The sequence below is a fragment of the Achroia grisella genome, unplaced genomic scaffold, assembly GCF_030625045.1.
Source record: "Achroia grisella isolate CSIRO2021 unplaced genomic scaffold, CSIRO_AGI_Agris_v1 utg768, whole genome shotgun sequence".
Taxonomy (NCBI): domain Eukaryota; kingdom Metazoa; phylum Arthropoda; class Insecta; order Lepidoptera; family Pyralidae; genus Achroia; species Achroia grisella.
Window position 1 is genome coordinate 284,649 of NW_026713015.1, and position 72,089 is coordinate 356,737.

General features: G+C 35.9%; 1 protein-coding gene across 1 annotated transcript; it reads right to left on the reverse strand.

Moving 5' to 3' along the window:
• Nucleotides 1-4,053: 4,053 nt before the first annotated feature.
• LOC131850412 (uncharacterized) lies at nt 4,054-41,993 on the reverse strand. Its single transcript, XM_059200624.1, has 28 exons — nt 41,960-41,993; nt 41,293-41,489; nt 40,624-40,713; nt 38,774-38,896; nt 37,195-37,341; nt 35,828-35,952; nt 34,751-34,907; nt 33,804-33,898; nt 31,696-31,864; nt 31,243-31,489; nt 28,646-28,815; nt 27,882-28,105; nt 27,017-27,209; nt 24,763-24,900; nt 24,224-24,317; nt 22,652-22,753; nt 20,821-20,923; nt 17,268-17,399; nt 16,454-16,571; nt 12,428-12,519; nt 11,778-11,990; nt 10,868-10,991; nt 9,238-9,456; nt 8,114-8,221; nt 6,829-6,955; nt 6,296-6,410; nt 4,986-5,117; nt 4,054-4,230 (listed from the first exon to the last, which is right to left on the reverse strand). Exons 1-28 carry the CDS (start codon nt 41,991-41,993, stop codon nt 4,068-4,070), a joined length of 3,951 nt encoding a protein of 1,316 aa, XP_059056607.1. The 3' UTR covers nt 4,054-4,067.
• Nucleotides 41,994-72,089: the final 30,096 nt, after the last annotated feature.

Here is a 72,089-nt window from a genome sequence, read left to right on the forward strand (position 1 = left end):
GAAAGATTGTTTTATTAAAATGTACATGTATATCTGACAAGAAAAGAGACATTAATAGGAGACAGCGATGCTGCAAAATCCGTTGCGTAGTTTTAAAGATTTAAGCATACATAGGGACGTAAAAACAGCGACTGTGTGTGTATACTATGAAATGCAATGTAATTTCAGGCAATCAGCTTGCTTTGTAAGATGTATATCGATGGTTGCTGGTTCGAATAAACAGTGAAATTACAGGATAAGACAAATAATCTGAGACTGTGGAATGATAACAGAGTCTAACGGTATCAATTTCTTCAGATGGTCGCGATGTTTGATTCCGTTCATGTACAATTATACGACAGTTACCACTTACCATCAGGTGGACCGTAGCTTGTTTGCTATTATAATAAAAAACTTGTAAAGAAGAAGAAACTACATTAAATTTCAGCCAGGAGCAACATGAATTTGTAGATGTTTGTAGTGAGAGATAGACAATGAAATTACAGGATAAGAGGCGTGACATCTTAGTACTCTGGAATGACAACGCAGCAGTGGTATCACGGTCGTCACATGATAACGTGATGTCCATGTGTAGTACTATTCATGTATATAGACGACGGTTACCACTTACCATCAGGTGGACAGTCAGCTTTTTTGGCAATACTATTAAATATCAAGGAACAGGACTTCTACCAAGTGATGCAACTTTACATTGAAGAATCATTTGGTTTTTTAATGCTCGCCATATACATTAAAATCCCTGTTAAATAATAGGGGTTGGATAAAGGGATGAAAATTTAGGGTTGTATATATTTTTTAATGCCACATTATAAGAACATAAACCTAAAAAAATTGTCGATAAACTAAAAAAATATTGGTGGTGAGCCATCCCTAACACTTAGGGGTATAAAAATTAGTTATAAACCTGTCTTCAGACCTACTGAATATACATATAAAAATTTCATCAAAATCGGTCAAGCCATTTCCGAAACAGCTTGACCGATTTTGATGAACGGCTTGACGAAATCTGTGACACGAGAATTTTGTATATATATATATATATATATGTATTATAAATAAATAAAGAATTCATACACACCTGTTCCACACGCGTACACTACAAGACAAAGCAACAGTAAATGGTACGCCATATCTCCTAAACAATATTAAAATAATATATTTTCGCTATATATAAGTTTAACGGCCCGCATTTAGTATTTCAAGTGCGGGCTAAATTATATACACTGGTTTGTTAGTTGTACTGATAAGGCATTTAATTTGACAGAACGGCGATGCCTAGTAGGTACGAATAATAATAATAATCTCAGGACAATTCACACAGCGCCATCTAGACCCAAGTCAAGCTAGCTAAAGCTTGTGTTATGGGTACTAGACAACTGATACATATACATAGATATTTTTTTGTAAATACATACATATTATACATAGAAAACACCCAGACCGATACAAATAATCATACTCATGAATACAAATGTTTGTGCTGTGCGAGGAATCGAACCAGTGACCATCGGTTGAACAGCGGTGTACTAGCCCGCTAGACCACCGAGGTCGTCAGGAATCAAAGGAATGAAGATCATATCTTAAGGAAGGTGTTACATATGAATGTGGATGGTTATAAGGGCAGAGGAAGACCGAAAAAGAGATGGATGGACTGTGTGAAAGATGATATGGTAAGAAAGGAAGTAAATAACGCGATGACTGCGAACAGAGATGAATGGAAGAGAAAAGTGTATTACGACGACCACAAATAAATGGGATAAGGAAGAAGAGATGATGTCGATGCCTAGTGTTTTACTAGCAGAGTTGCATGCCAAAGGTCGTCAGTTCGGATTATGACCATTGTTTGGGACTACTCTGCTACCAAAATGTTAGGGAAACGTCAGTCACGTACCTGTATGATTCTGCGGATTTCTTGGGCTTCAGGGTCTCGAAGATATCTTCGCTAGCTTTCCAGTTGCACAGTAGGTTTAACACAGTTCTAATTTATTTTAATTCACAACACAATGCGCGCGCGCGTCAAGGCCGCTGTACAGTCTGTTTGTTACTAGTTAGGGAGGGGAAGGGAACGCGCGGGAACACAAACTAACGGATTCTAATATAATAATCTGTGCTTACGATGATACCGGGTAGATTTTGAACAACCATCAAGGAATGGGGATTGTTAGTAATGTGGATTAATAACCCTAATGCTAGCAATGTACCATGCCAAGATTTTTCCCCCCGTCCTATTCAAACGGGATCCAAATTACGACGGCCTGAGTGGAAGTTCGAACACCTATTGGTGCCCTCAGACTAAAGTCGTATCCGTCAGGCAGGAGTTGGCCTTCAGCCGCTCCATAAGTCCTTCCTTTGGTTTGGAGTGCCATCTGCACTCGCCCCCTATCGTCCGGTGAAGCTGTAAAGGCCAGCTGCGGCCAACAGCATTAGAGTAGTCCGAAGATGTGTTAACTGACCTGACCTCATGCTCATCTTATCATCCTCCACTGGTGCCCCACTAGCGTAAACCGTTAGCGCAGGCGGATGTACCATTCCGTTATCATCTATAAGAAAAGATCTGACCGTCTGTGGCAAATACCAAGCGAAATGTGGACATGTCAAGTGTTACGTTCACAACATGGGCAGTTGACAATGACTCTGACTACCCCATCAAAGATAACAGTCGTGAAGTTATCTCACTATTACTGATACTACAGTGAAAGTACCAGGAGAACATGACTCGCAAAGAGGCTATAACTTACCACTATTGATTAAGAATTTATAGGTCACTAGCTGTCCCCGCGACTTCGTCCGCGTTGAATTTAACTTAATTTTTCTAAAATAATAGTAGCTTAAGTTACTCCTTATTACATCAGCTATCTGCCAAAAAAAGTCCCGTCAAAATCGGTCTAGCCATTTCAGAGATTATCCGGAACAAACAGACAGACAAAAATTGTAAAAAATGTTATTTTGGTGTATGTACCGTATTTATATTCATATGCATGTAGTTGTTTTAAGGTAGGTAGGTTATATCAATATTACAAACAGACATTCCAATTTTATTTATATGTATACATTTATGAAGAAATATGAATATATAAAAACATTATACATTTAATTAAAACAACGTATAAAAGAGTATATTTTATTTATTACACTTGTTATGACATTCTCATAGTAATATTTCATTGAAATAAATTAATCACAAATATTGTTTTAATAATACAAATTATTATTATAAACATACAATTATTATTTACTTATAATAAATTGGATATCACTATATTCTTTCTATTGGCAGACATATTCCTTCTGACGTTGGGACCAAGCTTGGCTTAATACTGTATTAAACATTGGACCAAACTTGAGACAGCCATTTGATCCAACTTAAACAAATATTCGTACAAACAATGGAACCAATATTTGTACCAATATTATCAAATGTTTGGTCAAATATTGTAGCCAACATTTTACCAAATATTGGACAAACTATGAGCCAATATTGGGCCAATAGATTTTAGGTCAAATAATGGACCAAATGTTGGTCAAGTATTTTACCAAAATTGAAATTCTTATTGATGATTGGAAGTAAAGAGGTGTAACATATGGCTTTACTTCCAATCAATCGTTTTAAAGTATTTTCTATATATATTGTGTATCTTATCAGTTCTCAGCTCGAAAGCACTCCGAACTGACGGTAGATTTGACATATAGCGCATACCCAGAAGATATCTATTCTTCTTTGACGGTCTCGGTGGTCTAGTGGTTTAGCACACCGTTTAACTTTCTATTGTCGCGGGTTCGATTCCTCGCAGTGTGCAAAAAATTTTATTCACGAGTATTTCTATGTATGTTATACATGTATTTACAAAAATTATATCAGTTGTCTAGTACTCATAACACAAGCTCTGCTTACCGTGGGACTTTTTGCCGCTGTATTAATTGTCCAGGGTTATTTATCATATTCATCATAGACTCTAAGAATTCAGGGTTGTATTCCTCCAGGAGCACGAACAGGAAAGCTGGAAGCGTGTTCCTTTGGCACTTCCAAACTGTATTAAAAACGACGACATCGAGTATTCGAAGGTTGACTAGCAGACTTTGGGTGGTTGCAGAAGATGTCCCGTGCACTCCCCGCAGACTGAGGACATGTACGCGCTGGGCAGCAGGATCACCGTCTCCCCGTACTTCACATATACCTCTATATCCGCGTCGATTGCAGTTATTTTGATCGTGTCTTCATTCTGCTGGATGCTGTGGAAAACAGTGGTCTTACAGACAAAAATTTTCTATTCTCCCAAATTTGAATTTAAAAATGAATCTGTATTATTAAGTAAACATGTACAACATTTATTTGAAAAGAATACGAGCTGAGTTTCTTGTCAGTTCTTCTCATCTTGAAATCATTCCGAACTGACGGTAGATTTGACACATCACAAGAGTCTGTAATAGACCTACATGAATTGCAACTTTGTCCGCGTGGAATTTAACTTTATTTTTTGAAAATAAAAGTACCCTAAGTTACTCCTTATTACATCAGCTAACTGCCAATAAAAGTCCCGTTAAAATCGGTCCAGCTATTTCAAAGATTAACCAGAACAAACAGACAGACAGACAGACAAAAATAAAGATATTAGAATAGAAAAAAATCTGCAGATTTTGCCTTAAGAAACGCCACTACACATCCTATGTAGTTGTAACCCACTCATGCATAAACAGAAAAATCTCCTATGAGAAGAACTGGCAAGAAGCTCAATTGATTTTTATTAAAGCCAGTTTATTTACAATACAATATATTGAATTATTATTATGAATATATATGTTCTTCTTGTGATGAGACAGCTTTCCGAACGAGTGGTAGATAAAAAACAAATTGTTATGACTATTCAAAAGTGCTTAAATTAAGTTTATTTGAATAAATGATTTTCTATTCTATTCTAAATCGTACATACAACAGTATGTAAGTTTACTATTACATCTTACAGGTATAGAACGTAATGTTCACTTACTGGAACTTATTGGCCCGGTGGTTATCGTAGACCGTGGCCGACTCGTACCAGGGTCCGTCCCGGCGGACCTCCACCGAGTGCCCCCCGGAGTACACCGCGAGGGAGCCGTGCGAGCGTCGTATCACCGCAAACCTGCAACAGAGCTTGTCAAAACCACAAGGTCCTAAGGGTACTATAAAACAAAATACTACACTCGTGTATATAAGGTTTATTGGTCGGTTTCAAATACAGGTACAGGTACAATTTTGTTTTTCGGACTACTCTAATGCTGTTGGCCGCAGCTGGCCTTTACAGCTTCACCGGACGATAGGGGGCGAGTGCAGATGAAATAGAAATAATCTTTATTCAAATAAACTCATTACAAGCACTTTTGAATAGTCATATTTTGATTCTACCATCTCAAATAATTCACTCAAGAAGAATGAGCAAGCACTTTTTTTGAATAGTAATATTTTGATTCTACCACTCTTATTAGTGTAATCAGATATTGTCATATGCAGATTCATTTTTCTATAAAAACATTATTATCGAAGAATGCAAAGGAACTGTTTTATTTGAATTTAAATCTTTTTTCTGTGTGTCTGGTATTTTGTTTTAATAGATGTTTTTTTTTATATAAATAATTACAGTGTAACCAAATTATGGAGAGGCATGTCTGACAAAAATATCAACATATGAGAAAAATCGAAACATTAGCGCGTTTCACTTTTATTAGTGTAATCTAGATGATTGTCATATTGTCATTGTATTGTTATATTATGTACCATATTGTCTCGATGGTGCAGATTCGAATGTACAATTATTTAAAATGATTTTCTATGAAAAAAAACATTATTTTTATCGTTAACGAATCCCCCCCCCCCCCCCCTCTTCAACGTTTTTTTATATTAAAACAAAGTCGCTGTTGCTGTCTGTTTTTTGCTTAAATCTTTAAAACTACGGAACTGTTTTATGATTGTTTACATTTAAATGTTGTCAAATAGCAAGTTAACATATAATTGTCAAATTACTATATTGCTATTAATCATTGTGGTTTTTTAACAGTTACATCTTCATTTACTCGACGTCCGTTTGATAGTGGTCAAGCTGTCAAAGATGCGTCAAAAATTTTGAGTTGTGTATTCATCTGCCAAGTTCGAATTTGCTGCACCTGAACTTGCCGTCCGGGGCACTTCCCGTGTTGCTCCCCCTCCCTAAGCTTTAGCCTACAAAGTCGCTTCCTTAATAGGATACCCGCAGAGTTGGGCCCCGCTGTAGAGTGACTGTTATTGATAAAGCGACTCCAGCATATGATATGGATATTTGCAGACCTGGGTTTTTTAGAACAATCCGCTAGAACCACGCTCCGTTCGCAGGTCATGGGGGGCAGCCGCATCACGGTGCCCTCCAACGTTGTAACGATAGACTCCTGAAGGCGACACTCCTCTGAAACAAAAGGATTTTTTTACTGAATTGCAATGGTAATATATCTGATGGCACCAGCAACCAACAAGAGATATTTACTATCGCACCGCTTGCTATCGATAGGGAATTCATCTCCATACGCTAGAACCTACGTGGTCTCGGACAGTGCAGTTTCAGAGGAGCTTCCTCCCGCGTACACTTACATTGTAGAATGAACTACCTGCCGAGGTTTTCTCGAGAGACTACAGCTTGGTGTTTTTCAAGAAGGGTATATTAAGGTTTCTTAAGGGTCGGCAACGCGCACGTGGCACCTCTGGTATTTCAGGCGTCCATAGGCTACGGTAATCGCTTACTATCAAATGAGCCATATAATTGTTTGCTACCACCGTAGTATAAAAAAAGAGTAGTAACCATTTAAAAATGACACTTATTAACTCACTATACAGTCCAAGTTTCTTAAACAGTTGCTTGTCGCTCCAACTGTCCAGGTACCAGCCCACGTCTGGAGACCTGAACTTCATCTCTGACGCGTTGTTCACTGTCAGCGTCACCAGGCCGTTGTTTTCCTGATGATGTACGAACCATTTTAATCTTAACTCTTTGAATTTTGGGACACACTATCGCTCTTCTGCGCGTGCGTCCCAATATTACCAGAAGCGTGATATTTTGGGACACACGCGCAGGAAGCACGATAGCTCTTCTAAGTGTTGTGTCCCAAAATTGGCAGGAGTGCGATAGCGCTCCCAAAATTAGTTGCCATCTCCTTCTCCTCTGCAGGGAAGACATGATTAGAATTGGACAATTTTTTGAAGAGATACCGATAGATACATATTTCAATACTAATATTATAAAAAAGTAAAGTTGATGTTGTAGGGTATCCTGGATCTATAGATCCGATTATGAAATTTCTTTTAGTGTTGAATAAACAATTTATCGACGAAGGATTTATAATATTCCGATACGACTAGTAGGAGATGAGGTTGGAGCAGTTTGTGACGCAGAGGAAGTTGCGTGGGGCAGCTAGTATGTAATACAATGGCAACAGTTGTTCCGTAATTTAGCATTCCATCATTATATGACACGAAAATTAACGAATTATCTTGGTATTTTTAGACATACATGCGTGTAAAATAAAAAAAATGTTATATATTTAAAAAAAAATGTTTATTTAAACATTCCTTGTCACGTTTGTCTGCGATGGTATCATAAACTACTTAACTATTGCCATTGTATTACATACTAGTTGACCCACGCAACTTCGTCTGCGTCCCAATCCGCTCTAAGCTCCGCTCCTATTAGTCGTAGCGGAATGTCACATAGCCTATGACTAGAGAAAAAAAAAAGAATTTCTAAATCAGTTTAATAGATCTAGACCTCCCTAAAACCTCAACAACTTTACTAATAACCCTGAACAATTAACACAGCGCCATCTAGTCCCACGGTAAGCAGAGCTTGTGTTATGAGTACTAGACAACTGATATAAAAATTTAGATTTTTTTGTAGATACATAAATAATATAGGTATATAGAATACACCCAGACCGATACAAACAATCATAGGCATGAATACAAATGTAGACCTTGCGAGGAATCGAATCCGCGACCATCAGGAGTAAAGCGCTAAGCGCGATGTGCTAGAGAACCGAGGCCGATTTTTTTATAACATTAGTATAGAAAAAGTATATATATATAGTAGTAATATAATAAAAGTGGTTATTATTTTACCTTCAGAACTCCAGAAAATTCTACATTGACATCTTTGGTAGGCTGCGAGGGTAGTAATGGAATTGCTTTCTCTAGATTTAGTGAATTCAACATTATACTGAGTGGTATCTGAAATTAACGGAAATTATTAACGCCATCTATATTGACATATAATATTAATTGTATGTATATTTTATTAAATTTTGTATTACTTTTTTTAATAACACAGGGGACAAATGAGCATATGGCTCACCTGATGGTAAGTGATTACCGCGGCCCATGAGCACCCGCAACACACCCACACATGGGATTTGCAAGTACGTTGTCGGCCTTTTAAAAAGGAATTTCTTTTCTTGAAGGTTTCAATATCGTATCGGTTCGGAAATACCATTGCTGGAAGGTGATTCCACAATGTGGTTGTCCGCGGCAAAAAGTTTCTAGAAAACCGCACACCGCATCCTTCTTCTCTTATCTTCCTTCTCTTACCCTCTTCCCCCTAAGTGCTTTCGAGTTTGATTTCATGGAGGTTTCATTCATTTATATGATCAGGATGGTATTTTAGTTACTTTATTACGTTACTACGTTATTATTATTATTACTTTGCGGTAGTCCATTTCATTACTTAATATATTTATATTATTTTGTTTAATTCCGCTACAATTATCATGTGTGAGACCATAAATATTCAGTGCGGAAACATGACCACCACTACCGGAAGCGTTACGACTTTCTTTATTTGTGATCGAATTGCAAACGTTACTGAGTCTATACGCATATGTTTAGACTCGGAACAAGGCATCATCAGGCAGTGATGATTACTCTAATCAATCCCTTATTCTATTCAAATGGAACTCGGAATTACGACGACCTGAGTCTACGTTCGAATTCCTAGCGGTACCCTCAGACTAAAGTCGTATCCGTCAAGCAGGAGTTGGCCTTCAGTCGTTCCATACGTTCCACGGATTTACCGGCTGAACGTGTCCCCATTTTCATCAGGGAAAAATGTACAGAATAGCTGCGGCCAACAGGATTAGAATAGTTTAAATCTTTCCATCAGGTGAATCGCCAGTTTGTTTACCAAAAACATTGGAAATTATACTAAATCAACCGCTAGCTAGACCTAGATTTATATTAAGTGTACTTACATTTTTAGTAACACCTTCAAATGCCAAATATCTCTCGTTAGACTCAGGTTCATGTCTGGGTCTTCCATTGTACGCGATTTTCAACATTTGCTCGGGATTTGCTGAACACGCCGATTTGTTATCTAACTTCAACGTCATATAACCTTCGTATTGGAGCGGAGCTGTTGTTATATCGTGATCTAGACTTTTGAACGTATGATACTTCTGCTCGTAGCATATCTGGAATAGTAAATAATAATAATAATAATCCTGGAAAGCCACCAGAAGATGGATGGACTAAGTGACAAGAAAGGGAGAACAACGAGATGACTGCCAACAGGGATGAATGAAAGTAAAAAGGGACTGAAAACATATTATGCCGACCCCAGAAATGGGATAAGCAAATGATGATTAATAATCATCGACGGCTTCGGAAGTCTAGCGGTTTAGCACACCGTTTTACTTGCGATGGACGTGGGTTCGATTCCTCGCACGGTGAAAACATTTGTATTCATGAATGTGATTGTTTATATCGATCTGGGTTTTTCTATATATTACATTAAATATATATATATTTATATATATATATATATATATATATATATATATATATATATATATATATATATATATTTATATCAGTTGTCTAGTACACATAACACAAGCTCTGCTTACCGTGGGACTAGTGGCGCTAAGTTAATTGCCCAGGAAAAAAATAACTCTGGACACACAGTCCCAAGTTAAGCTTAAGTTGTGGATACTAGACAAGTGATATAAATAAGATAATTATTTGTTCAAAGTGTACATAGAAAATTCCCAGACCAATATGTGCAGTATGTGTTTCTGTTTAAAGGTGGCGATTAGGCAGTGACATTGCATCATTTAGAGGTATAACATTTTAGCCCTCCGAAATAGCAACGCATGTGTATCAGATGACATCATGAGTATTGCTATATGGTAGTAGTTCCTACGATTGTTTGCCATTTCTATTATGTACATTACAAAATGCAAGGAGATTCAGTAGCGATGAAGGTGAGTGTTAATGTGTACGTCAGCAAGGGGATTGTCAAACCTACACCCGGGTCACAAGTCCCGGGAATTGTTCAGAATTTCTCTGCCATACGATGGACCCGGCACCCGCACCGTGAATCCACGGAATGCTGAGAAGTTCGGTGAAGGTGAGTGTTGACGTGCATCGGCAAGGGGAACTAAATCTACACCCGGGTCACGAGTCCCCGGAACTGCTCAGAGGTTCCTTTTCTGCCAAACGTTGGACCCGGCACCCGCACCGTGAATCTACGGAATGCTGAGAAGTTCGGTGAAGGTGAGTGTTGACGTGCATCGGCAAGGGGAACTAAACCTACACCCGGGTCACAAGTTCCCGGAACTGCTCAGAGGTTCCCTTTCTGCCAAACGTTGGATCCGGCACCCGCACCGTGAATCCACGGAATGCTGAGAAGTTCGGTGAAGGTGAGTGTTGACGTGCATCGGCAAGGGGAACTAAACCTACACCCGGGTCACAAGTCCCGGGAACTGGAAGGAGTTTCCCTCTCTCAAACCTTGGACCCGGCACCCACACCGTCAATCCACGGAATGCTGAGAAGTTCGTCTTTTAAATTATTTAGAAAACAATTAATCAAATAATGCTTACTGCAAAATCTGAAATTTCTGGCTGATGGCCCTTGACTGTGTACAAAATAGTTTTGTTCTCGTCTTCGGTGCGTATTTTGAGGTCAGCTTTCACATCAAACAATACTACTTCGGGGTTCTCGTTGCTGAAATAAAGTAATACATAATTCACACATTGCCTATTATTATTATATTTTGATTTATTTGTTATATTAGATACTAGTTCATCTATGCTACATTATTTAGCCATGCTAGCAATGTCAGGTTGACCTTTACGCGTTTCTTCCCTGGAAACTCGTTAATTCGCTATGATGTTCTCCCTAGAAACCTCTCTCTTTCTGTCCAACCCATACTCCCAATTTATCTGGGGTCGGGTCTCCTTGTACATCTGCGCCAGAGAACTCTGTTCTGAGTTGTTGTATCATTATGATGTTAAATTCATGGTGAATTTGTCATGATGGGCTAATTGACCTTACCATATCATCCTCCATTGGTGCGCCGCCAGCGTATACTGTTAGCGTAGATACGGTTCTGTTTCATGTTTGGACATTCTTAAGACAAGGCTCTGGTCTTAATCCTAAGGTAATTATCACACACTTAAATGTTTATAACAGCGTTACGACTGTTATCTTTGATGGGGTAGTCAGAGTTATTATGAACTGTCCATGTTGTGAACGCAACACTGGACATGTCCACTTTTCGCTCGGTATATTTGAATAAAGAAAACACATTATTGCAATAGTCGGCGGTAGGCTGTAGCCTACTTGCGAGTCATGTTCTCCTGGTACTTTCACTGTAGTATCGGTAATAGTAAGATAACTTCACGACTGTTATCTTTGATGGAGTAGTCAGAGTCATTGTCAACTGTCGATGTTGTGAACGCAATACTTGACATATCCACATGTCTCTCGGTATATGTATTACTTAATTACCTGAAATATTTGAACTGTGATGACAGATCTATCAACATCCCATCATCCCAAAAGTCCGTGGTATTTAGGATTTTCACTGTTATATCTAAAACTTTGTCATCCGTTGCTATACGCTGTGGCGGGAGAAGGACCCCGCAGGAGGACGGAGCTGGGGCTGAACTCTGCACCATACCTTTCAGGAACAAGACCGACTGCTTTATGGAGGTCAAAATCCTGAGAATTATAAACACATGGTCAGATGGGGTAGTCGATGTTAAACGTTTTACAAAACTAGCTGTACACGCGACTTCGTCCGCGTGGAATTTCAAAAAAGTTAGAGAATTTTTCTAAAGGCCGGGAAAATTCCATCTTCTCCCGATGGTGATTTATATGGCTTGAAAGATTTTATAGCCCATAAAAGTAGCCTAAGTTACTCCTTATTACACCACCTATCTGCCAATAAAAGTCTCGTCAAAATCGGTCCAGCCATTTCAGAGATTAGCCGGAACAAACAGACAGTCAGACAGACGAAATTTGTAAAAAATGTTTTTGGTGTATGTACCGTATTTATATTCATATGGATGTAGTTAAAAAACGGTTACTTCAATATTACAAACCGACACTCCAATTTTATTTATATGTATAGATGTATAAATGTATAGATAACTCACCCGAATTTATCGCTATTAAGTACCAACATATTATCCAATACTTCATATCCCGTCGCGTCGTGGCTACAGTCTGCGAATGCATCCGTTTCAACCTGGAAATTATTTATAAACCATATAATAATAATAATGTCGTAGTTTGGAAAGATTTTCATAACTAAATGGTTAGCATTTAGTTATGAAAATCTTACCAAACTGGCGGAATGATAGAATAGAATAGAATAGTGCGCTGTGTTGCGGGTGAGTGATCAAGACGATGTATATTACAGATGATAATAAACTGACAATATGTACATAGAAATAATGATCTTATATACTAAATAACAATAGGAAAATGTAAGGTGGGGTGACACAGTTTAGACACGGCAGTGCTTAGTACACAATATTGAATTTGTCTTACTAGACATTATTAAATGCAATTATTATTTTGATGTATCTAGGTGACTGTGTCCCATACGCCGCTTACTAACTTCTCAGTGACTGGTAGAGAACGCCCTTAGGTGTTAAGTTCGACATATGTACATTTATATATTGTATTTGGGCATTAAAGTTTAAATAAATAAATAAAATAATTTATTCAAATAAACTTAATTTAAGCACTTCTGAACAGTCATAGATATTATTCTTTCAATCTACCGCTCATTCGGAAAGCTGTCTCATCACAAGAAGAACGAGCAAGAAACTTGCGTATTGCTCTTTTGAATAATTGTTGTAACTTTACATTTCCAATTCGAAATGTATCTGGGGTCGGGTTGAATACAAACCACCAACTAGCACTAATTTATTAGTGTCAGATATTACTAATATTATAAACACGAAAGTTTGTGAGTATGGATGGATGTTTGTTACTCTTTCACGCAAAAACTACTGAACGGATTTTGATGAAACTTTACAGTAATATAGCTTATACATCTGAATAACACATAGGATATAATTTAAAAAGATATTATGTAAATAGGGTGTGTAAGTGTGATGCAGGCGAAGTTAAGCGGGTCAACTAGTATTGGATACAGCTACTAAAAATTACCATATGGTAGTTATAGTTACACTTTACATAAGAATGCTTGTGTGTGGGTTCAGTATAGATCGCCGCATATCAATACAAACCGGTTAATTCATCAGTGGTTGAGATCCGACCATAAATAATTTGACATTCAGTAAGACTATAGACAAATTATATTAAAGTTAAACAATATTAATATATTCTAAATTTGACCGCAGAATTTAACAATAAACAAATATATATACGTGTATTTGTCACATACATAAATATTATTCTTCGGCTTAAAGAGTACGATGGAAGATCGTAGAAAGTGTAAAGAGCTCTACCGACAAGGGCGTTGCTCTTAAGTTTATGAATTAATGATTTATTATTCTGCACTTATATACTTACTTATAATATAAATGTGAAAGTAGGAATGTCTGCTACGCTTTTAAAAACTACTGAACCGATCATTACGAAATTCTGTACACATGTTTTTGGAGTTATTACAATGAATATAGGATACGTTCTTTCTTTTTTTAAAAAAAAAAAACAAATATTTTTATAAACCGTTAGAGCAGGCAGGTGGACCATTCTATTATCATCCATAAAAAAATCTATATACTCCCTGACTGCGCGGCAACAAATACCCATAAAAAACGGTACCCACCTGAAATCTAATTCAGAGCACTGTTAAAGAACAAGAAGTATACTGTATCCAGGGAGACGACTTCCGGATGTCAGGGAAATGGGGACAGCCTCGTGCGGAATATAACGAAAACCACTCGCGAAATTGTATTAATAATAAACACAGATGGTCTATCCGTCTAGGAATCATTTTCCAGAACCGTTCTGTGACTCGTGTAGATATAAAATAATTATTTAATGCAGAAAAAGCGCAGCATATTGCCTAGTTCTTATGACATTTTTATAAACTAAATACAAAAGATGGCGGACGTTCATTCTTTTTTCTTTTTTTATTTAAAGATTCGCTTTATTATTGGCCAGTTACATATTTTAGAACTGTAGTGCGTATCTCTACTAGAATATTGAGGCAATAGGTAGCCAGGCCATAGATTATAGATATCTGAAGTCTATCATTCAAGTAAACTATAAATATGTGGAAGATAAATTAACAAGAATATTATACCTAGAACTTATAGCATTAAGTCCGCCTTTTGTACTATAATTTATTGGACAATTATTTTTTTTAAATTGAATTAAATTAACAAACGGTCGTATTCTTTTGTTTTAATCAAAACAATTCATTAGATTCACTTAACCGTTTCCAAATTTAAATTTTCCCGCCAACCGGTGTCAGTTATATGAACGTATGATCTGTGGGCTAATTATCTAATTTCGATCGCAGCGATTTTCGTATGTAACGTAGGGAAAATGACGTCATCTGTCAATAATGCGATTATATTGACGCCATTTGACGCTGTGAACTAGCATTGCAACGTAAACGCAACTTTATATATCGATAAAAAATAGTTGATAGATAGATAAAGTCTTCAAAGTTCTTTATTCAACAATTACAGACACATAATATACATGAGATACAGAAAAAAAATATTTGTATCGAAAAAAAAGTTACAAATAAAAAGTTCCCAAGTATGGCACTATGTTTATTAAGCTAATTTAAGTAGTTTTTTTATGTATACTTGCCCCAGGGGCTTTGAACTAGCCACCCGGAGGTTGTTGCCCCCAGAGTAGATGCCGGGGCAAAGGGGTTCGCCCCGAGGCCCCAACTTTCACCTCCCTAGGGGAGTGCGGTTGACCAGACAGTCAATCTATCGTATGTCGATTCAGTAACCTCGTTGCAATGTCACAGAATCGCTATTTTGCCGAAATGACAGTATGAAACTATTAAAGAAAAAATGTGGTTACTATGACAACCGTTAGCATTTGAGTGATATTTGTGCAGTGAAATTATCATATAATTTAGGGACAGATTAAAAATAAAATAGTGGCTATATGTCCAAAAATTTAAAAAATTGTGTCATCTATTTATTAAACAGGTAGTGGATCAAGCTCTGATATCCCATTTACTGATTAATTGAAATTGATAAATTGAATTATTGATTGAAAGGATTTTAATATTTGTCTCTGTTATTGTATTTTAAAATGTCTTATAACCATTTAGAAACGGCGTAGCACTGTTACCTATCATTAATTACGACGAAAACGTAATTAAACAATTAATAGATTGCTTGGTATTAATCAAATCAAATCAAATCAAAATATCTTTATTCATGTAGGTCTATTACAGACTCTTATGATATATCAAATCTACCGTCAGTTCGGAGTGCATTGAGCTAAGAATTGACGAGAAACTCAGCTCTTATTCTTTTCAAATGAACTTGTACATGATTTCAAAAACACAGATTCATTATTAAATTCAAATTTGGTAGAATAGAGTGACCACCAGCATATGCTATTGCAATTTTGTCAATAGGAAATAGCTAATCTGTGGCTGTAACCAGAACAGATTTCCCACAAGCAGCAGTTGACGAGTATAGAACGGGTGCTGCTTGTAGAGACTGGTCCCACAATGAATATCCCTCAACAATAGACATTGCTGACATTCTAAGTGAAAAACTAGAAAATCAGTGTAAATTTACTTGTTCAGTGCCTTCTAATTGTGAAACAAATTGCTGGTAGTGTGTGGAATTGGAGTCAAGAACGAAGAGTGCACCCAAGACCTTCAAGTTACCATCAAGTCAGCCCGGTCGGTGAGTCCTACTTTCTTCTTTCTATCTAGATAAATCTCTATGGATAATACTGTGGAACCCTACTTTCTTCTTCCTATCTCTGTCCACATGCTGGTGATGAGTGGAATCAGAGTCAAGAACAAAGAGTGCACCCAAAACATTCAAGTTGTCATCAAGTCGACCTTGTCGGTGAGTCCCACTTTCTTCTTCTTATCTGTGTCCACATGCTGGTGAAGTGTGGAATCAGAGCCAAGATCGAAAGGTGCATCCAAGACCTTAAAGTTATCATCAAGTTGACCCTGAAGGTATATAAAAAAAAATTGCAATATTTACCTCTTCGTCATTGTCGATGGTGTACACGTTGAATTGTTTGTCTGTCTGTTTAGATATCTGCGTTCTTGTGTGCATGGCTATACCTCCTTTTTGGCCGACCACGTTGGACCATGTGATTCTGAAGAAGTTAGAAATAGTTATCTTACTTTAACTGACACTCCTGGTGTTTAGGCGTCTATAGGCTACAGTCACATTTACCATCAGATGGGCCGTATGCCTGTTTGCAACCATCGTAGATAAAAAACCGTGCGTCATAAAAATAGTAATTCACACGACACCATCCAGTCCTAAGATAAGCCGAGCTTGTGTTATGAGTACTAGACAACAGATATAAATACTTAGATATTTTTTCTAAATACATACATAATATACATGGAAAGGGGGAATGGGATGGGACTAAGAACCCCATGACTAGCAATGTACCATGTCAGGTTGAGCTCCTCGCGATCCACCCTGGACACTATCGTGATAAATTCATGTAGAATTTATCATGATGTTTTAACTGACCTGCTGATCTGACCTGATCATCCTGCACTTCTCTCTTACCAGTGTAAACCGTTAGCGCAGGTGACAATTATATTATTTAATTTTTTTATGGCAAATGAAGGTATTTACCTATCTCGACGTTTAAGACCCGGTTAATAATTTAAACAGGGTGACATTATCATCATGAGAAAAAAAAATACAAACACAAATGTTTGAGAACGTGTGAGGAATCAAACCCGCTCCCATTGGTAGTGATAATAATGGGAACTAAAGACCCTATTAATAGCAAGGTACTAAATTTAGTTTTGTTACAAGACACAATACTCACCCTTCCTTTGAAGTAGTCATATTGAAATTCATGGGCAAATATGCAACCACCGAACTCTGAACTCGAACCGTATGTTCAGACTGCAGCAGCAACCCATCAGTGGAGAGCGAAGTCATCGTAGTACCTTGATATCTGTTGATTTGATTAGATTTGTTTTATTTTGTTGACTCATTCGCTGCCTACTGTATTTTTGCAAATTCTCTCTTATGTCTTGTAGAATTAGGTGTTATTTCGCGGAAGTTCATTTCATTACTTAATTATATTATTTTGTTTAATTCCGCTATCATTAGCGACTACAAATATTCAGCACCTGATATCTGTTGATTTGATTAGATTTGTTTTATTTATTTATATATATATATAACTCAAAGGTGACTGACATAGTGATCTATCAACACACAGCCTAACTGTACGGATCGGGCTGAAATTTGGCATGCAGGTAGATGTTATGACGTAGGCATCCGCTAAGAAAGGATTTTGATTAATTCTACCCCCAAGGGCATAAAATAGGGGATGAAAGTTTGTATGAAACTTTGTCAATTTTAAACCGATCGGGCTGAGACTTTGTATGCATAAAGCACTACTATGACGTAGGCATCCTTTAAGAAAGGATTTTGATAAATTCCACCCCTAAGGGGATAAATTAACGCGAGCGAAGCCGCGGGCAAAAGCTAGTTTATTTATATATATTAACATTTACACTTATATATCGATTTACATAGACATATTTAATACAATACAATTCTTTATTTCTATTATGTGTAGTCTCCAAACTAGGTCAGTCCTGTATCTTGGGGGCTAGAGCGCAGATACCAAAAATATGTGTACACTACAGTTAACTATTTTACAATTGGATTAATTATTTATTGTAAACTTAGAAATTATTTGTTGGCTTATTTCCACTCAATTTATTTATTGTAAGACTCTCATATATTTTTTAGAATTAGGTGTTACTTTGCGGAAGTCCATTTCATTACTTAATGTATTTATATTATTTTGTTTAATTCCGCTGCCATTATCATGTGTGAGACCACAAATATTCAGTGCGGAAACTTGACTACCGTTACGACGATTACGTATGACTGTTCGGCGACCAAACCACGACTCCGAAGAGTCAACACTAGTCTTCCAAGCTATATCCGAACTTTAATCAATGCCTGATGATGTTTCAAAGGCGAAACACATGTCGCAATACGGGTGTAGACTGAATAAAGGTCGGAATTTGATCAGCAATAGAGAAGATCGTAACGGTAGTCAAGTTCAAAGTAATTCAATTGAGTTTCTTGCCAGTTCTTCTCAATTGGATCTATATACCGAACTGGACGGTAGGGAAAAAAAATCATTTATTCATGTAGGACATTTTAGCCGCTTATGAACGTCAAGTTTTACATTATAATTTTTGCATTATAATTTACAATTGATCCTTTATACTGAACTGGATGGTAGGGCAAAATGTAATATAAAAAGTTTGACGTTCATAAGCGGCTAAAATGTCCTACATGAATAAATGATTTTTGAATTTGAATTTGAATCATACTGAATTTGTGGTCTCACACATGCTGATAGTAGCGAAATTAAACAAAATAATATTTGCTGCTATCGGAAGCCTTAACAGGTTACGGTACTTCCTGCCAGTTGACACCAAGACTGCGCTTGCACATACCCTATTACTTCTAATCCTAGATTATGCGGATTCCTGCTATGTAAATCTCACTGAAGAACAATTAAATAAACTTGAGCGACTCCAAAATATATCCATACGATTCATTTCTGGTCTCCGTAAGTATGACCACATTTCCAATTTTCGCAGTCAACTCAAGTGGCTTCCCATTCGTCTTCGCAGGAATTTTCATATATTATCCCTCCCTTACTCTATTGTTTTCCACCCCTCCACCCCTGAATATCTAAAAACCAAGTTCCAATTTCATACTAAATCCCCCGGTTCTGCTTTGCGTAGTACCAGAAGCCTATGTTTGACGATCCCTGCTCACTCCTCCACATATTATTCCAACTCCTTCACTGTCCAAGCCATTCGCCTCTGGAACTCTCTACCACTCTCCATTCGATCAGCTCAAACACATGCATCATTTAAATGTAGACTAAGATCTCATTATCTCTCTTCATAGTACATGTTTTTATTTTATTTATTTTTTTCTCATTTCTTCCAATATGTAGTATATATGTAGGTTTATATATTTATCCCTAATGTATATCTAGTAGTATAATAAATAGTGTCTTATGTGTGCCACCTACCCTATTCTATGTACATAAGTTCTCTCTTCTAGGTTGTCAGTAAGAGATTGCATTTAGCGATAAGATCGCCTTTTATTATTATTTTACTATTTACTGTATTGTCTTATTATTTTATGTGTACACAATAAAGAGTTTTATTTTTTATTTTATTTTTTATATTATTTTTTCTCGACTTCCGCCGGTAATCTTGGTATGTACGGGCCTAAGCCAAGTACATAACAATGTTCTATTTCAGGTGGATATACCATAATACAAATGTAGACCTAATCTGTCTGTAGAAACTTTCTAACAATGCGGCATGTGTTTAGAACTACAGCCTTCCGTAGTTGGCAGTATATATTAGGGGGCAAGTTCAGGGTATTTAGTGACTGATGCATGTGTTTCGGTATGACACCTGTAGTTGAGAGGACGATTGGGACTATTGTTACTTTTTGTAAGTGCCAGAGTCGGGTTATTTCTGTTTGTAATTCTTTATATTTTGTTATTTTTTCGGCTATCGTATTTTGCAGGTTGTGTGTATTGGGGACAGCGATATCAATCAGGTATCCTGTTTTGTTGGTTTTGCTTATTAGTGTAATGTCTGGCCTATTGTAATGTGTGGCTCGATCTGTGAGAATAGCATGATCAAAGTAGAGTTTAGCTGTAGAGTTCTCTAATACGCTTTCAGGATTGTATTTATAGTATGGTTGTAGGGAAGTAATAAAGTTGTTCTGTTCGGCAAGTTTTTGATGTATGATGTTTGCTACTTGATCATGTCTGTGTTTGTAGTCAGTTTGAACTATTGTTATTATTTTTTTTTTCCCAAAAATTCTCATCTCCCCTCTTAAGGAGAGGAGATGGCAACATACCCCCGGCAGAAGCACAGTCGGCCGGGGTTCAGGGCCCCAGGGAGAGAAACCGGCGTACAATGCGGGCAGAATCTAACAGCACCACTTTCTGCATCTTTCCCGGGAGTGAGCCGCCTCGGAATCCCAACCGTCTGAGATGTTGCTCCAGACTGGTTGGGATAAGACCGTTCACCGATATAACGATTGGAATGATTTCGGTGGACATCACCCCCCACATTTCGGTCACCTCGTGAGCCAGATCGAGATACTTTCTCTTTTTCTCAGTTTTGGCTTTCACGAGGTTCTCGTTATGCGGTATGGTGATGTCCACCAAAAACACCCTCGAAAGTGCCCGATCCATCACCACGATATCGAACTATTATTATTATTATTATAATATAAATCTATTAAGTAATGAAATAGACTTCCGCAAAATAACACCAAATTTAATTAAATGTATTTAACGATGTTACCTCAAATGTAAATCATTGTTGATGATTATGTCTCCTGTAGCTGTTAGGTTGCCGCGGATTGAAGTGAATGATGTACTCGAGGATTTAAGTCTGATAGGTATACCTGCGAGAAGGATGGTTGGCGTTTAGTAAGAAAGAAAGAAGTATGTAAAAAATAATAATCACTCTAGAACATTACCACAGCGCCAACCAAAGTAGAGCTTGTGTTATGGGTATTAGACGACTGATAGAAATGGTAAGAAACATTTTTTTTTCTACATAGATAAATAGTAAATATGTAGACTAATACAAATAATTATATTCATAAATATAAATGACGACCTCGGTGGTCTAGCGGTCTAGCACACTGCTTTACGTCGGTCGCGGGTTCGATTCCTCGCACGGCACAAACATTCATGAGTATGATTCTTTGTATAGGTCTGGGTATTTTCTATGTATAATATGTATGTATTTACAAAAAAAAATATCTATGTATTTGTATCAGTTATCTAGTACCCATAACACAAGCTTTAGCTAGCTTAACTTGGGTCTAGATGGCGCTGTGTGAATTGTCCTGAGATTATTATTATTATATTATTAAATAAGTACTGTGCGAGGAATCGAACCCGCGACCATTGGAAGTAAGATGGTGAACTGCTAGACCACCGAGGGCGTATAGTAATGACTCTATCAAATAGTATATATTATTACCATAGTTTTTTTATATAGGCACAGTAGTCTCTATTACTTCTGGAGGATTATTAATCTATACATATAAATAAAATTGGAGTGTCTGTTTGTAATATTGAAACAACCGTTTTTTACAACATGCATATGAATATAAATACGGTACACACACCAAAAAACCACTTTTAGATTTTTTTGCCTGTCTGTCTGACTGTCTGATTATTCCGGCTAATCTCTGAAACGGCTGGACCAATTTTGACGGGACTTTTATTGGCAGGTAGCTGCTGTAATAAGGAGTAACTTAGGCTACTTTTCTTTTAGAGAAATAAAGTTAAAATCCACGCGGACGAAGGCGCGCGTGCAGGTAGTTAATAATAATAATAAATCGAAACCATCGTGATACATTTTTTATGAGTTTGTCATAATGTGGTAACTGCACTGACTTCGTACTCATTTTATCATCCTCCACTGGTGCCCCACCCGAATAAACCGTTAGCGCAGGCGGGTGTACCATTCCATTCACAAAAAATAATAAAAAAAATAGTACCCTTATACGCAGACATACAGACGCAGATGTACAGTCTACCTCTCAAGTTTTGAAAAAAATTGTACCCTTATACGCAGACATACAGACGCAGATGTACAGTCTACCTCTCAAGTTTTGAAAAAAATTGTACCCTTATTTTCCACGCAGACATACAGACACAGATGTACAGTCTACCTCTCAAGTTTTGAAAAAAATTGTACCCTTATTTTCCACGCAGACATACAGACACAGATGTACAGTCTACCTCTCAAGTTTTGAAAAAAATTATACCCTTATTTTCCAAGCAGACATACAGACGCAGCTGTACAGTCTACCTCTCAAGTTTTGAAAAAAATTGTACCCTTATTTTCCACGCAGACATACAGACACAGATGTACAGTCTACCTCTCAAGTTTTGAAAAAAATTGTACCCTTATTTTCCACGCAGACATACAGACGCAGCTGTACAGTCTACCTCTCAAGTTTTGAAAAAAATTGTACCCTTATTTTCCACGCAGACATACAGACACAGATGTACAGTCTACCTCTCAAGTTTTGAAAAAAAATGTACCCTTATTTTCCACGTAAATGACTATATACAGTCTACCTCTCAAGTTTTAACAGTACAAATATACTTACCTAATACACTGGGCAGGTGAACTTCCATCTGTGCAGGTAAATATATTATCTGTTGGTTGATATGACTGCCCAGTCGGAGGAATTCGATCGCTGAAATTATTACTGAAAAACGAACAGAAAACATGTAAATACGTATGAATTGATAGGGAATTCATCCATACACGCTGGAGCCCACTCATGCATAAACGAAATATCTCCTTTAGAAAGTTTACACTCTTTCCCGAGGAGATAAAAACGATCGCTCCTAAGAATATCCCTCAATTCTTGTCCCTGACGGGTCTAGGTAGGGAACTCTGAAAAGGGCGAGCACAATAGATCTATGTAGGTCGCAGTGCTACAGGTGCTACACATCTGACAATAGCCCAAACAATGCAATAAATATAAAAAAAAAAAATACACGCTGGAAACTAAGTTTTCTCGGACTGAGCTTCCTCCCGAGTACACTTACATTATGCAATGAACTTCCTGCGGAGGTTTTCTCACGAGACTACAGCATGGGGTTTTTCAGGAACTCTTAAGAACTCTTAAGAAACCTTTATACCTTATAAAGGAAACCTTTATAAGGTATAAAGGTTTCTTAAGAGTTGGCAATGCGCACGTGATACCCCTGGTGTCTCAAGCGTCTATAGGCTACGGTAACCGTTTACCATCACATGGGCCGTATGCTTGCTTGCCACCATCGTAGAACATATAAAAAAAAATGTATTTTTTTCTATTATATCTATTTATTATATTTTAATATTGGTGTAATACAGCATTATCATTTATATAAAATTCTCGTGTCACAGTGTTAGTTACCATACTCCTCCGAAACGGCTAGACTGATTTTTATTAAATTTTATATGCATATTCAGTAGGTCTGAGAACCGACTACTATCTATTTTTCATACTCCTAAGTGATAGGGTTGTCTACCCCCAATATTTATTTTTTATTTTTTGGACAAAATAACCGGCTACTATCTATTTTCCATACTCCTAAGTGATAAGGGTTGTTCACCCCTAATATTTATTTTTAGAACAATTTTTTTTTCTTATTTCTTTATAATGTGCCATAAAAATACATACAATCCTGAATGTTCACCCTTATATCACCAACCCCCATTTTTTAATAACGATATAATTTTTTTTTATAATAATAATAATAATAAGTGCCCTAAAGTCCAACCATACGTCCAAATCGAAGATCTGATTCACGAGGGGGAGGGACACGTGATATAATCAATTTACTGGCACGGTCATCTAGACCCAAGTAAGCTAGCTAAAGCTTGTGTTATAGGTACTAGATAACTGATACTTATACATAGATTTTTTTTTAATCCATACATATTATACATAGAAAACACCCAGACCGATACAAACAATCATACTCATGAATACAATTGTTTGTGCCGTGCGAGGAATCGAACCCGCGACCATCGGTCGTAAAGCGGTGTAGTCGACAGCTAGATCAGCAAGGTCGTCGAAGTTATATGGCAAAACAACATTTTCGGGGTCAGCTAGTAAGAAAATAATATTTCCCTCAGTCAATATTCTCTGTCCACACCGCAAATAGTGAGTCGTGAAGTTACTCACTGTCAAGGCCGCTCCAGGCATCGAACTGCGTAGAGTTTATATGCGCCGCGTAAACCGTCATATCTTGAATTTTAACCACTACATCAATGTGAACCTGAAAATTATTTATAATTATTGGTAGTCATATTTTTCTTTGAGAGCAACACACAAGTTTCTTCCTTATTCTTCTTGTGATGAATCTGCATTCCGAATAAGTGGTAGAATAAAAAAACTTGACTATTCAAAAGAGCTTATATTAAGTTTGTTTGGATAAAGATTATTTCTATTTCTATTTAATAGATAGATTGATTCAAGAGGAAGGTTTATTGCAACACACAAGTTTCTTCCTTATTCTTCTTGTGATGAATCTGCATTCCAAATAAGCGGTAGCATAAAAAAACTTGACTATTCAAAAGTGCTTATATTAAGTTTGTTTGAATAAAGATTATTTCTATTTCTATTTAATAGATAGAGTGATTCAAGAGGAAGGTTTATATATATAATACATGTACACCCGTGCAAAGCGTGGTGAGTAGCGAGTTTAAAAAAAAATCACTCACATCTTCAGGTAGTTTTTGCACCCACGCGTTCAGGTCCTGAAGCTTCAGTTTGAGGAGTTCCATCATCATGTTCTCAACGTTAAAGTACTTGAATCTCTTATATATATTTGTTGATACACCCTGAGCTATTGCGTATATCTAGAAATATTATTGTAAAGTCAACACTAGATTTTATATTACCAAAATACATAAAAGAACAAATAATATATAGTCGGTTAAATAGAAAAATGGCTGTGTTCAAAATGTTTGTTTGTTTGTAATACTTTATTGTACAATAATATCTGTACATATAAATAAAATTGGAGTGTCTGTTTGTAATATTGAAATAACCGTTTTTTACTACATGCATATGAATATAGATACGGTACATATACTAAAATAACATTTTTTATAATTTTTGTCTGTCTGTCTGTCGGTCTGTTTATTCCGGCTAATCTCTAAAACGGCTGGACCTATTTTGACGGGACATTTTTGTCAGGTAGCTGATATAATGAGTAACTTAGGCTACTTTTACTTTAGAAAAATAAAGTTAAATTCCACGCGGACTATAAACAAAAGTTCACAATTGACTTAAAAAAAAATGAGTACAATGGCGGACTTATCCCAAAAAAAAACCTTTGAGTTACTGAGAGGAACTGTGGAGTGTTTTTTTTTTTATTGATTGGCATATTTTTTTTTAACTCTTAGCTTCTGCGTTTCGGGTACGCTCGCATTAGCGGAGAATGTGAAGTGTTTCATTTTAAGACGAGTGATTGGATTTGCGATGTTTTTTATTTTTTAGATGATTATATATTAGGAGATGGATTATTTACACTGATGAAATTAGCAATTTTTTTTAAATTTTTTTTATATATATATATATATATATATTTGTTTTTTTTTGTTTTCTTTTTTTTTATTTTCTTTTGTTTTTGTGTGATTATGAATTAATACATTTTTCGTGATTGCCGGTATGTATCCTTTTTTTTTTTTTTATTGTTATATACAGTTTTAATTTAGTTTTTTTTTTGTGGAGTGGTTGAAATAGGTACAATAAGTAATACGCGTCACAATTAAATATATAGATCCACAAAAATAAGCAAACATATATAAATTAATGTAGTAGTAATACTAAGAATATAACTACTTACGGATTTAATAAAATTATAAATAAAATAAAATAAAACACATACATACATATACACAAACCAGAAAGGAAGAAATGTAATAGATTAAGACAAATAGTAGTTTCTTTTTTAATTTATTTAAATTATTTCTCCTTTAACGTTTTAAATTTAAACCGAAGTATTATATATAATTTTAAAAGTTATAGTTTAAAAGTTTAGATAATGATTAAGACGGCGTGGTTAATTTAATTGACTTATATAAAAGGAGACAATTCTAGTTTCTAATTTTGAAAAACGTCATTTTTCTATTTAGTCGACGCTATTTTTCCACACACTTCTTGTAAAGTGTTGATGTAATTTCACCGGTTTTCGATATTAATAATAATAATCTCAGGACAATTCACACAGCGCCATCTAGACTCAAGTTAAGCTAGCTAAAGCTTGTGTTATGGGTACTCGAGCCTGCGGCTCACCTGATGGTAAGTGATTACCGCCGCCCATGAGCACCCGCAACACCAGGTGAATTGCAAGTACGTTGTCGGCCTTTTAAAAAGGAATAAGCTCTTTTCTTGAAGGTCTCAATATCGTATAATAATAATAATAATCTCAGGACAATTCACACAGCGCAATCTAGACCCAAGTTAAGCTAAAGCTTATGTTATGGGTACTAATAACTGATACAAATACATAGATAAAAGTACATACATATTACACATAGAAAACATAAGATACAAACAATCATCTCATGAATATATATATATATATACACAGCGCCATCTATTTCTAGAGCTAAGCACAGCTTATGTTTGGGAACTAGACAACTGATACAAATACATAGATTTTTTTGTAAATACGTACATATTGTAAATAGAAAACAACCAGACCGATACTCATGTCATACTTATGAATACAAGTGCTTGTTGCGAGAATCGAACCCGCGATCATCTAAACCGCTACAATAAGACTACTCATGAATATAAACAGCTTGGACGTCCGTTTCAGTGTTTCTTTGAATTGTTTAGTATTCAACACAAGACTGCCTGATGGATGAATGTGAATTGACTGATTGATGGATGTGAATTGACTGATTGATGGATGTGAATTGCTCAGAATTATTATTATTATTCATCTATCTATACAATACTTACAGCAGCCTGATACGACCTGACACCACCAGTGGAGACCTTCGCACCAACAAACCCTGGCACCATGGTGTCGTCTCCGATCGAGAGGAACTGCAGGGCTGCACCACTCTCATCGCTCAGAATCATGTTCTGTGTCGCCCAGTAGACGGAGTCGGGCTCTGGCACTTGTTTTATGACGTACGGCACGTAGTACGAACTGTATTAAATATCAGTATATATAAATGATATAACAAAAAATATGTTAACAACGTTAAAAACGTTTTACGAAAAAAAATTATATAATAAAAAATTATATTATAAATTATTTTAAAAAAATAAATAAATAAGAGATTTTTTTTTTCTTTTTAATTTTAGGGACTTTTGTACCATCTAAGTACATGCCAGTCCCATTGTACCCTAAAACTAATCACTCCATTACCTAGTGAACAAATTGCCTTAGCCGCAAAGCCTAAATATAAGATAAAAAAAAATAAGTTGGGTAACATTTTTTTATAATATGTATTTAATTATTATAATTATTTATTTTGTATTACTACACAAAAAACATTAAAAACTACATACCTAAAGTAGGAAATATATAATAATAATCTCAGGATAATTCACACAGCGCCATCTTGACACAAGTTAAGCTAGCTAAAGATTGTGTTATGGGTACTAGATGCATAGATATTTATTTTTTGTAAATACATGCATTAATAACACCCAGACCGATACAAACAATCATAATCATGTATACAAATGTTTGTGGCATGTAAGGAATCGAACCCGCGACCATCGGAAGTAACCGCTAGACCATCGAGGCATACAATCAATTCAAAGATCGTCAGCTTCTTAGTCATGGCAATTACATAAAAAAATCGTCACTCACGCGACTCTGTAGCCTCCGAAGGACTTATTTTTGTTCATATTTATCACGCTCGAATACCAGAAACTCTTCAATCTGTTATCAGTTGAATTCTTTATATAGTTATGTAGGAATAAGAAGTCACTCTCTCTTATTGTTGTAGAGCTCAGCAACAAATGGAGTGCAACTATCCTGAGCTGTACGGGCTCTGTATCGTTCGTTATTATCGGTAACGCTGTTTTTAGAATCTGAAAATAGAAGAATAACATAGAATGAAATTGAACTTCAGTTTGTTATAAACAGTGGAGTGAGGAGCATGGGAAAATTATATGCGTTACAGTATATTATGTATTAACTTTTGCAAAGGCCGCCATCCTCTCTCTCCACTATTTCTCTCTTATAGTTGTAGAGCTCAATAACAAATGAAGTGCAAGAACTCTAAGCTGCAAATTCATATCGGTGTTGGTATTGATTTAAAAAAATTAGTAACACTGTTTTTAGAGTCTGCAGTTTGTAGAATAGCAATAATCTTTATTCACGACATTGGTAGTCTACCTGTTTATCACACTGCCTTAATTCCATGCAGACCATCCAGATAAAAATAATCTTACTTATGAATACAGATTGTACCTCGCGAGGAATCGAACTCGCGATGAAGTAAGACGGCGTGCTAAATCGCTAGACCACTGAGCCGTTTATGATCGTAAAAAAGCTTTTCAAATATCCACTTTATTCTCAGTAACTTTTCTTACTTAAGTCTCAACCCCTGTAGATCCCAACATCCTTACCTCATATGGTTCTTCTGGTATGGAATTGCTGCTCCCAAACGCTGCCCACAGCCTCTCATACTTATGTTTTGTTGTGTCACCGAATATTACATTTGTGTATTCCAAAGCAGAGAATCCAATGTTGCATAAACCCTGGAGCCAGATCAGTCTGTCAAAGTACTGAGGACAATCTGAGGAAGGTAAATAAAATTTAACGGAGACTGTTCTGAGTTTTTCGGATTAATACTAATTGCTGAATTTCACCAACACACTACCCGTCATAAACTAAAATACCATCCTGATCATCTGGATGAAGGACGATCCTCCTGGAACCTGGCGTTTTTCCCGAAACTTTTTGCTACGCACAACCACATTATAGAATCGCCTTCTTGCAATGGTATTTCCGAACCGATAACCTTTAAGAAAAGAGCTTATTCTTTCTTAAAACTGGCAATGTACTTGCAATTCACCTGGTGTGGCGGTTGCTCATTTGCGGCGGTAATCACTTACCATCAGGTGAGCCGTAGGCTCGTTTGTCCCTATGCCATAAGAAAATAACTCTTATGTTCATTTTGTACTAAATTTTTATAAGTACATAAATATTAGGGAATGTAATGACTTCATTACTTTTGGAATTATTTTGATTAATTCAGTTGACTATTCAGCGACCAGACTATATTGCCGAACACTCAACACTAAAGAACTACAGTTCCAAGCTATATCTGAACTCTATTCACTACCTGATAATGCCCTGTTCAGAGGCGAAACACGTGTCGCAAAACCGGTGTAGATCCAATAACGGTTGAAATTTGATCACTTAAAGAGAAGGTTATAATGCTTCCAGGAACGGTAGTCAAGTTTTCCCACATATAATAATATGGTCTCTCACATGCAAATAATAACAGCAATCCATTACTAATGAAATGAACAGCAAAATAACACAATTAATAATACTACTTCATCCGGAAGTATTCTTAATATTTATCGTCTTGGAATAAAACTTGGAATAAAACTAAATAATACAATTCCATTCAGCAATTAAATGAACTTCCGCAAAATAATACTTGATCGATAAAATAATAATATGTTTCTACCTCATCCGGAAGTATCCCTAATATTTATGATCTCGGACATGCAAATACTAGTAACAGAATAAACCAAACTAATCTAATTCCATTAAGTAATGAAATGAACTTCCGCAAAGTAACGCTTAGTTGGAAAAAATGTTTCTACTTCATCCGGAAGTATTCTTAATATTTGTGATCTTAATTTTTTATAGTGTTGTTTGGGCTATTGTCAGATGTTTGTAGCACCTGTAGCACTGCGACCTACATAGATCTATTGTGCTTGCCCTTTTCAAAGTCCGCTACCTAGACCCGTCAGGGACAAGAATTGAAGGATATTCTTAGGAGCGATGGTTTTTATCTCCTCGGGAAAGAGTGTAAACTTTCCAAAGGAGATATTTCGTTTAAGCATAAGTGGGTTACAACCACATAGGATGTGTAGTGGCGTTTCCTCTTCCGTTTGGCAGAATCTGCAGATTCTTGTCGTGCATAGGCCTAGTTTAGCCATATGCTTGTTTAATTTGCTGTGTCCTGTGAGGGCCCTGGTTTGTGGTCTTGGACATGCAAATACTAGTAGTGGAATAAAACGAAATAATATAATTCCATTTAGCAATGAAATGGACTTCCGCAAAATAATAATAATCTCAGTCCAATTTACACAGCGCCATCTAGACCCAAGTTAAGCTAGCTAAAGCTATTTTTTTTTCGTAAATATATACTTATTATACCTACATAGAAAACACGCAGACAGATACAAACAATCATACTCATGAATACAAATATTTGTGTCGTGCGAGGAATCGAACCCATGACCATCAGATAGTAAAGCGGTGTGCTAACCACTATACCACCGAGATCGTCAAGAAAATAACACTTAGTTTGATTAAATAAGTTTCTACTTCACCCGAATATATTCTACGGTGAGTGCAGCGTGTCAGGTTGCAGGGTCTCATCTTGTATCAAGTTCCGAATGCGAAACAATTAACTCGAAAGAAATCATAGGTGCATTAAATTTACGTTCACAGTTAATTGATATTAAAGAATTTTGTTCTTTTTTTAGGTAACAACCTACCGGCCAACATGATGGTAAGTGGTAATCATTACTTAATTCAGTGAAGAGCAGTTTACTTTGTAAGCTATTTAGATTTATAAGGCACATTCAAAATTGAAATTCAAATTCAAAATATCTGTATAGATTATCTATCTGTCTATCGGCGCTGTGTAAATTGTTATATTATATTAATTATTATTATTATAAATAAACGATGGGCCATCAGTTTTCTTACAAGTCCAGTTATTCATTCATTTATAATTTAATAGCCACGCTCTCATCAGTGAAGTTCTTACCACTTTCCACGATCTTCCATCATCCTCTTTAAATGTTGACGTAGCTGTGTCTTGGTATTCTCCTCCCCCTCTTTGCTTCTATATTACCATCAATATATTTTATAAATTCACAGCATCGTATCAAGTGTTCTAACATTTTCTTCGTCTATTTCCTTCAGTATTCAATTTGCCTTTTTACCAGTCAAGTTATTATAGAAAGAAACTTACCACTGTACATCCTGAAATATTTGACCACGATGTAATCCATGTAATCCTGGGTGACACTCCAGGCCGCTCTGGTTTTGTGTACCAGAATACCGAAGCTTAGGATCCCCGCTCTCCGGATCTCGACGCTAAAGTCCAGCCCCAACTTGGTGAACACCTCCAACTCTTCGAGCAGCGCTTGGTTGTAAATTGCCACATTGAATGGCAGTTTCCTTATAAGTGATAATATTGCTGTATCTTCTATTTTCTCCTGTCGAAATAAATAATTTATTTATTTTATCTTTTGCACTTTTTTTGGTGGCAATGGTGGTTTTTGATGGTGGGTGGTTACCGTAGTCTATGAAAATCAGGTGCGCGTTGCTCATCCTAAAGAAATCTTAATATACCCTTCTTGAAAAATACCATACTGTAGTCTCCTGAGGAAACATCGGAAACTAGTTTCTTTGTTATGCTTACCTTCATCTCCGTGACCAGATATTTGATGAATCTCGCACAATCATTAGATTTGGCGTGGGGTAGCATCTCCAGAAAGATATTCCTGGCCGTCTCTAGCTCATAACTGGTGCCTAGTATCAGATCATCGAACAGAAGTACTAAATGCTCGTAATCCAATTGGGCTATAGTGCTGAAATTGAGAATAGTGAGAAAAAAATTATAATTTACAGTAATACTGGACATATGACGACCTCGGTGGTCTAGCGGTCTAGCACACCGCTTTACGTCGCGGGTTCGATTCCTCGCACGGCACATACTTTTGTATTCATGAGTATGATTGTTTGTATCGGTCTGGGTATATTCTATGTATAATATGTATTTACAAAAAAAAAACTATGTATATGTATGTTTGTTATCTAGTAACCATAACACAAGCTTTAGCTAGCTTAACTTGGGTCTAGATGGCGCTGTGTGAATTGTCCTGAGATTATTATTATTATTATGTCTTGTAATTATTTATTTATTTTTAAGGATTACCAACATGAGATACAGCAATCAAAATCTGTCGTGATTCTGTACAATTCTAATGGTCTTACACTAACTGTTCTCATACTTATAGTTAACCATAGCATAGAGATGTGCTAACTCGTAATAAACATGACTCGAGTTAACTCGAGTTGACTCGAGTTACTTGGAATATTTTTTTTTTAATTTTTCGAACAATACTAATGTTTTAGGGCCCATCTAGCCTTAAAAGCTTCATCGAACTATAGGTGGCGAGTAGAAATGGCACTTTATAGCCGCGGAAGAACTCAAGGAACTCATAATCATTTTAATGATAACATGATCGGGAGAATATGCGACAAAAAATAATAACGACCTCAAATCAATATTGAAATATTTGTGACTAGTGAAAATTGTATGATATGAAATGATCGAAAAATTTCATGTCATTGTCGGTTCGATGATAGAATGATGCTCTCGCTCTTTCACTTGATTCATTCATTTACCAGTTGAATTCTTCAAACTCGATTTGGCAGAATTCAACTCGAGTTAACTCGAGTTGATACATCTCTACCACAGCATGCTTTGAGTTACAAGACTATATCGCTACTATTACTACTATTACATATGTCCAGGGGCGGACCGTGAATTTGTGGGGCCCTGGGCTAAATCTACTTAGGAACCTACCTAATTATATTACTCAACTAAATAAATATATCGACCAAAAACAAGCGACCAGAAATTTCTCGTCCCTTTCGATAGACGCACACTTGTACGGGTTGATTGATCTCAGGGTTATTGATCTCAGGGTTGCCAACCTTATGATAGGTTTTTAACATTCTAGATATTTTTTTTATATTCTAAATATCGTTTCAATGGGGATTGGGGACCTTTGCATCCTCCGGGCCCTGGGCTGCAGCCCAAAAAGCCCTTAGGTAGGTCCCTGTATATGTCAATAATATTAATTAAAATTGAAAGTTACTTTTTTTTATTTATTTATATACTAACTAGCTTTTGCTCGTGGCTTCGCTCGCGTAATAGTAAGTATTATTATTAATTAGGTGTAGTTTTTGGAGCTTTACTTTTGTTTAGCGTGTATAAAAAATTAGGGCCTACAAAATCTAAGAAGATTTATACAAATTCATTATCATTCATCGCCTATTTTATCCCCAAAGGGGTGGAATTTATCAAAATCCTTTCTTAGGGGATGCCTACATCATAGTAGCTTTATGCATGCAAAGTCTCAGCCCGATCGGTTTAAAATTGACAAAGTTCCAACCAAGTTTCATCCCCTATTTTATCCCCTTGAGGGGAAAATAGAAGGAAAGAGGGGGAGGGAGAATTAATCAAACAAATGAGGACCGTGTTATCAAGAATTAAAGAGCATGATGGAAGTGGATGCCTCCACCGACAAGACGTCAGTTAATCAAAATTCTTTCTTAGCGGATGCCTACGTCATAACATCTACCTGCATGACAAATTTCAGCCCGATCCATCCAGTGGTTTGGGCTGTGCGTTGATCACTATGTCAGTCACCTTTGAGTTATATATATTTAGATAAGTAATGACTATTCAAAAATGCTTAAATGTAAGTTTATATGAATGAAGAATTCTCTTATACATACTTTAAAAGATTGTATAGATCCAAATTATGTATGAGAGACGCATTCCTGACCACATTGTCCGTATCTATACCTTTTGTTGCAATTTTGAGTAGAATCTGAAAAATGTAGAGTATTCATATTATTCATATTATATATATATATATATATATATAATCAGTGTTCGTAATATAGACTGAGATTTTTTGTTTCTTGCAATAGCATATGCTGGTGGTCACTCTATTCTCCCAAATTGGAATTTAAATGAATCTGTATTATTGTAAACATGTACGATATTATTTAAAAAGAATACGAGCTGAGTTTCTTGTCAGTTCTTCTCATCTCGAAATAATTCCGAACTGACAGTAGATTTGACATATCATTTTGTAATTGTAGCACTGTTTGTTATTCTTTTTTTTGTTTGCTTAATGTGTGTTTTAGTTTTTTCTTCTACTGAATAAATATCATTTCGTTTCATCATAAGAGTCTGTAATAGACCTACACGAATAAAGATATTTTGAATTTGAAAACCTTCCTCTTGAATCACTCTATTATTAAAAAAACCGCATCAAAATCCGTTGCGTAGTTTTAAAGATTTAAGCATAAATAGAGACAGACAGCGACAGCGACTTTGTTTTATACTATGTAATGATATATTATTCTTTTACCAGAGGTAAAGTGTACAAACACGTCCGCGTGTGCACCTCAGTCTCACCTATTTCAGCCGAGCAGCTTGCTTTGTAAGATGTTTCGGTTGTAGGGTGCAGATTAGACAGTGAAATTACAGGATAAGAGGCGTGACATGTTAGTACTCTGGAATGACAACGCAGGAGTGGTATCACGGTCGTCACATGATAACGTGATGTCTGTAGTGCTGTTCAAGGGGACGATTACCATTAACTCATGATATCTTTACCTTTTATATACCTTTGAAGAAAAAATGAAGGATGAAAGGAAAGTAAAACTATTACCTCTAAAGTTTCATTCTTCAATTGACTTTTTTTTACATCCCTAATTCCGTTGGACGGGTGGCTAAAATCGCTTTTTTCATATATTATTGATGTTTTGTTTAATGATAACTCTTTCGTATCCTGTATTGGTCTGTATGTTTCATAGTACAGTGAAAGTCTGAAAAGATATTTATTTTATTTATATACTAGCTGTACATGCGACTTCGTCCGCGTGGAATTTATCTCATTTTTCTAAAATAAAAGTAGTCTAAGTTACTTCTATTACATCTGCTACCTGTCAAAAAAATCCTGTCGGTCCCGCCATTTCAGAGATTAGTCGAAACAAACAGACAGACAGACAGAAATTTTAAAAAGGTGCATGATTACTACATGCATATGAATAAAAATACGGTTATTTCAATATTACAAACAGGTAGCTAATGTAATAAGGAGTAACTTAGATTTCTTTTATTTTAGAAAAATAAAGTTAAATTCCACGCGGACGAAGTCGCGGGTACAGCTAGTCTAATAATATTATTCTTTATTGTGATAAAAGAAATCTTTACATAAATGTGCTAAACTAAAGGCGGCCATTTCGCTTAAAGCCATCTTACAGTCAACCTGGATAGTCAGTAATCTTGGTAATTTAGAAATTTCTAAAATACTAACTTTTATAATTGAGCAAGAATGCAAAGTTGTAAAATTCAAACTACGATGGTGGCAACAAGCATACGGCCCACCTGGTGGTAAATGGTTACCTTAGCCTATGGACGCCTGAAACACCAGGGGTGTCACGTGCACGTTACCAACCCATAAAATACCCTTCTTGAAAAACCCCACACTGTAGTTTCTCGAGAGGGGGGAAAGGGGATTGTTAGTAATGTGGATTGATGATCTTATTGCTAGCAGTGTACCATGTCAGTTCATTCTATCGTGATAAATCTTGGTGAATTTGTAAGCCTACGTAAACCGTTAGCGTAGGGAGGATTCCATTGTCATCCATAAAAAAAAAGTCTCTCTGAAACTGCACTGTCCAAGACCGGGAAAACTGCACTGTCCGAGACCACTTAGGTTCCCTCGTGTGGGGTTTATACTTACTCAGAAATAACATTTAGGATGTGGTTGTTCAGCTTGTACTGCAGACTCCCCTTCAAGTCCAAACTGATGAGTCCTCTAGTATCATCCACTTCATAGACCCTCTCTGCTGATGACATTGACTCTGGCTGTGATAATGATGCAAAAATACATACATCATTACTCCATCTTCGTAATTTTGCCGACCGTGGAGGTTCTCAATATTAAATCTCAGTATTATTAAAATTATATCATTTACTGTGCATCCGCCTTTTTATTAACCTTAACCATTTACCAACCCAGTTGTGGTATCAAAAATATCTTTTTTTACACTATGATGTGCAAAAAAGCATACGGCCCATCTGAAGGTTACCGGCGTCTCAGGCGTCCATAGACTACGGTTACCAAAGGGTTACCGTAGTAGCCTGAGGCACCAGAGGTGTCACGTGCGCGTTGCCAACCCTTAAGAAACCTTAATATACCCATCTTGAAAAACCTGCTGTAGTCTCGAGAGAAACCTCGGCGGTAGTTCATTCCACAATCTAAGTGTATGCGGGAGGAAGCTCCTCTGAAATCACACTGTCCGAGAGCACTTAGGTGGTGGGCGAGTGGATAGGATTTCCCTATCGATGGCTGTACGATCTGAGATTAACGCAACGGTTGACTGGTTTCAAGAAGAGTTTCTTAAAAAACCCCAATCTCGTGATAAAACCTTGGCAGGTAGTTATAAACCCACATATTTTTCTTTAATGAGTAACGAGTGTTCAGAAAAATAAACCCTTGAACACAAAAGAAGTTTCATTTTGACGACCTTTCAACTTTAACAAGACTATGATATACGAGATGACTGCGAATAGAGATGAATCGAAGAGAAAAATATATTATCACGACCACAAATAAATGGGATAAGGAAGAAGCAGTTGATGATGATGATGAATACTTTGATAAAAGTCTGGAAATTTAGAAGCCAAATAAACGTCCAAGACGACAAAATTTCCAGACTTTCCTCAGAGATTTTCCCCAAATTTCCCAATATACGGTGCGTCACCGTCAGCCGTCAGCATTTTACACCGCTCCACGTCTATATAACGCCCACACATACCATTTCCCCTTCAGTACACCAAATACTCACAAGCAAGCATCAGTCCACACTCAATCATCGTGTACTCAATATATCAAGTTGGAAAGCAGCCCGGACTTATCATTTACACATCATAGCATCTAGATTGGGGGTCACAGCAGATTTGGGGATTTAGGCATCATAAGTGTACGCGGGAGGATCCTCATTTGGGTCACACAGGCAGACTCACAAATACACCCAAATTTGGGAATTTAGGCATCATAAGTGAACGCGGGAGATAGCTCCTCTTTTAGCTAATTTCAGTACTTACATAATTTCTTCCTGCGAATTGAGTGATAGTTGGTACAGAGCTCCATAAGAATTCAGTTTCAGAAGACGTAATCTTCTGATTCGTGTATTTCTTCACTATGTTCCCGCTGACTGTGTAGATGGTAGTGCAGCTGTGATGGAGACAGGGCTGGGAATACATTTAATAACTACACTACAGTTATTGATTTTATTGTGGTTGTAGTTCACTCATGGATAAACGAAATATCTCCTTTGGAAAGTATATACTCTATCTTGAGGAGATAAAAGCCATCGCTCCTAAGTCTTGACCCTCATGAGTCTAAAAAATATTTAAATGTTTCTATCAATTGTCTAGTACCCATAACACAAAATGCTTAGCTTGGGACTAGAAAGCTCTATGTGAGTTTTCCTGAGTTACATTTACGATCGTATAGAAAAAAAAGGGTTCCATAAAGTCTATTACAAAAGTCTTAAATCATCATCATTAAAGTAAGCTGAGCGATAAGACCTCATTCTGTTTTAATTATTTTCTACATTTGGTACAAGATTGTACCAAATACTTACTAATATTATAACAAATATATATATAATATTATAAGAAAGTTTGTGAGTATGTATGGATGTTTGTTACACTTTCACGCAAAACTTACTGAACGGATTTTGATGATACTTTACAGTAATATAACTTATACATCAGAATAACATATAGACGATAATTTTAAAAGATATTATGTAAATTCGGCGATATATAATTATATATGTCAAGTAAGACCAGACGTAGTAATTGTATATCGATGCATATAAATAAAATTGGAGTGTCTATTTGTAATATTGAAATAACCGTTTTTTACTACACGCATATGAATATAAATACGGTACATACACCAAAATAACATTTTTTACAATTTTTGTCTGTCTGTCTGTCTGTTTGTTCTAGCTAATCTCTGAAATAGCTGGACAGATTTTGACGGGACATTTTTTGGCAGGTAGCTAATATAATAAGTAGTAACTTAGAATACATTTATATCAGAAAAATCAAGTTAAATTCCACGCGGACGAAGTCGCAGGTACAGCTAGTTATTAATAAAACTTTACATCTTTATTATTGAATCTTTCCGTTTTTATCACATTCCCAACTTTATAAATAAAAGCGTGTTATATTTTGATGGTATAATTAAGAATATTTAGCACCTTTTTCCTCTTGCTATCTCGGATTGAAGTGGATCAAATTTAACTTGCAAGATTTGATTACAGACCGACAGACAGACAACGGGACGGGCTGGGTTGCACAGCTTAGCAAGTCTATACATATAAATTCAATTGGAGTGTCTGTTTGTAATATTGAAACAACCGTTTTTTACTACATGCATATGAATATAAATACGGTACATACACGAAAATAACATATTTTTACAATTTTCGTCTGTCTGTTTGTTCCGGCTAATCTCTGTAATGGCTGGACGGATTTTGACGGGACTTTTTTTGGCAGGTAGCCGATGTAATAAGGAGTAATTTAGGCTACTTTTATTTTAGAAAATAAAATGCCACTCGGACAAAGAGAGTACAGTTAGTAAAGATTATAAATAAGAATAAATATTTACCTCATCAACCACATAGGTTCCAGATTTCTTGCTCAACTGGAAATTCAATGATAGTGCCCTCTTGACGTTTGTGGTCCAAACTGGTTCTGACCCCACGTAAAGTGATTCCACTAAATCGTTATCCTGGAACACGTAGAGTATACTCGTGAACGAGCTGCTTGTAGGAACTGGTCTGCTCTAATCACTACGACTGATTTTATTTATTTATTTATTCATTTATTTCAGGCAACTAGGCCCATATTATAAATACCTTATAGACTAACATACATATAATATAATATTTAAAAACCAATACAACTATATTGTCTGTGTGATCACGGCACTGAAGACGGCAATCTGCCACGGTAGCGCCGATACACCACACCTTTCGGCCAGTAGTCCTCTTTCATGAAGGTGGGCAGTAAGTCAGTGGGGACCAGGGCCACAAACGCTTTGAAAATCTTTAATCCTATTGTGTACTTAATATCTAACATTAATAAATTAGTGCTAGTTGGTAGTTTGTATTCACACGTTTCGAATCGGAAATGTAAAGTTACAATGATTATTTAATAGAGCAACACACAAGTTTCTTGCTCGTTCTTCTTGTGATGAGACAGCTTTCCGAATGAGCGGTAGATTGAAAGAATGATAACTATGACTATTCAAAAGTGCTTAAGTTAAGTTTATTTGAATAAAGGATTTTCTATTTTCTTAACCGGATCTTAACATGAATTATTTTATGGCAAATGAAGGTATCAATTGCCATACAATTATTCGTCTTACGACCCAGTTATTAATATAATTTTTTGTTATTTTATTTATTTATTTTATTTTTCTCTCGTTTCTCTTTACCTTATATTTATCTTTTTATTCTCTGTGGTGTAACTGTCAGATTGTTTGGTATGTATTCATATAATTGTGTATGTATTGTGTATGAGTATGTATTTGTATATCATATTATATATTCCTTCTTTGTTTATATATTTTTATATTTATGTATTATTGTAAATGTAATAGTATAAATATTATTATATCATTTTTTATGCCTTGTTTTTTTTTTTGTTATGATTATTTTTGCACCGCCAACAATTTTTCTCTGTACTGCCTATGGTTGACTGGTAGAAAATACCGCATGGTGTTAAGTCCGCCAAATGTACTGTTACTTTTGTACTGTGTGCATTAAAGTTATATAAATAAATAAATAACACGAAAGAAAAATATAACTAAAGGATTTTCTATTCTATTCTATTAAACTCGACTCGACTTATTTAGTGCTGTACTAATGACCTGAACTGTACTAGATCTTAGACCCTATTAGTAAATGAAACCCAAGGATAGTACCGGAACTGTGTATATTCAGTAGTAAGAATATTCTCCTCTCTCTTTCTCTCTTATTACATTGTTTTTCGGACTACTCTAATGCTGTTGGCCGCAGCTGGCCTTTACAGCTTCACCGGACGTTAGGGGGCGAGTGCAGATGGCACTCCAAACCCGCGGAAGGACTTATGGAGCGGCTGAAGGCCAACTCCTGCCCGACGGATACGACTTTAGTCTGAGGGCACCACTAGGGGTTCGAACCTCGGCTCAGGCCATCGTAATTTCGATCCCCGTTTGAATTGGACGGGGGATCGATCAGAGGAGGCTCACATTATGAAACGTGCTATAACTTAAGACATAATGCAAAAATATCTTGCCACCGCGATGTAGAAATTATACATAATTGAGACAGCGACATCTAGTTCACTTTTCGGAACTATTATGTACTACAACTAAAAATTAGATTAAACTCTACTCTACTCTACTCTACTCTACTCTACTCTATTCTATTCTATTCTATTCTATTCTATTCTATTCTATTCTATTATACTCACATTATAGTCAATTTCCCACGGTTCAGTCAAATATTTTTCCGCTTCTTTTGACTGTCCGGGTGTATGCTCATTCTTGCTGAACGCCGAAGCCTGGTAACATTAAAAAATCTTGAAATATATATATAAAGCTGTGCCCGCGACTTCGTGCGCATGGAATAGTGACCTAGATCAAATAAAGATAAAATATTTAATAATCTTACCCAAAAAGACTAAAGAAAAAGATTCATCATTCTTGGTTCAAAATTGACGATATTAAAAAAAAACTTTCATCCCCTATATTATGATACGCCCTTAACAGTATCATTTTTGCATATCCTTTCTCAGGGTCTAGGCTATCTGTGTACTGAATTTCATTTAAATCGGTTGAGTATTTTTGAGGTTAAAGCGCGACAGACAGACAGACAGAATTACAATCGTATTTATAATACTAGCTGTACCCGCGACTTCGTCCGCGTGGAATTTAACTTTATTTTTCTAAAATAGAAGTAGCCTAAGTTACTCCTTATTACATCAGCTACCTGCCAAATAAAGTCCCGTCAAAATCGGTCCAGCCATTTCAGAGATTAGCCGGAACAAACAGACATTCATATACATGTAGTAAAAAACGGTTATTTCAATATTACAAACAGACACTCCAATTTTATTTATATGTATAGATGTACAATATACCTTCAAGTTCTCCAACTGAAGTCTAGCTCTGGTAAAGTTATTTGCGACGGCGACGGTAAGCCTACCATCCAGCGTCCAGTAGGTGGCACGCTCAGCCACGCCAGTGGAGACTGTGGTCTTCACCACATAGATGTACTCCTTATGCTCAGGGAACAGCAACTGAAGACCTGCAGAACTGGCTTTGATGGAGACGGCTCCTGAAGTGAAGCAAAGCCTATTACTCACTGAACGATTACTTGAATGACGAGCGTGCATGGCAATAGTTGTTCATGCACGGGATTTTCATTTAATGTTAGACATAGACACCTATATAAATATACATTGTAAATAAATTGGCTTTAAAAAAAAGTAATTCAATTGAGTTTCTTGCCAGTTCTTCTCTATTGGATCTATATACTGAACTGGACGGTAGGGCAAAATTATAAAAATTTGACGTTCATAAGCGGCTAAACTGTCCTACATCATTTTTGAATTTGAATTTGATTTTGAAATAGGATTTATCGGTTAAGTGTAAATGACGATTGTGGGGAATGGTTAAAAGCTATCACGTGATAACGTGATACAGCTTATTCGGAAGCACTAAGATGTCATGTTTTTTATCCTGTAATTTTCATATCAAATCAAATCAAAATATCTTTATTCATGGAGGTCTATTACACAGTCTTACGATATGTCAAATCTACCGTTAGTTCAAAGTGCATCGAGCTGAGAACTGACAAGAAACTCAGCTCGTATTTTTTTCAAATCAACCTGTTTAGAGATAGTACAAATACACAGATTAATTAAAATATTTTTTTTTATGTCTCTAAAATAATCATCATTACATACTATAAAACAAAGACGCTGTCGCTGTCTGTCCCTATGTATGCTTAAATCTTTAAAACTACGCAACGGATTTTAAAGTGTTTTTTTTTAATAGATAGAGTGATTCTAAAGGAAGGTTTTTATATATAATACATGTACGCCCGTGCGAAGCCGGGCGAGTAGCTAGTTAAATAATAAAAATATTCATTAAATATTTCACTACATTTGATATATCATAAGAGTCTATATTAGATCTACACGAAATAAGATTTTGATTTGATTTGATTGGGTTATATAGATATGATAATCACCGATTAACAATAGCAGGCACTTCAATAACATATTGTGAGGTGATCTGAAACAAACAAAATATAAATAAAATTATTTACCATAATATATCTCGGAGCTAGGTGGAGCGACGATATATGTAGGGTCGCGGGTAGCAATTGGAAGAGAAGGGCTGAAGATCGTGCCCAGTGGACTGAAGCGGATTGATGTGGACCGATGATGATGATGATGATGACCATAATATAACCACAGATAACATATTATTACGCACAGATACCCCATCCCACAGAACAATGGTGCCTTCCTAACTCGGGCTATTTTATTTCGCCGACGTAGGCGCTAGATGTCGCTATATCTAAAACAGTTTGGATTACTAGTGGGTGATTAGATGGCAGGAAATTCGGTCTACATGACAGCTGTTTTGCAAAGCTACGTAAATAATAAATATATATATATGTATCATAATGTATTATTTATTGTTATATATTATATATTATTATCATAACGTCGTTCGGTGTATGTATAACGTTCTTGTAGAAGAAATTTAAAACTCACTGATAGTAGGACAGAATATTTTCTTTGTAAGTAGTTAGCTGTTTCCGCGACTTCGTCCGCGTGGAATTTAACTTTATATTTCTAAAATAAAAGCAGCCTAAGTTACTCCTTATTACATCAGCTACTTGCCAAAAAAAGTCCCGTCAAAATCGGTCCAGCCATATCAGAGATTAGCCGGAACAAACAGACAGACAGACAAATATTGTAAAAAATGTTATTTTGGTGTATGTACCGTATTTATATTCATATGCATGTAGTAAAACGGTTATTTCAATATTACAAACAGGCACTCCAATTTTATTTATATGTATAGATGATTATTTATCTTAAGCACTGTAATGTGTTTTGACTATTATATATCTTAAAATGATAGGAGTAATAATGCTGTTTGTTTATCATCCAGTCTCGTACCGAGGGCATTAACTATATAAACATAAATACAGATTCAATGTGTATATAGTGAATAGATATTCTATGTTGTTGGAAATTTTGACAATAATAATGTTCCAGGATAATTCACACAGCGCCATCTAGTGCCAAGATAAGCAGAGCTTGGTTATGGGTACTAGTTGTAGTAGTTTATGGTCTGGTTGTTACTACTCCGTTATAGATAGTACATTATTTGTAAATTTAACATTTACATCTGTCATTTTAATCTCAATGTATCTAAATATATATAACTCAAAGGTGACTGACTGACTGGCATAGTGATCTATCAACGCACAGCCCAAACCACTGGACGGATCGCCCTGAATTTTGGCATGCAGGTAGATGTTATGACGTAGGCATCCGCTAAGAAAGGATTTTGATTAATTCTACCCCCAAGGGAATAAAATGGGGGATGAAAGTTTGTATGAAACGTTTGTAAAATGTTTGTAAGAGAAGCCGCGGGCAAAAGCTAGTAACATATATAACACATATATTATGTTATATATAAAATTATCGTGTCACAATGTTAGTTACCATACTCCTCCGAAACGACTTGACCGATTTTATGAAATTTTATATGCATATTCAGTAGGTCTGAGACTCGGCTACTATCTATTTTTCATACCCCTACGTGATAAGGGTTGTCCACCTCACGCATTTTTTATATAATTTGGTAATTTTTATTTTTATATTATTATATGATTTTGCATTGAAAAAGACATACAACCCTAAATTTTCAGTCTTCTACCAATAACCCCTATTTTTAATAGCGATTTTAATTTATATGGCAAAACAACGTTTGCGGAGTCAGCTGGTATAGGTATATAGAGATAGCGAATTTTGAAAAATGGCGAGTACAATGAATCTATGAAGGTCGCAGTACTAAAAATCTTGACACCTGACAAAAGCCCAAAACCCACAATAAAAAAAATAGTGTGAGTATAGAAATATCTTTTATTTTATTCTTTTTTTTAATCTTTCTTTTTTTTTATATTACCACTTATTTGGAAAACCTATTCAATTAATAAGAATGTGCTAAAAATTGCTTGTTCCTTTTTTTAAGATATGTTGCACATTTTTATATTTTTAATTTTTTTTTCTTTGTCTGATTCCGACAAATTTAATATTTTGTTAAGTTAATACGAACTGCGATATAACACATTTTTTTTCGGACTACTCTAATGCTCTTGACGGCAGCTGGCCTTCACAGCTTCACCGGACCATAGGGCGCGAGTGCAGATGGCACTCCAAACCAAAGGAAGGACTTATGGAGCGGCTGAGGGCTAAGTTATATATTGAAAACAGCTGGCCTTTACAGCATCACTGGATAATAGGGGGCGAGTGCAGATGGCACTCCAAAACCAAAGGAAGGACTTATGGAGCGGCTAAGGGCTAAGTTAAAGCTTGATTGAAAACAGCTGGCCTTTACAGCTTCACTGGATGATAGGGGGCGAGTGCAGATGGCACTCCAAACCAAAGGAAGTACTTATGGAGCGGCTGAAGGCTAAGTTAAAGCTTGATTGAAAACAGCTGGCCTTTACAGCATCACCGGACTATAGAGGCCGAGTGCAGATGGCACTCCAAACCAAAGAAAGGACTTATGGAGCGGCTGGGCTAAGTTAAAGCTTGATTGAAAACAGCTGGCCTTTACAGCATCACTGGATAATAGGGGGCGAGTGCATATGGCACTCCAAACCAAAGGAAGGACTTATGGAGCGGCTAAGGGCTAAGTTAAAGCTTGATTGAAAACAGCTGGCCTTTACAGCTTCACTGGATGATAGGGGGCGAGTGCAGATGGCACTCCAAACCAATGGAAGTACTTATGGAGCGGCTGAAGGCTAAGTTAAAGCTTGATTGAAAACAGCTGGCCTTTACAGCATCACTGGACGATTTGTGCAGATGGCACTCCAAACCAAAGAAAGGACTTATGGAGTGGCTAAGGGCTAAGTTAAAGCTTGATTGAAAACAGCTGGCCTTTACAGCATCACCGGACGATAGGGGGCGAGTGCAGATGGCACTCCAAACCAAAGGAAGGATTTATGGAGTGGCTAAGGGCTAAGTTAAAGCTTGATTGAAAACAGCTGGCCTTTACAACATCACTGGATGATAGGGCGCGAGTGCAGATGGCACTCCAAACCAAAGGAAGGACTTATGGAGCGGCTGAAGGCCAACTCCCGCCTGACGCATACGATTAACAGTAATTAAAATTTTTATATTTATTTCAGGAGTTTTTGTAATTTAATAAATAGTGAATAGCGAGTAATATATTGAGTTTAGTCCTTATTTTAGTCGTTCTATTATATTTTTTATTTTTTATGGACCACTTCATGTCACTTAATACAAAATAATGTAAATATATATAACTCAAAGGTGACTGACGTAGTGATCTATCAACGCACAGCCCAAACCACTGGACGGGTCAGGCTGACATTTGGCATGCAGGTAGATGTTATGACGTAGGCATCCGCTAAGAAAGGATTTTGATTAATTCTACCCACAAGGGGATAAAATAGGGGATGAAAGTTTATATGAAACTTCGTCAATTTTAATCCGATCGGGCTGAGACTTTGTATGCATAAACCTACTATTACGTAGTCATCTTCTAAGAAAGGTTTTTGATAAATTCCACCCCTAAGGGGACAAATTACGCGAGCGAAGCCGCGCGCAAAAGCTAGTATGCCTATAAAATTGTTTTTTTATATATGTAGATTACTTTTATAGATACATATATTTAGATTAATATACATTCGCAAGGGGAAAAGAGGATTGTTAATAATGATTCTTATCTTATTGCTAGCAATGTACCATGTCAGGTTGAACTCCATGCGGTTCTCTGCAAACCATCTTGGTAAATTGCCATTTGCTAACACACCTGACCTAATACTCATCTTATCATTCTCCACTGGTGCCCATGTACACCGTTAGCGCAGGCGAGTGCACCATACCATTATCATCCATAAAAAAAATTACATTTAGAAAAAAAAAACAATCATTGTAATCCAACGCGGCACATTGAGGAAGCTTACCCAAGATACTGGCAGTGTCGCCTCTGAATCGCCATATTTACCTTCTGGACAAAGTAACCAGCTCTCGGGTTACAAGTAACCTCAAAAAGTCGATTAAAATAGTTTCTTACCCAATTCTAATATTCTTCTTACTTGTTATTGTGTAATAATTACACTAACAAAATATCTATTTAAAACAGCAACACACAAGTTTCTCGCTCATTCTTCTTGTGATGAGCCTGCGTTCCGAATGAGTGGTAGAATAAAAAATATGACTATTCAAATGTGCTTGTATTGAGTTATTTGAATAAGGAATATTTCTATTTCTCTTTCTAATGTTGGTACACAGCTTCATACAAATGTTTAGTACTAAGTGACGAGGTATGTCCACGCTCAACAGGAACTCGGTGTTCCTTTTTCAAGTGTAATATAATTTTTTACATACCAATCAAGGCTAAGGAAATGATTCATAAGTCCAAATTGTCACTAATTTTGAGTCACGTCTCACTATGTTTTATTTCACATATGTAATAAACTCTTGTACTATAATATTATATTGTTAGTTATCACACACGACTGCTCCCGGCAAGAATTGCAGTGAATTAAAGTAACTACCCTGCGGGAGACAGCGTTGTAACTCTAAAATCATCTTTTATTGTAATCTCAAGTAATTTTTTTTTACTGTAATGGCATAAATTTTTTACGGAAACAAACTGTTGGTCGTGATACTCATGCATTGCCATTCCAATAGAATGAGATATCAAATTTCAATACCATGTAATTTAAAGTTATATCATAAGTTGACTTTACAACGCTATTCTAATTGTTCTTATTAGTTTCACTAGCTGTTATCCGCCATTTTGTTTGCACAAACTTTCATCCCGTATTTCACCCCTCTGGTAGATTGTATCAGTCATTATAATAAGAATTTATAACTTACAGTTTGTTGTTTTGTAGTTTCTACTAGTTTTTATTCGCTATTTTATTTGCACAAACTTTCATCCTCTATTTGAACCCCTTGTCAGATTACAGTCATTATAATTTGAATTTCTGACGGCGTCCATACGGTTTGTTCTTGTTAGTTTTTACAAGTCGTATCCGTTAGGCGGGAGTTCGATTTCAGCCGCTCCATAAGTACTTCCTTTAGTTTGGAGTGCCATTTGCACTCGCATCCTATCGTCAGGTGAAGCTCTAAAAGTCAGCTACGGCAAATAGCGTTAGAGTAGTCCGAAAAAACTATTAAGGTAACGAACAGAGATACAAATAGATAGGGAAACAAACTTAGTGCTGTTCATGTATATAGGACCGTTACTGTCAGTCCTAAGCCGTCAAATAAAAATATATTTAAAAATAAACTTAAAGTTCAATTCGAGAAATTATTCACATACTTAGAAAAAGATTCACATAAGAATTCGCTAACGACAATAATGTTTTTATAGAAAAACTTAAAATAAATCGCAGTGACAATATTATCTGATTACACTAATAATGAGTGCGTAGCGATTTCTATGTTTATTATCGCATGCCTCTTACTTGTTATACTATAATTATTATTAAAAAAAAACATCTATTCAAAAGAGCAACACACAAGTTTCTTGCTCATTCTTCTTGTGATGAATCTGCATTCCGAATGAGTGGTAGAATCAAAATATGACTAATCAAAAGTGCTTGTAATTAGTTTATTTGAATAAAGATTATTTCTATTTCTATTTATATACAAATTCGCTTAAAAATTGAAGATGTTTATCATATTATTATGGAATACGGAACGAGTCCAAACGACGCGAATTGTTACCTTTCGAAATTGCATCGGTCTCTGCAATAGTATTAAAATTCAAATTCAAGAATCATTTATTCGTGTAGAACATTGTAGCCGCTTATGAACGTCAAGTTTTTTACATTATAATTTTAATTTTTTCCCTACCGTCCAGTTCGGTATATAGATCCAATTGAGAAGAACTGGCAAGAAACTCAATTGAATTACTTTTTTTAAAAGCCAGTTTATTTACAATGTATATTTATATAGGTGTCTATGTCTAACATTTAATGAAAATCCCTTACATGAACAACTATTGCCATGCACGCTCGTCATTCAAGTAATCGTTTACTGTGTAATAGGCTTTACTCAATAAATATGATTTAACAGATGTTATGAATTTATTTAAGGGTAATTCCATTAAATCCTTTGGTATTTTATTGTAAATTTTTATACCTATTCCCATAAAAGACTTATTGACTTTTTCTAAACGATACGTCTTCTCAATAATCCATTAACAGAAGAAGCCATCAAAATTATCATAGTCAAAGTTGGCATTAAAGAAAGAAATTGACGAACTCGGTGGTCTAGCGGTCTAGCACATCGCTTTACGTTCGATGGTCACGGGTTCGATTCCTCGCACGGCACAAACATTTGTATTCATGAGTATGATTATTTGTATCGGTCTGGGTGTTTTCTATGTATAGATAAAATACATATATTATGTATTTACGAAAAAAAATCTGTGTATTTGTATCAGTTGTCTAGTACCCATAACACAAGCTTTAGCTAGCTTAACTTGGGTCTAGATGGCGCTGTGTGAATTGTCCTGAGATTATTATTATTAAATGTGTCATAATTTAGATATTTTGTACTATTGCACGGATGGGGGTGGCATAATTCTCCGGAATAAACCCTCAATTTTTAATAGAATAAAAAAATATATATAACATTTTCGAGTTACACTCCTTTGCCATTCAATCCATTATCAAAGTGTGTTGATAACTCATTTGACCTATGACCTGTAGAATTATGGAGTAGCTATTAAAGAACCAATTTATATTGACCTCCTCGAGTCCATACTACTTGTTATGTATTCAATAAATTTATTAGCAGTCGCCCGACGACGGAGTTCATCAAGATTGGATGTTTAATTGACATTAGCAATTCTCAGAAATTAAAGATGCAAGGTCAGACTCGATCGTGTGGGCCCTGTGGTGTAGATGTTAGGAGTATAGCTTTGCTTATGTGTAGTCTAGGGTTCGATTCCCGGAATAACCAATTTGTGGAATTATTTTTAGTGAATTATCTGCTGTTATAGACCGACTTAGAAAGAAAGAAAGAAAAATAGTTATTCAGTGCTTTTCAACAGTTTAACAAATATAAACAAAACCAAACAAGTAAACAAGATGAAATAAAATTAAATGTATATATAATGAATATACTTCAAAGGTCATAGGTTCGAACGGATACGTTGTATTCAAATATATGTCGAAATGTGGACATGTCAAGTGTTCACAACATCGACAGTTGACAATGACTCTGACTACTCCATCAAAGATAACAGTCGTGAAGTTATCTTACTATTACCGATACTACAGTGAAAGTACCAGGAGAACATGACTCGCAAGTAGGCTACAGACTACCGCCGTCTATTGGAGTAATGTGGTTCTTTATTCAAATATACCGAGCGAAATGTAGACATGTCAAGTGTTGCGTTCACAACATGGACAGTTGACAATGACTCTGACTACCCCATCAAAGATAACAGTCGTGAAGTTATCTCACTATTACCGATACTACAGTGAAAGTACCAGGAGAACATTACTCGCTAGTAGGCTACAGCCTACCGTCTATTGCAGTAATATGTTTTTTTTTAATTCAAATATACCGAACGAATTGTAGACATGTCAAGTGTTGCGTTCACAACATGGACAGTTGACAATGACTCTGACTACCCCATCAAAGATAACAGTCGTGAAGTTATCTTACTATTACCGATACTACAGTGAAAGTACCAGGAGAACATGACTCGCAAGTAGGCTACAGACTACCACCGTCTACTGGAGTAATTTCTTTCTTTATTCAAATATACCGAGCGAAATGTGGACATATCAAGTGTTGCGTTCTCAACATCGACAGTTGACAATAACTGACTACTTGATTATAAATTAGTGTTAAATTCACCAGTGATCTAACAGATCTACCTTCATCCTATCATCCTCCACTGGTATACTGTTAAGACCCATCATCATCATTACATAGTATAAAACAGATCGCTGTCGCTGTCTGTCCGTCCCTATGTATGCTTAAATCTATATAACTACGCAACGGGTTTTGAAGCGTCTTTTTTTAGTAGATAGAAAATAGGAAGGTTTATATATATAACTAGCTTTCGCCCGCGGCTTCGCTCGCATTAATTTATCCCCTTAGGGGTGGAATTTATCAAAATCTTTTCTTATGGATGGGGATGCCTATGTCATAGTAGATTTATGTATGCAGTCTCAGACCGATCGGTATAAAATTGACAGTTTCATACAAACTTTCATCCCCTATTTTATCCCCTTGGGGGTAGAATTGATCAAAATCCTTTCTTAGCGGATGCCTACGTCATAACATCTACCTGCATGCCAAATTTCAGCCCGATCCGTCCAGTGGTTTGGGCTGTGCGTTGATAGATTCACTATGTCAGTCCCCTATGAGTTATATATATATATATATATATATATATATATATATATATATATATTTTTTTTTTATACCACTTAGGTGGCAAACAAGCATACGGCCCTTAATAAACCTTAATATACCCTTCTTAAAAAACCCCATGCTGTAGTCTCTCGAGAAAACCTCGGCAGGTATTTCATTCCACAATATAGATACATGCACACCAGTACGAAGCCGGGGTGAGTAGCTAGTACATAAAATATAAAATACATTTCATAATTTTTATTATCCTTATATAAATAGGCCGTAAATGTATTTACCATTCCATTTATGTAAAAAAATATCTAATTATTTCTATGTAAATAAATATTTCATAAGCAAAATATATATTTCCTTATATCGACGAGTAATAACATCAGCCTGTACGCAATGTCTATTTTTATTAATTTCCCATCTCGTTATATTGAGTAACAGCAAGCAAATAGAGTGGAAAAAATGGCCATTACCTTCCACTGTTCATTTTCACGCATACAAAACCTTGTAGCACATTTTTTATTAGAGCGAAAAATGTGGATACATCAAAAGCGTGTTGACCCGTTGAGATGTGAAACGCAACTGACCATCGGAGTCTAAATTTGAATAAAGAACGCGCTCAGCGCGACTAATGATTGGTCAGGGATGTAAGCATAGACTAATCGGCTTATCTTCAATAGAGCATAGACAACGTCGTTGAGTGAGCTCTTTGATCGTTATAACGCTTGAATAACTTTTTAATATTACAAAGGCAGTGGTGAAGCGTATTCTTCCAACTATAGATTCTTCAAGAGATTTTTTCAGGTCAAATGCTCCGGGTGGCTTCGGTTTGCCGCCATGTTTTTTTGGCGGGAAATTATCACGTTTTTTTCTCTGCTTTATATTATGATATAATAATAATTTTTATTATGTGCACGCCATCTCAAGGGCTCTTCCGATCGATCCCCCGTCCAATTCAAACGGAGATCGATTTACGACGGCCTGAGTTGAGGTTCTAACCCATAGCGGTGCCCTCAGACTAAAGTCCTATCAATCCCATTTTTTAAAGCTGATTAAATGTTAATAAATATGAAATCTAAAGTTTATATTAAAAAGTAAATAAATGTTACCCTTAAGGAGGTAAAATAAAACAGAAGGTAAAACTTTGTATGGAAACTCGTCATTTTTGAAGCTAGAATGATAAAACTTTTTTCGTTGCCATTTTTTTTTTATTATTTGATCAAGGTCACTGTAAGATGCATACGAAGTCAACTAGTCTATACATATAAATAAAATTGGAGTGTCTGTTTGTAATATTGGAATAACCGTTTTTTACTACATGCATATGAATATAAATACGGTACATACACCAAAATAACATTTTTTACAATTTTTGTCTATCTGTCTCTTTGTTCCGACGAATCTCTGAAATGGCTGGACCGATTTTGACGGGCCTTTTTTTGGCAGGTAGCTGATGTAATAAGGAGTAACTTACGCTAATTTTGTTTTAGAAAAAATATATTATTATAGAAAAATAAAGTTAAATTCCATGTAGAGTACAGCTAGTTAACAAAGCGGTTTTAAGTAGTAAAAACGGATATGGAAATAAGAATCTGTCACTCAATCTACTGGAGCATTATCACATTTAGTTATCACCGGTTGGTTTCACGCCCAAACACACGTCAGTCGAGGGAGCCATTCAAAATCTTCCACTAACATACTCGAGCATCGAACCCGCAATTAACGATGCGTGGTAATAACATAACGATCAAAGGGGTGTGATCAAAGTCTGCCCAATGAGCAGAGCATGGAAGATTATCTGTGAGGTCCTTTGCGAGCCAGCGAAATGATATAATATCCTCAACGAGTTGTCAATAGTATTTTGTCGTGCTGTTTATACATAATCAGCTATCCACCCCAGCTTTGCACGGGTGTACATGTATTATACACATAAAAAAACTTCAAAAAAACCGCATCGAAATCCGTTGCGTAGTTTTAAAGATTTAAGCATACATAGGGACGGACAGCGACAGCGACTTTGTGATGATGTCCATAGACTCGTGTTATGAAGTACATAGAGGAGTAATTATTGATGTGTTTCCAGACTTTATTTTTTTTTTTTTTTTTTTTTATATCATAATTTGAGCGCGTTTGACCGCAATCTCACCTGATGTTAAGTGATGATGTGGTCTAAGCTGTTGCTCAAATAATACCTATTCACTCTTGACTTAAAAGACCCAATGTTGTAAGAGGCAGGAAAAATAGACGCTGGTAGAGAGGTCCACTCCTTAGCTGCTCGCATAAGGAAAGATGATGCAAAACGGTTAGTTCGAGCAGCTGGGATGTCAATAGTGTAGGGGTGGAGCCGCTCTCTACGTCTTGTTGTACGTTGATGGAACGGTGCTGGAGGAATGAGGTTGTGCAGTTCTTGAGCACATTCGCCAAAATGGAGCCTATAGAACACCGATAGACAAGCTACTTTACGTCGGTGATTAAGACTTTGAAGCCTCTTAGCTACAAGTGATTCGTCCCCGATAAGTCTCCTTGCTCGTCTGTCGATTGAGTCTAGAGCGTCAAGTTGGTACTGAGCGGATCCATCCCATAAGTGGGAACAATACTCCATGCAAGATCGGACCTGTGCTTGGTATAGCGTTAAAAGCTGTCCAGGTGTGAAGTATCTCCTAACCCTTGAGAGGACGCCCAGTTTTTTTGATGCCGTTTTAGCTCTAGATTCAATATACGAAATTTAGGTTGGATGATATTGTTAAACCTAGAAGATCGAGATGGTCAGAAACCGGGACAGATGCATTTCGAAAAGTTGGAGATAGGTTAAAGGGGTTCTTTTTAGTGGAAAATAGACAAGCTTGGGTTTTTGTAGCATTAAATCTCATGAGATTAGCATCACCCCAGTCAGATACCGTCTGTAGCTTCTGATCTATTCGCCGAATCAAACTCTGACGTTGGGAATTCAACTCTGCCCCCCCGGCACTACTATTAAGCAGGTACCTATCTGAAATAGTACTATCGTCAGCATACCCCAGGATTCCGGGTTTAAGCACATCATTCATATATAGCAAAAATAATGTAGCGGAAAGAACGGACCCCTGAGGCACCCCGGCATTGATGTTAAAGAGGTCAGAAGAGCAGCCGTCAATGACTACCCTTATCGAACGATCTTTCAAAAAGTTCGAAACCCAGCAGCAAAGACTATTAGGGATACCAAAGGAGGGAAGTTTGCTTATAAGTCCATCGTGCCAAACCCTGTCAAACGCCTTGGAAACATCAAGAGATACAGCAAGAGCTTCACCATATTTCTCAATAGCTTCTCCCCATTGATGCGTAGCGTACACTAAGAGGTCGCCAGTAGATCTGTTTTTTCGAAATCCGTACTGTTGATCACTGAGGAGCTCATTGTCTTCTAGGTACGTTAAAAGATGGTTATTTAATATACGCTCCATAACTTTACAAATTACGGATGTAATAGCAATGGGACGATAGTTAGAAGGGTTTGCTCGATCACCTCCTTTGGGTACCGGTTGGATATTTGCAAGCTTCCAGAGATGGGTACTATTCCAGTTGAATAGGACAAACAGAATAAACGTGTCAGTATAGGAGAAAGTTCAGCTGCTGCGTTCAGACTATTCAGAGATACTAAGCAAGTATAAAAAAGTGCTATAAAAGCTGGAAAGAATATTTTGATGAAAGATCTAAGTCAAAGGGTATAAGGTATAAACGATACAATGCCAGCCTCCTCGTATTCTCTGGTTCTCACAAAGATTAATAGGCAGCACATTGTAATTGAGAATAGACTGCGTTCCGGACACATTCCATTAAATAAATTTGCTTATTTAATGAAAAAAGTGATATCCCCTAATTGTGAAGCTTGTGGGAAAGAAGATCTGCATCATTTTTTAATGGAATGTGTTCATAGCGCATATAAAAGAGAATATGCCATCCAAGCTTTAATGTTATAGGTTAGACATCGACACAGACGACCTCGGTGGTATAGCGGTCTAGTACACCGCTTTATGTCCGATGGTCGCGGGTTCGATTCCTCGCACGGCACAAACATTTGTATTCATGAGTATGATTGTTTGTATCGGTCTGGGTATTTTCTATGTATATTATGTATGTATTTACGAAAAATAAATTATCTATGTATTTGTATCAGTTGTCTAGTATCCATAACAAGCTTTAGCTAGCATAACTTGGGTCTAGATGACGCTGTGTGAATTGTCCTGAGATTATTATTATTATCCAAAAATTCTCATCTCCCCTCTTAAGGAGAGGAGATGGCAACATACCCCCGGCAGAAGCACAGTCGGCCGGGGTTCAGGGCCCCAGGGAGAGAAACCGGCGTACAATGCGGGCAGAATCTTATTATTATTATTTTTTTTTTCCCAAAACTTCTCATCTCCCCTCTTAAGGAGAGGAGATGGCTTATTATTATTATTATTATTAGACATAGGAATATTTCATGAAATTTTGGCAGAACCAGCTTCCGATGCAGCCAAGTTATTGTTCTGGATGGTATCATATTACTTTAAGTTTTTTAGTTGTTTTTTAGTTTATTTTTGTTATTTAGTATAGGTCCTATGGGATTGTCATCGTCACATTTTGTGCACAAAAATCCCAAAAAAAAATAAAGAGAAAAAAAAAAGAAGTACATAGGCGGTGTGTGAGTTACACAGCGCCATCTAGTTCCAAGCTAAGCAGAGCTTGTGTTATGGGTGCTAGCCAACTGATATAAACTTAGGTAATAACCAAAAGTATGCCTTCCCCATGACTGCCCTTCAACCGCTTTCTGTTACCCAATGATTAGCTGGTAGATGGTAGAATACCATATGGTATTGAGATAGCCAATTAAATATTTTTTTATACTAGCTGTTCCCGCGACTTTGTCCGTGTGGAATTTAACTTTATTTTTCTAAAATAAACTATTTCTTTTAAATAAAAGTACACTAAGTTACTCCTTATTACTTATTAATTATTACACGAGAGAATGGCAAATCTAAATATATATAACTCAAAGGTGACTGACTGACATACTGATCTATCAACGCACAGCCCAAAGCACTTGACGTATCGGGCTGAAATTTGGGATGCAGTTAGATGTTATGACGTAGGCATCCGCTAAGAAAGGATTTTGATTAATTCTACCCCCAAGGGGATAAAATAGGGGATGAAAGTTTGTATGAAACTTTGTCAATTTTAAACCGATCGGGTTGAGACTTTTCATGCATAAAGCTACTATGACGTAGGTATCCCCTAAGAAAGGATTTTGATAAATTCCACCCCTAAGGGGATAAATTAACGCGAGTGAAGTCTCGGGTAAAAGCTAGTGTGTTATAAATTAACACATTTGTGATGCAAGTCGTAGACGCTCTACGGCGTAGCATTGTCTACAGTTAGTTGTGTTTAGTAGAAATAGAAACAGAAGTACTCTATCTATACATATAAATAAAATTGGAGTGTCTATTTGTAATATTGAAACAACCGTTTTTTATGAATATAAATAAGGTACATACACCAAAATAACATTTTTTACAATTTTTGACTGTTTGTCTGTTTGTTCCGGCTAATCTCTGAAATGGCTGGACCGATTTTGACGGGACTTTTATTGATGTAATAAGGAGTAACTTAGGTTACTTTTATATTAGAAAATAAAGTTAAATTCCACGCGGTCAGAGTCGCGGGTGCAGTGAATATTCAAATAAATTTAATATAAGCTCGTTTGAATAGATTTTACAGTCATTGTTCTGACATGAAATTATTGAGCGAGAATAATAATAATAATCTCAGAATAATTCACACAGCGCCATCTAGACCCAAGTTAAGCTAGCTAAAGCTTGTGTTATGGGTACTAGATAACTGATACATACATAGATATATATTTTTTTCGGAAATACATACATATTATACATATAAAAAACTCTTACTATTAGCATTATAATATTAATAATAATAACTGAAAAACTAACAAAGTACACAGATCTAGCAATAGAATTAAAAAAACAATGGATAGCACACACCATCCAAATAGTACCCATGCCGAATAGTCAGGAAATCTTCATCACATAACTCATCCATGCTTGGCTAACCATAACGCAAGCTCTAGCTTGTGTTATGGGTACTAGATAACTGATACAAATACATAGATATTTTTTTTTTTTTTTTGTAAATACATACATATTATATATAGAAAACACCCAGACCGATACAAACAATCATACTCATGAATACAAATGTTTATGCCGTGCGAGGAATCGAACCCGCGACCATCGGTTGTAAAGCGGTGTACTAGACCGCTGGACCACCGAGGTCAATCAGAATGCTTTTAAAGTGAATTTAACGAAATAGTTATTTGGACACTATTTCTATAGCGTCAAAGAGTTCATTCTGTATACAAAATCAATGCGTTAGTACCAGTAATTTTGATTGAACATTAATTTTAATGTAGTTTCCAATTGTATAAATGTGTTATTAGCTCTGCCCGCGGTTTTTACTCATGAAATTTGTATCCCGTGTCTTTCTGATGTATAAGCTATGTTAGTGTAAAGTTTCATCAAAATCAATTCAGTGGTTTTGGCCAATTTACTTTTTATTTGTATAAATTTTAAAAATACCAATATGACGTAAAATGCTGTCCAGCTCAGTATATAGATATATAAATCTATATAGACATGTAAATATATATAGATTTATATATGTATATACTGAACTGGACGGTAGTAAAAAAATTATAATGTAAAAAATTTGACGTTCATAAGCGGCTAAAATGTCCTATTGTTGAAATTTTTTCATTTTGAATTCTTGGTATTTTGTGTGTTTGAAATAAACGTAGTTTTTTTTCTGTATAAGCTGTGCCCGCAATTTCACCCGCATTTCATGTGTTACCTATCTGTTATTCTGATGTATAAGCTATATTACTGTAAAGTTTCATCAAGATGTGTTGAGTAGGTTTTGTGTGAAAAAGTAACAAACATCCATACTCACAAACTTTCGCGTTTATTAATTAAACTTAATTAGTACGATAAGAATTTTATCACCAACCATAATTAATTTAAATTATAAGTTGGAACATTAAGATTCTATTCTCAAAGACTATACTTCTATAATCACAGGCTACACTGTAATCTATCTCGGCCAATGATATAATCTCGGTTTAGTACACCGCTTCACTTCTGATGGTCGCGGGTTCGATCCCCCACACAGCGCAAAGATTTGTATTCATGTGTATAATTGTTGTATCCGTCTGGGTGTTATCTATGTATATTATGTATGTATTTGTACAAAAATATCTAAGTATTTATATCAGTTGTCTAGTACTTATAACACAAGCTCTGCTTAACTTGGGACTAGATGGCGCTGTGTTAATTTTCCAGGGTTATTTATTTACTATCATTATTTATTACTATCTTTTCATTCACATAGATGTAGTCAAAAGATATATATAAAAAAACTGATATTCATATATTACAATATATATAAAAATAATGGTAGACAATCCGCCAGCAACAATATAGTTTATATATCTTTTATATAAAGAAAAAGCAGACGAATCCGCGTGTAACAGTTAGTAGTTACATAAGAAAACCATAAACTATTCGTATTTTATTTACTATCACGTGTCACATAAACCTGAAACCAAATGAAACCAACGTCCAGCCAGCACAGAGCCCCCTGTCGGGGAGATGCAGGAATTCTGTACAAAAAACGGACACGTCCAAGTCGACGACACAGCCAGGGTTCAGTATAATGTTAATAATACTAGCCCGCGATTTCGCTCGCATGAAATTTATAGTCTATATGTTATTCTGATATATAAGCTGTAAAACTGTAAAGTTTCATCAAAATCCGTTGAGTAGTTTTTGCGTGAAAGACTAACAAACATCCATACTCACAAACTTTCGTGTTTATAATGTAAACACAAGTAAATACAAGTACCCTGCTTCACACAGGTGTACATGTATTATACATATAAACCACTCTATCTATTAAAAAAACCGCTTCAAAATCCGTTGCGTAGTTTTAAAGATTTAAGTGCACATAGGGACGGACAGACATCGACAGCGACTTTGTTTTATACTATGTAGTGAATGAATGTTTGTATCGGTCTGGGTGTTTTCTATGTATAATATGTATGTATTTACAAAAAAATATATATCAGTAATTTAAATAGATAGATGAAACATTTAATTTTTATCTGGAACTTATTGAAAATCTAAAACTATTTCTTTTAGTACTTACTTTAATTATTGCTTTATAACACAATATCTCTATTAGACTCTTTTAAACCAGAGACTAATAACATAAAATCAATCACAGACAATAATTTTAATAGCTATTAAATACAAATTTAAAAATTTTAAACTTATAGTACAATTAACACTCATAAGACAAGCTCTGCTTAGCTTGAGAATAGAATAGAATAGAAAATCATTTATTGAAATAAACTTAATTTAAGCACTTTTGAATAGTCAACAATTTTTTATACGGAAACTGTCTCATCACAAGACCAAGGATTATTCACACAACGCCATCTAGTCCCAATCAAGCCCCAAGAGCTTGTGTTATGGGTATTAGACAACTGATATAAATAGTTAAATAATTTTTTTTGTATTCTTAATGTTATAAACGTGAAAGTTTGTGAGTATGGATGGCTGTTTGTTACTCTTTCACGCAAAAACTACTGAACGCATTTTGACGATACTTAACCAGTAATATAGCTTATAGATCAGAATACAACAGGCTATATATTTCACGCAGGTGAAATCGCAGGCACAGCTAGTAAATAATATTCATACCAAACACCCAGACGGATACAAATAATCGTACATGAATACTAATGTTTACATTCTGAAAGGAATTGAACCCGCGAACGGAACTAACCGCTACGCCACCGAGGCTATCATTTGTTGTATTTATGTTCTTCGTCTTTGAAATAAGTTAACAATACTTATTACGTTCAATGATAATATGACGGAAGAATAGCTAAAAGTCTTCGGGGTTCGTACAAATCGATTTTACAACAATTTACATAAATTTCGTTCGTTGATTGGTTATGCAGATACAGTTTAATAGCTTTTGTTTAATTATTTCTAACAACCTGTATACGGCGACGGAGAGATTTTACAGCAAAACTTGTACTAAGGAACCGGTAGACGCGCAACTTTTTGTAGCGGCAATAGACACTTTAGTTGCTCGATGCAGATTCAGTTAATCAGGTTGGTAGAAATAATTAAACAAAAAGCTATTAAACGTATACACGTTGATGGAGAGATTTTACAGCAAAACTTGCACTAAGGAACTTATTAGACGCGCAACTTATTGTAGCAGCAATAGGCACTTTAGTTGCTCGATCCAGATACAGTTTTTTTAGAGAACTTCAGAACGGGCTTTTGTTTAATTATTTCTAACAACCTGTGTACGGCGACGGAGAGATTTTACAACAAAACTTGTACTAAGGAACCGAGTAGACGCGCCACTTTTTGTAGCGGCGATCGGCACTTTAGTTGCTCGATATAGTAATTGGAGCCTAGATGGAGAGATTTTGCTACAAAACTCTTACTATTAAACCGAGTAGACGCGCAATTTTTTGTAGCCGCAATGGACACTTTAGTTGCTCGATATTGTAATTGTCACTAAATTCTAATTGGCGTATGTCGGCCTCAGTGATCTAGCGGTTTAGCACACGACCTTATTTACGATGGTCGCAGGTTCGATTTTTCTGACAGTACAAATATCTATATTCATAAGTATGATTTTTTGTGTCTGTCTGTTTGTGTCTTCTATGTTACTTAGAGTATGTATAGTATTAAAAAATATCTGTGTACTATAATAATTAATATCAGTTATTTAGTACTTATTACACAAGCTTTGCTGAGCTTGGGACTAGATGGCGTTGTGTATTTTTTCTTTTTAAGGGATGATAATGGAATGATGCATCCGTCTTTGTAACAGTTTACGCTGGCGGGGCACCAGTGGCGGATGATAAGATGAGCATGAGGTCAGGTCAGTTAGCCCATCATGGTAAATTCACCAAGAATTTTACATGATGGTTTTCAGGGGGAATCACGTGGAGGTCAACCTGATATGGTACATTGCTAGCAATATACTTATTAATCCACATTACTAACAATTCACCTTGCTTCCCTTGCTGTGTGAATTATTCAGATATATTATTATTATTGAATCATGTCTTAAGTATAATATAAACTAACCTGACTAGATCATCATCATCGAATAATACAGATAAAGTAATAAAAAGGGATCTAAGAATAATGTAATAAGGTTTTCCGACTCTCGCCGCAGATCCCTGAAAAACCTATGTACAACCCTACACACACATGCACAACATCCAGATATTACAACTAGGAGCACAGTCCACCGCCCCTCAGTCGCGTTCTAGCCTCAATGCAGAGAGCTCGTGTTTCCCGCGCTCCGAGAAAAAAAACGTGAAAATTCGCGCCATTTTTTTGTTATAACTTTGAAAATAGAATTTGTTCTGTGCAACTTGTAGTGTTTTTGTGACTTTGGATGTATCGGTAAGTTTGTTTGAATATTTTATCTGTGGTTATTTATATTTAGAATTTGGAACGGTCAAGGGTAAGTCGGATGAGATGCTGTTGTTTTAATTTTGTTTGGAGCTTAGTCACTAAATCTGTACAGCTATAATTTTAGTATTAAGGAATAGGTAGTTTTTAAATTTATAATGTATTTCTCTAATGATTAAATTAAAATTATACTATTTAAATGTAGGTAGGTTTTCTTCTAAAAGTTTTTCGTATATAGACAGGCTGTGGTTTAAAAAAAATCTACTTAATATTATAAGCGCTGGTGTGTCTGACTGTCTGTTTATTATCGTTTCAAGACTAAATAACGGAACTTAATAAACATTTCAAAATATATACTGAGTATTATTTAATATTTATGAAATTTACGATTTTAAAATATAAAATTATTTGCGACTAATTTTCAGCGTTCCTAAGTATGCATGTAATGTTTTTAGTTATACTAGTTATTACTACCTCCGTTGTCTGATTAAAAAAAAATAAAAGATATGAATAAAGTCTATGATTGTGAAATTTCATTAAAATACCTATTTGCCGTTAAGTACTGGAAAGATTACAAATAAATAGACATACACACAGACTTTCATATTTATAACATAATATTACTACGAATTTAAGATTTGGGAGTTGCAATATTTTTTTTTTCGGACTACTCTAATGTTGTTGGCTGCAGCTGGCCTTTACAGCTTCACCGGACGATAGGGGGCGAGTGCAGATGACGAGAGAGTCCAAACCAAAGGACTGAAGGCCTACTCCCGCCTGACTGATACGACCTTAGTCCAAAATTCGAACCTAGGCTTAGTGATTTCCATCTCCTTTGGAATGGGAAAGCCTGATTTTATATGAACGAGGGACTGGGATCTATTCCCGATTTTATAGAAACGGCAGTTTTTATATAAAATATAGAATGAATGAAAAATGAATGAAAAACTCTTTGTTGTTCCTCTCACAGAAAGAAATAATAATTACATAAATTAATATGTACAACAAATATAAAAAAAAAAAATTACGATATAGAGGTAACAATGGGCGGCCTTATCGCTAAATAGCGATTTCTTCCAGGTCCATAGAGGCGGTCCAAATGTTACATACACGAAGTGGTCTAACGATTTAGCATACTGGATTACTTCTAGTCTTAGGTTCGATTCCTTGCATGATACAAACATTTATATTTATGAGGATGTTGTCTATATTTCTGGCTGTTTTCTATTTAGGGTATATTATGTATGCATTTATTTAAAAATATTTCGATCAGTTGTTGAGTATGGGTACAAGCTTTGCTTAGCTTGAGTCTAGATGGCGCTGTGTGAATTGTCCTGAGATTAATATTATTATTACCTGGTCTAGATGATGAAACACCTACATCCTCTGGAATTTTATAATGGGTTTCAAACGTGTCCATTAAAATAGTCCATTCAGGTGTCATACCTAGGATTGAAGATGGTTTATTTTTAGAGGTTTGAAATAATATAATATTGACACATGAATATTTTCAATAAAGTAACCATCAACGGAGATCACCTGGTCTCTGCAATTTGCATAAACACATGGCAAACTTAGTCCTGTGCTCATGATCTCAGATTTTGCCAAGCTGAACAGGAAACGCCACTACACATCCTATGTGGTTGTAGCCCACTCATGCATAAACGAAATATCTCCTTTGGAAAGTACACACTATATCCTGAGGAAATAAAAACCATCGCTCCTAAGAATATCCTCAAATTCTTGTCCCTGACGGGTCTAGGTAGCGAACTTTGAAAAAAGACGAGCATAATAGATCTATGCAGGTCGAAGTGCTACAGGTTTTAGCCCCGAAGAAGAAAATAGCCCAAAATACTCAATAAAACTACCAATGGTAAATAATTTCCAGACTAACTATTTACCACTCTAGTTATAAAAAAGTGTCCCCGTAATTTTCCTTTGTCATGAATCATATTGTGAAACATAACTTGACCTAATAAAAATATATCAACTGACCTCAATTTCTCTATCAATACTCAATGGGCTCTAATATAAATAGAAAATAATAAATTGACACAGAGAATAGGAACATAAACAACATAAAAAATATATTTTTATTAAACTGAAGTGATAAACAAACCGTCTACGTGATGGTAAGTGGTAACCGTCGCTTATATACATGAACAGCACTACGGACATCACGTTATCATGTCACGCCCTTAGTATCCTTAATACATTGCCAATCTGAAGGACTATGAGGTCCGGTCTCCATACATTCATGTTCTCCTGGTACTTTGTTTCTACTATTTTATGTTCTTTTATCATTATACAAACAAGCTGACGTACCACCTGATGGTAAATGGTTACCGTAGCCTACATGGGCCGTATGCTTGTTTACTACCATAGTACTATAAAAAAGTATTATAATTATTTATAACATTTTTATTAAATTATTATTTGCACATTTTGACCCATTCAACAGTTCCTATGCCACGCCCTATTGGGTTGACTGGAAGATATCTCTTTTAGAGATAATTCCTCCTTTGTTAACATTAGTTGTAATTAACATACTTACAAATGTATTTAAGTGCAATAAAGAAATTAGCTCTATTCCCGTTAAATTACTTAGAAAAATGAAAATTGTTGTTTAAAACTAACAGATAATGCAATGGGAGGCTTCTATACGAAGCTCTTAATCTTTACGAAGCTATTGTACCAATGCGCTCGAGAATCATCAAGCGAATTCCTATTGTAATACAAAACATTAGAATTCCATTTCGAGTACAAAACATCTGCTGAAATTGCGCCATTCGGAAACGTTTCACTCGAAATTGTGCGAACTTTGTTTTGGTACATCGGAAATATTATTTTAGGTATCTCCAGTAAGCGACGATTTAATTAAAGGCCATGCAATTTGGTACGCGTTTAATATCTTTTGAAAATTTAATTTAATTTTAGAAATCACCTGAATAGATAATTAAATTATATTTACTCGATATTATAAATGCGAAAGTAACTCTATCTGTCTGTCGTGCTTTCACGCCAAAACTACTTTATTGATTTAAATGAAATTTGGTACACACATAGTATAGACTGTGAGAAATAACATAGGCTACTTTTTAAAGCAAAAACGTTTTGTATAGGGTCGAAATGGAGAGATGAAAGGTTGTATGGAAGAATCGTCATTATTAAAGCTAAAAGCTTGAAATTTATTTTATATTTTAAAGAAATATGACATTCAAAGTATGCAAAAATTTTACCATCAAAGGGATGAAATAAAATAGGGTATGAAATTATGTATTCAAATTCATCAGTTTTCCGCACTGAATATTTGTGGTCTCACACATGCTAATGGAAGCGGAATTAAATAAAGTATGTAATATAAATTAATACTAGTAAATTGTATATTGTAAACATATAGAAACATATTTGAAATTTAAAAATGAATCTGTATTATTGTAAACAAGTACAACATTTATTTGAAAAAATATGGGCTGAGTTTCTTGTCAGTTCTTCTTAGCTCGAAATCATTCCGAACTGACGGTAGATTTGACATATCATAAGAGTCTGTAATAGACCTACGTGAATAAAGATATTTTGATTTGATAGACATCTGCTACTAATAAGCAGAACTGATTAAGCAGACCCACCTGATAGTAAATGGTAAACGTCTAATATAATAATAATGTCCTTGGAGAATTCACCTAGCACAGTCTAGTTCCAAGCTAAGCAGAGATTGTGTTATGGGTACTAGACAACTGATAAATAATAGATACTTTTTGCCACGCACAACCACATAGTGGAATGACCTTCCAGCAATGGTATTTCCGAACCGACACGATGTTGAAACCTACAAGAAAAGAGCTTATTCCTTGTTAAAAGGCCGACAACGTACTTGCATTTTCCCTGGTGTTGCGGGTGCTCATGGGCGGCGGTAATCATTTACCATCAGGTGAGCCGCATGCTCGTTTGTTCCCTGTGATATAAAAAAAGATATACTTAGAGACATTCTTTGTACATAATATACATAGAAAACACCCAGACTTAATACAAACAATAATACTCATGAATACAAATGTGAACCCGCGACCATCTGAAGTAAAGCGTGCTAAACCACTGTACCATTGGGGCCGTTATTAGTTAAATTGAGTTTGTATAAAAATTTCCATTTTAAATATTATTATGCATTGCTATAATTTTATTAAACGTTCTGAAAAAAGTAGTTGTTTATTTTTCATTCTATAAAGCATAGATTACGGATAAAGCAACGCAAACATCTTGTCTACGTGTTTATTTTTTTACAAAACGCCAATGTTATTTGTGTGGTATCGGAAATAACATCAAACTGCTTTATCAGAATAATGCGTCGCTTACGGCGCCACCTGTTGCATAAAATTATGTTTAATTCACATTAAAAAAATATATTATCACAACTGTTATCTTTGATGGGGTAGTCAGAGTCATTGTCAACTGTCAATGTTGTGAACGCAGCACTTGACATGTCTACATTTCGCTCGGTATATTTGAATAAAGAACCACATTACTCCAGTAGTTGGCGGTAGGCTGTAGCCTACTTGCGAGTCATGTTCTCCTGGTACTTTCACTGTAGTATCGTTAATAGTGAGATAACTTAACTACACTTATCGATGATTGAGTAGAGAGAGTCATTGTCAACTGTCAATGTTGTGAACGATAACTTCACGACATGTCCATCTTTGATCAGTATATTTGAATCATTGTCAACTATCCATGTTGAGAACGCTCACTTGACATGTCCACACTGTTATCTTTGATCGTTCGGTTTGTCAACTGTCCATGTTGTGAACGCAACACTTGATATGTCCACATTTCGTTCGGTTTGATTGTAATGTGGCAGGGGGCGAGCCCACCGCCGTCCTTCAGATTATTCTTAGGTTTGTTATTGTTTCCTTTACTGGAGTGTCAGACAAATATATTGACATCGACACGCAGTAGTTTTTCGTATCAGCTAGATTTGAACTCACGACCTTTTGGGCGTAATTCGGGGTTGACTGAACTTTTGAATGAATATACAGAAATTCGACTTGAAGTTGAGGACGGTGAAGGTTATAGACTATCTTTTATCTAAAAAAACTATTCTGGGAAGGGGTGGAATAGGGGTGAAAGTTTATATATTAAAAATATAGTTATCTAGACACGCGGTAGCTGTCAAGCCGAGTTTCAAGTAAACTGGCAAGCAGCACCGTGTGTATATTTACACGAACCATTTGGAGCCACTTTTGACCCCCTCATAACTCAAAAACTCTTTCACAAAAACCTGTCAAAAGTCTGTAGCCTTCGCAAGTTCTAAACATGTTACTTGTCGGTTCCTATTTTAATATTAGTAGTAACTAGCAATCGAAAGTAATAATTGGTATATGAGAACTGGCCAAGTTAGACCTTAGGCTACAGTATATTATCCTAAGTTATAAGAAGAAATGATATTTTATATTGTTATAAATACATTTCAGGACAGACCATTGAACTTGGCACCCATTTAGATCTCATCTCTTTTGTCGTAGAAGTCAACAATCAAGGCATATATCATAATATTAAACTCGGCTATCATTTCACATTTATGTTTTTGATGGGATACATATATACCTAAATGCGAAAGTTTGTGAGTATTGTTGGATAGATGGACGGACGGATGTTCGTTATTCTTTCTCGCAATAACTACTAAACGGATTCTGACAAAACTTTTCAGTAATATAGCTCATACATCAGAATAATACATAGGCTTTAAATTTCACGCAGTTAAAACCACGAGCATAGCAATGCCTGATCTACTAGCGAGAAGTATGCAATAATATAATCTATTCTAATATTATATAGCTGATGAGTTTGTGTGTACGCGCTAATCTCAGAAACTACTGTTTCGAATTGGAAAATTCTTGTCGTGTTGGATAGTCCATTTCTCGAGGAAGGCTTTAAGCTATATAACATTACAGAAGCTAGTGTAATATGATTATAACAAAACATCTCAGGCCAATTCACCATTACGCTACGACCAATAGAAGCGAAGCATCAGAGAAAAATGCAAAAACGGGGAAAATTATTTACAATTAAGCGGACACAGCTAGTGTAATGTAATAATAACAAAACATCTCAATACAATTCACACAGTCCTATCTAGTCTCAAATTCAATTCAATTCAATTCAATTTACTTACTGGAACATGTGTACATAATGGTTTTAAGATTATAATAGTTTCAGACATGCCTTGCCGTTTCCGGCGTGTAAAATCTTACAATAATATTTATATTACATTATTATGACATTATTATAACAATCCATTATTATCATTTAAATAATAATAAATAACCATTTGTGGAATAATAACATTTATTTAGAAATTCTTTCAATAATTTACTTTTAAATTGTATATTGTTCAAATTTCTATAATTGTCTAGTAGATGATTGAAATTTTTTATAGCCATATACGTTATTTGAAAAAAGCTAAGCAGATCTTATGTTATGAATAGTAGACAACTGATATACAATACATACCTACATTTTTTTAAAATACATACATAATATACACAGAAGAAAATGGAAGGGAGTTGTTAATAGCCCCAATGCTAGCAATGTACCATGTCAGTCTCACCTGGAAAACATCATCAGAAATTCATGGTGACTTCCTCACAATGTGCTAACTGACCTGACCTCATGGTCATCTTATCATCCTCCACTGGTGCCCCGCCAGCGTAAACTGTTAGCGCAGGCGGGTGTACCATTCCATTATCATCCATAAGAAAAAAAAATATGCACAGAAAACATCAACACCGATATTAAACACTCGAACTCATGAATAAATTCATGGATGAAATCGTGGCCACTAGTACAGGAACAGAAATAGAAATAATCTTTATTCAAATAAACTTTATATAACCACTTATGAATAGACAAGGTTTTTGATTCTACCGCTCATTTGCCCCTCTAATCGATCCCCCATCCAATTCAAACGGGGATCGAAATTACGACGGCCTGAGCCGAGGTTCGAACCCCTAGTGGTGCCCTCAGACTAAAGTCGTATCCGTCAGGCAGGAGTTGGCCTGCAGCCGCTCCATAAATCCTTCCTTTGGTTTGGAGTGCCATCTGCACTCGCCTCCTATCGTCCGGTGAAGCTGTAAAGGCCAGCTACGGCCAACAGCATTAGAGTAGTCCGAAAAATAAACCGCTCATTCAGAATGCAGACTCATCACAAGAAGAATGTGCAAGAAACTTGTGTGTTGATCTTTTAAAATATTGATTTATTTAAAAGATATAAAAAGAAAATATAGTCATGAAAAGAAAAAAAGAGGGATACTTTCATATAATGTTATTTACATCTGTATAAATATATCCTTATATTTATATAAGGTAAGGAAGAGCTTCCTCCCGCGTACACTTAGATTGTGGAATGAACTTCCTGCCGAGGTTTTCTCGAGAGACTACAGCATGGGGTTTTTCAAGAAGGGTATATTAAGGTTTCTTAAGGGCCGGCAACGCGCATGTGACACCCCTAGTGTTTCAGCCATCCATAGGCTACCGTAACCGTTTACCATCAGATGGAACGTACGCTTGGTTGCCACCTAAGTGGTATAAAAAAAAAGGTTAGGCTCCCTCGGTTCTGTAGCGCATCAGATATGTTTGCAGCGGCGCGGGTAGACGGGTTTCAAGCCATAATTCGCAAAATAGCTGCATCACTGATGTCTAGAATTCAGGGGAGCGCAAACAGCATCCTAACAACTGTTGCAAATATATCTGATTGTCCGCTCCAGAAGTACTGGATATCGTTGCAATGTGGACCCAGTGCTTCTGGACGTGGACACAGATATATGAATTAGGTATATATATCTCTGTATCTGTATATTATAAGTTACTTTTTTAAGTTGTTTACTAACTCAATATGAATGTGATCCGAATTAAATAAATAAATAAAATATAAGTAGATACGTTGGGTTGTTTGTTTCTCTGAAATTAAGCCAAATTTGATTAATGCCTCTAAAAAACAGAGCGACAGCGTAGGCAGATGTGAAATGTCACGGCGCTTCAGGCATTTATTACGGGGAGTTTAAACACAATTTCTATGTAGCTACGTAATGGATATTAATTATTCTTTTTGATATATAGACGCGTATAAATTTCATATATGTTGTATAATTAATGATCGTGGACAATCCACATAACGCCATCTAGTCCCAATCTAATTATATATTTTTTTATTCGGTCAGGTGCTTGGACCTGTAGCTTTGGTACTAACCTAACGTACTGACCTACATAGGTAGAATAGAATAGACAATCATTTATTCAAATAAACTTAATTTAAGCACTTTCGAATAATCATAACAATTTTTTTTATCTACCGCTCATTCGGAAAAATCTCATCACAAGAAGAACGGGCAGGAAACTTGTGTGTTGCTCTTTTAAATAATCCTTGTAAGTTCACATTATACAATTGAAACGTGTGAATACAAACTACCATCCAGCACTAATTTATTAGGGTCAAATATAAATACACAATAAGATTAAATCAGTCGTAGTAATAAGAGCAGACCAGTCACTACAAGCAGCACTCGTTCACGAGTATCTCCGCGGGATAGAGTGTATACTTTCCAAAGGAGATATTATAAAGACTGTATTCCCAGTCTAAGCAGAGCTTGTGATATGTGTGTGACAACTGATATAATTATTTAAATTAGTTTTATTGTAAATACATCCATAATAAATAACCCTGGATAATTAACACAACGCCATCTAGTACCACAGTAAGCAGAGCTTGTGTTATGGATACTAGACAACTGATATAAATACTTCGATTTTTTTTTCTAAATACGTAATATACATAAAAATACTCAGTTCGATACAAACAATTATACCCATGAATACAAATATTTGCACCGTGCGAGGAATCGAACCCACGACCATCATCTTACATAATTTTCTAACTTCTTCGGTTTGCGGCGCAAATGTGCAGGTTGGTTTCAGTGTCGTTTTGATATCGTTCGACCTTCTGGCAGCTGATCTGCTTACGCTTCTGCTTCTCATCCTAAGTCGCCACATAGGCGATCTGAATGTCCATCTGTCTTCTCTGCTTCGACATGCGATGATGTCGGTAACTCCAGTGCATAGCCTGATCTAGGTGGACAATCCACATAACCATCCATCATAGCATCTAGTTCCAAGTTACGTAGAGCTCATGTTCTTGGTACTAGATAACTGATATCAATATTTAAATACGTAGACAACATCCAGACCGATACAAACAAACATACTCATGAATACAAATGTTTGCACCATGCCAATCGAACCCCCGACCATCGGAAGTAAAGCGGTGTGCTAGTTGTACTAGACCAGCGGGGCCGTCAATAGTTAAATTGAGTTTGTATATAACTTTAGTTTATAAACAAAGGAGTTTGTTTTTAATTTGCAGCGTCTGCTAATGGTAGACTATTAAAACTCTCGGTCAATATTGACTTGGCCCGTTTTTTAAAAGGGTCGCCGGAATTGAGGCACAATGAGGTGTGCTTCCAAATCCAACAATTTCCATGAAGTTCTTATTATAAAATGTATAAACTTGTAGGCTAACAACCTCCTTGCATTAACTAGCCATATAACATAGATACATTTACTAAAAAGTATATTGTCAAATAGTTTCACTTGCTAATGCCTGATTTACATTAATTAATTGTTATTTTTATTCTATATACATATATTATTCTGATATTCATAGACACGCCCGCCGGATCCATACAGCGTCTGTGTACGAAAACTATCTAGCACCTATTTTTTCACAATATTTCATGTTGTATTAAGTTTTTTATTGGTTAATTTTTACCGAATTAAATGTAAGATACTACTATAATAGTATTATAATCTAAATATATATAATTCAAAGGTGACTGACATAGTGATCTATCAACGCACAGCCCAAACCACTGGACGAATGGCCTGAAATTTGGCATGCAGGTAGATGCTATGATGTAGACATCCGCTAAGAAAGGATTTTGATTAATCTACCCCCAATGGGATAGAATAGGGGATGAAATACAAAACAAATATCAATTTCTGGTTATTAGTTAGTCAATATTAAGTACGTATGTTATTTATATTTGAGTATGTCAATTTCCTATTATTGATACATTTATAAATTATATATGTCAATGTTTTTTTATTGAGATAAAGGCTTCGTCCTGATTCAGTGCCCAGGATCATATAATCGCAAATTATTTGTATATGATTGTGGCCTAATAATTCTATTATCATTTGGTATTATCATTTAGTATTATGGTATTTCCGAACCGATACGATATTGAAACCTTCAAGAAAAGAGCTTATTCCTTTTTAAAAGGCCGACAACGTACCTGCAATTCCCCTGGTGTTGCGGGTGCTCATCGGCGGTAATCACTTACCACCAGGTGAGCCGCATGCTCGTTTGTCCCCTGTGTTATAAAAAAAAAATCATTAAAAACTATCCCGGTATAGTGCTGACCCCAAGTGAGAGTGGGATTTATAATATAATTCTTGACGACCTCTGTGGTCCAGTGGTTTAATGCACTGCCTTACCTCCAATGGTCGCTGGTTTGGTGCCTCGCATGCCACAAATATTTGTAATCATGAGTATGATACACCCAGACCGATACAAACAGTATCGGTCTGGGTGTTTTCTATGTATCATATGTATGTATTTAGAAATAAAAATCTATGTATTTCTATCAGTAATCTAGTACCTATAACACTGGTTAA

Excerpts from the sequence above, each read along its gene's own strand:
- LOC131850412 (XM_059200624.1), bottom strand. The coding sequence starts at position 41,993 with ATGCACTTTGAACTAACGGTAGATTTGACATATC. Across the intron at positions 10,992-11,777 it reads TCACAGTTCAAATATTTCAG|CAACGAGAACCCCGAAGTAG; the intron begins GTAATTAAGTAA and ends ACTTTATTTCAG. Across the intron at positions 6,956-8,113 it reads AATTTTCTGGAGTTCTGAAG|GAAAACAACGGCCTGGTGAC; the intron begins GTAAAATAATAA and ends GTACATCATCAG.